The sequence below is a fragment of the Mustela erminea genome, chromosome X (assembly GCF_009829155.1).
Source record: "Mustela erminea isolate mMusErm1 chromosome X, mMusErm1.Pri, whole genome shotgun sequence".
Taxonomy (NCBI): domain Eukaryota; kingdom Metazoa; phylum Chordata; class Mammalia; order Carnivora; family Mustelidae; genus Mustela; species Mustela erminea.
In genome coordinates this window covers 17,522,358-17,577,604 of record NC_045635.1, presented here as the reverse complement: position 1 = coordinate 17,577,604, position 55,247 = coordinate 17,522,358, and the positions used below count along the sequence as shown (strand labels likewise).

The 55,247-nt window shown below is 46.0% G+C and overlaps 1 protein-coding gene and 1 non-coding gene across 2 annotated transcripts; one reads left to right on the top strand and one right to left on the bottom strand.

Moving 5' to 3' along the window:
* Window positions 1–6,267: 6,267 nt before the first annotated feature.
* Window positions 6,268–54,781, bottom strand: SMS (spermine synthase). Its single transcript, XM_032330009.1, has 11 exons — window positions 54,385–54,781; window positions 34,541–34,661; window positions 30,831–30,921; window positions 30,239–30,303; window positions 25,294–25,469; window positions 23,904–24,058; window positions 23,150–23,239; window positions 14,666–14,780; window positions 13,802–13,881; window positions 8,386–8,501; window positions 6,268–6,772 (listed from the first exon to the last, which is right to left on the bottom strand). Exons 1-11 carry the CDS (start codon window positions 54,764–54,766, stop codon window positions 6,733–6,735), a joined length of 1,431 nt encoding a protein of 476 aa, XP_032185900.1. The 5' UTR covers window positions 54,767–54,781; the 3' UTR covers window positions 6,268–6,732.
* LOC116583794 lies at window positions 15,239–15,346 on the top strand. Its single transcript, XR_004282902.1, has one exon. It is a non-coding gene; the product is annotated as a U6 spliceosomal RNA (small nuclear RNA).
* Window positions 54,782–55,247: the final 466 nt, after the last annotated feature.

Here is a 55,247-nt window from a genome sequence, read left to right as displayed (position 1 = left end):
TACCAATACAATACTTGTATGGAAACTACCATTCCTATTCCAACTTGTCAACTGATACAATAATCCCCTTTAAGCATCTCTCCTCCCATATGTGGCCCAGGGCAGGGCCCGGTGTCACGTTTTGTTGCCACATCTCTTTAGCTTCCTTTCATCTGGAAATCTTTTCACAGCTTTTTGTGTCTTTTGACATTAATGCTTTTAAAGAATATAGGCCTTTTTAAAACAGTGTTCTCCTTGTGGGCCTAATGCTTCCCTGTGGTCACAGGACTGCACAGGTGGTGGTGGGCCCTTCTCAGAGCACTGGACGCTCATATGTCCAACTGCCCATTGTTGGTGATTTTGATCACCTGGGCAAGGAGTTGTTCAATGTTTCCATTATCAAGTTGCTTTCACTAACAGTGTGTGGGAGGCTGAAGGGCCCCCCTCTGGATGTCCACATCCTAATTCCCGAACCTTCTCTGTTGCTTTCTGTGAATGTTACCTTACATCACAAAAGGAACTTTGCAGCTGTGGAAAGGATCTTGAATTGGGGAGATGGTGGATTCTTGGGGATTATTCTGTAATCCCAAAGGGGCCTTACCACAGGGACGCTGACGAGTCAGAAGCAGAAGACAATGTGAAGACAGTAGCAGAGAGGCTGCAAGAGGAGACAATGGAGCTGGCTCTGCAGCTGGAGGAAGGCACCAGAAACCAAGGCATGCAGACAGCCTCTGGAAGCTAGAAAAGGCAGGAAAATGGTTTCTCCCCTTGACTTTCCAGAAGCAACCAGCCCTGCCCACACACCAAGGACAGAGACATTCAAGAGGGTAAGTTGACGGGGCGCCTGGGTGGCTCAGTGGGTTAAAGCCTCTGCCTTCAGCTCAGGTCATGATCCCAGGGTCCTGGGATCCAGCCCCACATCGGGCTCTCTGCTCAGCGGGGAGCCTGCTTGTCCTCTCTCTCTGCCTGCCTCTCTGCCTGCTTGTGATCTCTGTCTGTCACATAAATAAATAAAATCTTTTTTTTTTTTAAGAATTTTATTTATTTATTTGACAGAGAGAGATCACAAGTAGGCAGAGAGGCAGGCAGAGAGAGGAAGGGAAGCAGGCCCCTGCTGAGCAGAGAGCCCGATGCAGGACTCGATCCCAGGACCCTGAGATCATGACCCGAGCCGAAGGCAGTGGCTTAACCCACTGAGCCACCCAGGCGCCCCTAAATAAAATCTTTTAAAAAATCTTTAAAAAAGAGGGTAAGTTGACAAGTGATCACAAACAATAAAGAGAGAGAGAGAGAGAAAAAACTCACTCACAGAAATGGTTGACACCAAAATGGCCACAGATCCTCAGGTCATTCCAGTTTTACACTCTGAATGCTGTACATCTTCCTGAGTTTGAGCTTCTTCGGCCCTTTAGGGTACCAAGAAGGAACCCAAAAGACACAAGCCTGAGTGAAAGGCCCCTTTCGCCAACACAGCACTTTCACCCATACTGGGCCAGTGCCCTCACTCGGGTAGGGGAGACATTCTGGCTCCTTCTGTGAGTGAAGATGCGAGGACTTCTCCCTCTGTCTGTTTTTCTCCTTGAGCATACCAACCCTGTGTAACATCTTCACACCTGCCTGATTCCTCCATGTCCCATTTGGAAAAAGCAATCCCAAGAACCCCCTTTTATTGCGTGCTTTAACCTCCTAAGTACATACTACACGTACAAAGCGTTACACCCACATGACCAAGAGGGACGGATCGTGACCGTTCGAGCTTCCATTCTAGCCAGCTGTCAACCAGACTTGGCCTGAAGAACTTGCCTCCTGGGCCCCCAGACTTCAGTTAAAAACCTCCAGCTCTTACACATCCGTCAAAACCCATACCGAGGTGTATTCTTTCTCACCTGAGAACAAAGGCACACCGTCTCTCCAGACGTTAAACATTTAAACATATGTGGACGATACGTAATGAAGAATATTTACTATGCCTTGAGGAAGAAAACAAACGCTGAGCGTGAAGGGCCCACGCGATGACTGTGCCAGGTGTGTTGGCCAAAGCCCCCTCAGCGCTGGGAGACAGGACGGGGCATTTCGCGGTATCAAACTGAACTCACACAACCGAACCCAGGCAAAGGCAGAGTTGTCTAGAAAGTGGAAGACCGGAAACGTAGCCCAAGGAGCATTTCTTTCCCTCTGCAATGAACTCAGAGCTGTCTGAATCACTTAGTGAGAACCTAAATTACTAACATAATCATCAACCTATCAGTAACAATCTCCCCTAAGTTAACACCACATCAAAGCCCTCGTCTACAGAGACCTGCCCGTGGCCTGCATGTGTAACCCTAGCTTTTCAACTGTAGTCCATGGGGTGGGGAAACCCTCCAGTCGTCCCTCTTTGGGTAGTGGGGGGCTGCGGCCAAAACAGACCTGGCTTATTTAGCTTGCTTCTCCGGGGTGAGCCCCCAATTTCTTCTGCCACATTCCTGAGCAAAGTGGCAAGAGAGGGGCCTGTTCCCTAATACTTCATCATAAAGCCACAGCTCACTGCAATGGCCACATGGCTGGCTGCTGCCCAGGGACGGCATCTGCATTAATGAGCTGCCCTGCGTGTCTCCGAGCCCCCCAGATACAGGTGATAAGCGTACCTGTCCAGTCACATTTATCATCTGGCTTCCCAGGGAAATCACATCCAAGAGTATTCAAATAGCCTTCCAAAAGCACTGGGCTACTTCTTGCCCATGTTCTAGTTCTCATTTTTGAAATAATGAATAAAGCAGAAATCAGTGGGATGACGGCACAGGTAATTGAGATTTTAAATGGTTCTGGCCGAGAAGACCTGACCTGCCAGCATCGATTTGAGGTTCTGACAGCAGGGTGAAGGGACCCAGCTACCCCTCCCCATTACCTAAATACAATCAAACAATAGAAGCAAACACCATAGGCCAGAGGATCTTAAACTGAGACCAATGGACAGAACTGTGTCCCTAAACTTGAATGGGTAAACATTTCTGTCCTTACCTGCACTGACCTCTAGCTGAAATGTACTAACTTCCTTTAAGCATGAATGTAGGTAACAAACTGTATTAGTGCTGGCGCTACCTGGGACTTTGGTCAACAAGAGAAATCAGATGCATTCTTAACTGCATTCATTTGCCGCAGGTCTTATAAATGTTTATGTTCATTACTACTCCAAAAATTATGGTATCTGATCCACCACAAGATCTAGCAATGTAAGAAGTTATTACAGCACAAATATTAAGTCATTAATTAAAAAATATATATAACCCGTTTCCTTATAATCAATCATATCTACTTGATATATTAAAAAACAGGTTTCAAACAGCCAAAGGTGTCCAAGGTACTCAAAAAAAAAAAGTTTAAGAAGCCCTGTGGTAGGCTAGATTCAAATCGGGACTAGCTGTGGGACCCCTGGGGTACTTTTCACATTCTGACTACCAGCCTACTCGGTGAGAGGAACAGTGAATTCACCAAGTTATTGTAAAACTGAGCAAGATAATGTAAATAAAAGGGGTTTATTAGCCCAAAGCACAGCGATCTAAAAGATTATTTAGCACAAAGACACTCAGCAACACAGTGATGGAAAGAGGTGGTTTCTTCATGGCCACATAGCAGCTCCTATCAAATGATGAGGCCCGACCCGCCTCTGGAACGGTGAGTGCCACGGCAAGTGTGATTCCAGACTGAGTAAGGAGCACCGCCACAGTGGGAATCCGCAGGCCGCTTCCTTCATCAAGTTCAGCTGAAGTAAACCAAAGCACTTAGAAAACCAAGAACTGGCCAAAGGACCACACTCTGAGTTGTGCCGCTCTCCAGGCTCAAATACAGGCCAGTGACATGGGACCTCACACACACACTTCTTCACCCAATCCCAGGAGTCACAGGAATGGAACAAAATGCAACAATCTGAGGCAGATGCAAATTCCTATCAGTAACAGTTAACGCGAGCAAGGGCACGGGTATTCAACCTTTTTATTCTGACATCAGCACTGCTCGTGCCCAGTGAAGAGTTAAGCCAGCCTTCCTCCAGCCCACCATTCATCAAGCTTTTAAGATATTCAATCACCCTCTCCCTCTGTCCGTCCCCAAGCTTGCCCTCTCTCAAATAATAATTTTTAAAAATTCATTAAAAGGGGGGGCACCTGGGTGGCTCAGTCGGTTGAGCATCTGACTTTTGATTTGGGCTCAGGTCGTGATCTCGGGGTTGGTCATGGGACTGAGCCCCACGCTGGGCTCTGCACTCAGCAGCGAATCTGCTTGTTGACTCTCTCTGCTCTCAACTTAAAAAATATTGCATAAAATATTCAACAGCATTTGAAGGAGAAAGCAGCATTTTAAAAAATAAACCAATTCTTGGTTTCTGCTCATGTGTCGAATGGAATTTCTATTACAGCCAGTATTTGTCCTTAATTAAAAAATGGCTGTATGATAGGATGTTATATTATTTTCGATTACCTATAGATCATATAAAGCAAAACACCCATTAAAGTGAAATAATATTTTATATCTAATAGTTTAGATCTTATTACATTTCCTTAAAATGCAGCAAAAGTAGAGGTTGTTTTTAGCTCTCATGGTTCAGTTTGCCTCAACAGTTACGAAAATGTTCAAAAACAGGAAGGCATCATCCTTTCTCCAAGACAATGAAATGAGCAGGGTCGGAATCTACCACATCACCCGCAGCAAGTCTCTCGTTTCCCTCTCGCTCCCACAGCGCACCCCTTACTCTCTCCCAAATGCACCTTTGTGGTCTGGCACAGCCCCTCCCTCTCAGCTCTGACTCTTGGCTCTGGCGGCACGAGTGTGTCACCAGACTCAGCACTGGGTTCAGCCTGGGCACCGAGCTATGCCCCACATACTCGTACCACCATATCCAGACAGCAGACTTGGTTTCTTTCCTAATATGGAAAAAAAATCCAAATCCGTTAAGCTAAAATGGTGTTCTAATGGTAATAATACCACCATTTTTTTCCCAAGATTTTATTTATTTGCCAGAGAGAGAGAGAGCGAGCGAGCGAGCAAGCGAGTACACACAAGCAGGCAGAGAGGCAGGCGGAAGAAGTGAGAGAAGCAGGTTCCCTGCCGAGCACGGAGCCCGATGTGGGACTCGATCCCAGGACCCTGGGATCATGACCTGAGCCGAAGGCAGCGGCTTAACCCACTGAGCCACCCAGGTGTCCCAATACCACCACTTTTAATCTCACACGGTAGGCAAATACAAAGCCTTTGCAAAGCATTCTAGAAGTTGTTCAGGGGCGAGGTAGGGTTCTTCATGTCTACCGATGATGTTTTTAAGCTCTGAGCACAAGAAAAATATTTACTGAGAGCCGATCTAGTTTCAACCTGACTAACTCTCCCTTTATTGTTATTGTTTCTTCTCCCACGCCAATCCCGTAAAAAAAAGACAAGTCGGCATGCACTCATTTTTTAAAGAGTATCTGCGAGAGGGGCGCTGGCTGCCTCAGACAGTAGAGCATGGGTGCGAGTCTTTATCTTTGGGTCTTGAGTTCAAGCCCCCATTGGTAGAGATTACTTAAAAATAAAATCTAAAAAAAAAAAGGAAACAAAATGATAAAAAAAAAATCTGTTAGACAAACCTATCTTGATAGGAAGGATGTTCTGGGTTGACACTAGTTCTCTGTCAAAACACACACTGAGTATTTCCATTTTTAATGCTTTGCTTACTGCAAATTCGCCATACGTGAACTCAATCCCTTGATATGGCATAAACCTTTTATGAAAACAATATAGCCACTGATGTCTAATAACCTGAGTCAGTAGACCGCCGCCCCGATGTAGCTTGTTATCCACAAACACGATACCAAGCCTTTACTTGCCTGCATGTCCTTAGGGGAGTTTACCCTCTCTTGTTGCGGTATCTCCACAAACTACCATCTTATCTTTGTGCATCTAAAGATCTTCTTAAAAAGTTTCACTGCAGCAATCCAAAATGCTCTGTATTTCCACATCTAATACACTAGTAAGAGTGGGAATAGAAATAAGCTTCTGACTTATAACTTTACAGTAAGGCCAAATCTTTTCCTATCCTCAGGTCAATTTTATAATGAAGAACTAACTGGTGAATGTAATGGGTTGTGTATCATTTACCACGGTGGTAAATGAAGTCATTACTAATGTTCAAGAAAGGCCCTACGGCCATCCCGTTATAAAGAGATAAATGGCACTGAGTGACAGAGGAGAACTAAAAAAAAGACCAGGGGACACCTTTGTTCTGTGAGATCAGCAGTGAGAAAGTGGGGACCTGGCTGAAATAAAACAACAAACACATGAAATTTCTCATTTATAATTTTAATCGAAGCATTACTATTCATTTTTTTCTTAACTCTTTCTTATAAGCACCAAATTTTTATAGCTAAGTCAATTTTTTGGGAAAGAAACACCATCAAAGAACTTTCCTCCAGAACAAAACAATGATGTTCATTCCTCCAAATAACCAAATTCGAAGTCTACCGAAACAAAAAGAAAAAGCCCACACACACACACACAAAATGTAACAAAAATCACATTCTAGGGGTTCAGTGCATTTAGCAGCCTTCGCTGTGCTGTCTAATCATCCTTCAGCTGACTTTCAAAAAAAATTAACACCCTAGCACATCAAAATATACATTTTCCATTTGCTTTGTTTAAATTAAAAATAATAATTAAAAACAGAAAACTTGAAGGAAATCACAATCAATTGCCTGACTCATTTCGATGTCATGTACAGCACACATGATTGGGAGAGATTGGTCTTCAAGGTTTAGCTTTCTTCCAAACAGTGTAAAATACCCACCTGGACAGGGAGTCAAGGAATAAGAGCAGGTAATTCAAAGGAGGACAGACAGCACTGAGAATTTGTTTGCTGGCCTACAAACTGGAAGACGGTGAGTTTCATGGCTGAAAGCACTGCGGTGATGGGAATTAAGTCCTCTTAAGGGAGGCCATGTTTTGGCCTGGACGCCTCCCACCTGTGACCGGGATGCCGGTGGCGTGAAGGGAGCCGAGTGGAGAAAAGGCTAAAGGCATACAAACACTCCCTCGGAAGACGATACCGCTTCCTAGGTCTTAAAATGTTTTGGGGAATGAGTATGACAAGGAAGGCTTGAAGGGAAGTGAGAGATGGGGCGGGGGGCGGGTGAGGGAGAAAGTATGAGGGAGAAAGAGGAGGAGACAAAGATGGAAGCATGGAGGGAACTCAGAGGTCAGAAGCCTTTTCTCCAAATGTTATCAACTGACTGCTACAGTGTCTCAATATATAAACACATCTGACTACAAAAATGTTCCAAAAGGAAACCGTGATGAAGGTGGACGGTTTGGAGCGGGGAGAGAGGTCAGGGATCTCCACAGGTCATGGAAGAAAATGGCCGCCCCACAGACAGACTGCTCCCCTCTCCCAGGGGGACCTAGGGAGTTTCCTAGGGCCTGTGTCTCTGTCAGAGGCTGCCGGGGCTTGCAGGCAAGGACTTCCCTGAGGGCCAGCAGTAGTCACAGGATCCTAGTAGTCACGGGACCCTAGACAGCAACGAAGACTGCTGTGACAGGAAACTGGACTCCAGCGCCTCAGATGAGGAAGTTTTTATCTGGAGACCAGAGTCTGCTTTAGGAGAAAGAGAGGCATTTTAAATTTCGAATCTGGTTTTTCTCTGGACTAACTTTACTAACGGGAGCTAATGAACAACACCAATATTAGCTCTGTAATCCCCCGCATTATTTTTAGCTCTTGGTTTCTAGTGCAAATCGGGATCAAGTGAAGTGTAGAAACTAATATTAAGGTGGGATTAATTTTAATATAAAAGTCGAATGAGCATATTCATTCCTTCTGCCTGCTCCAGCTCAGGGGGAGCTTTTGAGTAGAGCTTCTGCAGCTTTAGATGCACAACGGTCTCCAGGCAGGCTAGTTAAGATGGCTCAGCGGCCAGGGCCGCCTGGCTGGCTCAGCGTCTGCCTCAGCTCAGGTCCGATCCCAGAGCCCGGCATCAGGCTCCCTGCTCAGCGATGAGCCTCTCCTTCTGCCTGAGCTTGCTCATGCGCTCGCTGTCATAGGAGTAAATAAAATCTTTAAAAACAAAACCAAAAAAAACCCCAAAAATGAAAAACAGATGGCTCACCGGGCCTTAAAGCTCCAGCCTCTGCTGGGTGGGGCTTGAGAAGGAGCCCAGCTTAATCAGTAAAACGACCTGGGGAGCTGTGGTAGGGAGCTATGGCAAGGCCACACCCCAGAAGCTGAGGCCGGGGCCCAGGAATCAGCATTGGTTTCAAGTTTCAGGAAATGGCAGCCACATCTGAATACCATGGCCGTATATAGTACAGAGCTAATTCCATCTGTGATTGGACGGAAATGTTGAAGTGGCATGGGATTTAATTGGTGTTGTGATCTGGCAGCACAGTGGTATGGTCTAAGGATACAATTCCAAGTATGAAGGAACACAGACGATCTCCTTTGAGAATTCCACAGGACAATACAGGCGCCCGAGCTGTTCTTCGTAGAGCGACAAGGCTTCCGTCAGATTGACACAGTTACCCTAAATCAAAGAGAAAAGCAAACAATGGGATTGTTGAGTCTCACTGAGGGTCCCCCCCAGCTCATTTGAAGACCTCTAAACAATGAAAACAATTCTGGCTTTAGATTAAAGTTCATCTTTGAAAATGAGATAAGGCTTCTGTACTTTGACAAATTGTATTCAGTTCTACTTACAGATCCATTAGCTCATTATTCTTCTACCTCGTTTATCAAGCCATTTCAAATGATTCGGCGTATGAAGCAACAGAAAGTAGGGAGACCACTTTCTCACCAGGAACACAGTCATTGTATTAACAGCACTCAATGAGCAAAGATGCATACACACCGCCGTTCAAGATGTTTACGCCGTCATCACCACGGTGTTGAGAATGAAGCATCAGAATGATAATGTTCTCGATTTCCAGAATGGCTTAAGACTACAACCCTGGGGGTGCCTGGGTGGCTCAGTGGGTTAAAACCTCTCTCTTCGGCTCAGGTCATGATCCAAGGGTCCCAGGACTGAGCCCCGCATCAGGCTCTCTGCTCAGCAGGGAGCCTGCTTCCTCCTCTCTCTCTCTCTCCACCTGCCCCCCTGCCTACTTGTGATCTCTGTCTGTCAAATAAATAAATAAGATCTTTTAAAAAAACAAACAAACTACAACCCTAATCTAAGACAATGACACAGAACTATAGTCACATCTCCATGCTTTCCCCCAAATATGTAATTTGAAGGCCTACAGGAACGAACGCTTATTCAGAATATATGTATTCTCAATAACTGAGTAAATAAATAAATAAAGGATATCCCACAATTCCACTCCTTATCAAACATCTCTTGACTTTGCTGTTTTAATTTTTCTCCCTTTCTTGCCACCACCTTTCCAACCCGCCCCCAGCACCCCCCCAGCAGCCAATGGTCAGGGAGATAGAGGGAAGCCTGCTGGGGGCATCTGGGAAAAAGTTTCAGCTTCTGGACAACCAAGAATAAACAGAGTGACCCGCCTCTTCAACTTCTCTCCTACCTAGTACCTAGAGGTGACATCAGAACCCGCAGCAGCCACTCTGTGACCACAAAGGAAGAAAGGATGAATGAGATGCGGGCCAAGACCAGAGCAGAGCAAGGAACACAGGATCTGCATAGTTCTAGAGCAGGGCTGCCACTGCTTTCTTATTTTTTTTTTAAAGTTATCTCCACACCCAACGTGGGGCTCGAACTCACATCCCAAGATCAAGAGTCCCATGTCCCACTGACTGAGGCTGCCAGCAGAGCTTCTTCCTCTGTAATGCGCACAGGAGTCACAAGTGATTTTCACTCAGTAGGTCCGGGGTAGGGCTTATAATTCTAGCACCATTTCCCCCAAGGGCTGCTCATAATGGGTACTTAATACCACCTACTACCTTTTAACCTCTGAAGTTCCTAACATTCTGAAGACTACTGAATGTGCGTGCCGATTCTAGTTCTTGTTAACAGCTTCACTTCCAATGTGCCTCAGAACAGCCAAGTACAATGTAAAATGAAAACCATTTACAAATGAAGCGTCCTGTGATGTAAGCATCCCCACGAAGGGCATTTCAAAACCAACCAACCAACCAACCAGCCACAGGCAAGTAGGCAAAAAGAACTATTCTGAGAGCCGCCCTTGGTGGTTTTAACTTAGCACATTCGCTCAGCATGACGTCGTCCTTCAGTGCCAGCCCGTTTAGTAACCCATCATCTAGGGTCCCGCGGTGGGATTTGGCCAAAGCGCCCTTCACCAGGATATAATTTGGTTTCAACATCAAGTTCACTGTGAGAGTATATAAACACCACACGTGTAATTTACGATTCACAAATAGAAAACACTGCCTGGATGTTTTCAGAACACATCACCCCTGGGGAAGCTATAGAATGGAAATGCCACCTCGGTGCACATTTCAATGGTTTTTCTTGCCATCTTAAAATTGACACCACTCTCTCTCCACTGAGGGCTTATGGGAGGATGTCCTTGCTGAGAATGTGGTAAGGAAATAGGAAAGTTTTAATTTGTTCTTCCCCAACATTGTCACAAAGCAGTCTTAAAAAGGAAAGGGAAAAAACCTCACCACAAATGGAGACCTACCCCAAAAAAGTAATGTTTCCTCTGTTTTTAAATGGAAATGCCTTTCTTTCTTTTCTTAAGAAAAACATATCAGGTCTTTCTCCGCTGCCATAATGGTGCGCACGAACATCCCGGCCGACGCTCTCAAGAGCATTAACGGAGCCGAGAAGAGAGGCAAAGCCAGGCACGTACTAAGCCAGGCTCCGAATTCCACGTCCAGTTTCTCCCCGTGATGTTGTAGCGGCAGATCTGTGATCACTGATGATCACAGAGCTGGGAACACTGCCGGGAACCTCACAGGCAGGTCAGACAACTGTGGCGTGATCCTAGATCTGATCTAGAAAAATGGCAGAATAATCTGCTCTCATCCCACCAGTTTGGTTTCACTCTTCTGACAACCTTGGCTGGCATCATGGACCATGAGAAGAAGCAAGGTGAAAATACACAGGAGAGAAAATCCTGGGCTTCTTTTTCTTGGGATGTAACACAAGCAAATAAAACGTCTCAATGGATTAAAAAAGACATTGGAGATGCAGAACAAAAACCCAATAGCAGAGAATTAAACACCTTTTAAGGATGTGAAGTGTAAAATCTAATATTAAATGGCAGGAAGGGAAGGGAATAATGGTGGGGGCGGGGCATTCTAAGAGGTGAATGTATCCCAGTTCATTAGTTTGGTTCTAGAAAGTCTTCCTCGGCCCATGTTAGGTGTGGGTAGGTGACACTTGCTTTTTAACTTTACAGATTTCTGTACTGTTTATACCTTTTATTATTATTATTATTATTAGAGAGAGCATAGGGGCAGATGGCTCAGAAGTTGTGAGAATGAGGCTTGCACTGGACTCTGCGCTCATGGGGGAGTCTGCTTGAGATTCTCCCCCTGTCCCTCTGCCCCTCCCACTCGTGCTTGTGCTCGCTCTCTCAAATGAAATAAATAAATCTTAAAAAAAAAAGTCAGATGGTTAACCGACTAAGCCACCCAGGCACCTATTTTTATCTTTTAAATTTAACAGTTAACAGGTTATGATTTCGGGGTGCCTAGGTGGCTCAGTTTTTAAGCGTCTGCCTTCGGCTCAGGTTATGATCCCAGGGTCCTGGGATCAATCCCCGCATCGGGCTCTCTGCTCAGCAGGGAGTCTGCTTCCCTCTCTCTCTGCCTGCCTCTCTGCCTACTTGTGATCTGTCTGTCAAGTAAATAAATAAAATCTTTTTTTTTAAAAAAAGAGGTTATGATTTCTGTGATGTCAAAAAAAATAGCAGGTCCAGAAGAATACATTTTTTTTAAAGATTGTATTTATTTTATTTGACAGAGATTACAAGTAGGCAGAGAGGCAGGCAGAGAGATGAGGAAGCAGACTCCCTGCTGAGCAGAGAGCCCGATGCAGGGCTTGATCCCAGGACCCTGGGACCATGACCTGAGCCGAAAGCAGAGGCTTTCACCCACTGAGTCGCCCAGGCGCCCCAGAAAAATACATTCTTAACACCATTGTTCTTAGTAAGTTCAAAAGCAAGGTAAACAATATAAGGATTTAGGAAATTTCACGCATGTGAAACATCTATAAAGAAAGTACGAGGGGGTGCCTGGCTGGCTCACTAGGGAGATTGTGTGACTCTTGATCTTGTAGTCACGAGTTTGAGCCCCACACTGGGCACAGGGAAGGAAGGAAGGAAGGAAGGAAAACTATGGGAATTAAAAAAAAATGGGTTACCTTCTGAGGTAGACATGGATTAGGAGGAATGTAGATGTGTCAAGCGATGGTACGTACTAGTAATGTCCACTTATCAAGGGGGGGTCGTATTTTGCCTAATTTACACAAATGCCATATACATTATTTTGTATCAAAGAAACTCTACAGCTTTTCCTAATGTGAAGCGGAGAAGAGAAGGGAGGCAGATCAAGTCCGAGGACCTGTCTCGTCTAGTCTCACGAAAGCCTATCTTCCCCCGTTCAAACTACCTGCCTCCCCGCCCTGAGGCAGCTCAATTCCCACCCCGGTGGCTCTTTGCAGCCCTCCCCAGGTTTCACTGTAGACTTCCTATAAAGCATGGGTCTGCAAATTTCTTCTGTAAAGGACCAGACTGAAAATAGTTTAGGCTCTGCAGATCCAATGGTCCCCATCACAACTACTCAATGCTGCCCCTATAGCACGAGGGCAGCCAGAGGTAAATTGTCACGAATGCGTGCGGCCGTCTACCAAGAAAATCTTATCAAAACAAGCAGGAGAGGAGATTTTGCCCATAGTTTGCAGACCCGTGCTTTGGAGTCAAGTCTAGAATGTGTTAAAAAAAAAAATCATTTCTAAACATCAGGCCCAAAAAACCCATTCATGAGCAGCTGTCGGTTTCCCAAGAAGCTTCCCAATATTTTCACCAAGTACAAGGTCTAGGATTAATCACCATGGGGTGGATCTTCGTGCAGGAGGAAGGGAAGGAAAACAGGATCGGCTGAAGACCAAAGTGTCTCTTAGAGTTGCCAAGTTGTTTTCAGCATTATTAATCTCAGATCCCATCAACCGCCCTGTGCCTGCATTAAAATGCCTCCTTGGGAGAATAAAGTTAAGACCTCTCTACTAGTCCTTCACATTTAAACATACTAATGCTTTTTAAAGGAGTGCAGGAGGTCTCCCCAAAGCCCGTAAGAATTATAGGAACCACAGTGCAATACCAACAAAGTGCTTATCTTCTGCTTATGGGTCAAGGGATTGTTGTACCAAGTAAGAAACGCAGATCATCATTTAGCTCCTTCATCATCATTTTCAGAATATTCTTCAGGGCTTTGGTAGATTTTATATATATGTACGTTTTACATAACAAAAGATACAAACTTTAAATTTAAGAAGCCCATAGAAAATGAGAAAAAAAATTGCTTCCATCTGGTGGTAGGAGCACATACTACAGGCAAAGCAGTTTATGAAACTTATGTGGATAAACTGGCTTTCCAATGAACAATCTCCTAGAGGAAAAAGTCCAAAAAAAAACCACCAACCCAAATCACAATCTGTGTCTCCATCTGCTGGCAGAGACAACACACTACAGCCACAGCCCAGGACAGCCGGCCGTGAGGACAGAATGAATTCCCCAGGCAGGACAGGTCAGCTATTTATAAACTACTGTTTGAAAGAACATAATTCAATTACAACGTTCTATCCTTAACAAATATAAATTTCAATAAAATACATGAAAATTTCAAAATATAAAATTCTTATTGAGACTTTTGGGGAAAAAAACCCGTTAAGTAGTCTACCTGTGTAAAGTATTTCCCATCCTGTTTCAGTACTTTCATCGAGAGGTCAAGAATCAGTCTGAGAAACTCCCATGTGGAATCTGGATGTTAAAAAAAATTTTTTACGTTACATAAATATGGGCTTGCATGTATCAGAAACATCTAAAAAGTCAATTATCCACATTAATATTCAACAATGCCTCCCAAAAAGAAAGAAATAGCCAAGAGCTTAAGACCTAATATTCAAGAGCATTTACTGTCATTTTGGGGGAGTCCTGTACACACGTGCACATACTCAAGCAAGGTCAAAAGTATTCATGTGCTTAGCACTGCTTTAACGATACCAATAAAGATTTGAACAAAAATGCAGTGGTTGAAATCTGAAAGACAACAGCTTAAGAGGGAAGCAGGACATCCCAAGAGAAACAGCAAGAGTCATCACATGGGGACCTGGTCCGCAAGCTCAGCAGGAAGGCAAGATTATGGGAAAAACACTAACTCTGACACACCAAACCAGCAGCGATGTGGAGTAGGTGGTCTGAGAATGGGGAACTGTCTCTGGTGTTGCTCAGAAAGCTCACCAGTTTGTCCCAGTACAAGTTAAAAATCACGTAACAGAAATAAATCCCCAAACAAGCTAATTTGTCAATGATGTGATTAGGAGCCATTTCATTTAGTGTCTCTCTCCAACGACTGAGTAAATGTGTCCATTTAGTGTCTGAAATCCAACCATCTTTCCACCGTGGGCCTCAGCTGAACTACCTTGAAAAACTGAAGGAACCAACGAAGGAGACCACCTCTAAGAACCTTCCATTCTCACACGGTGCCAAGGAAAACATTTTCATGAACATTATCTCGGTTATAACAGAAAAAAACAGGATCTACCTTCTTCTGGAGATGTGGAGATCGGAACAGCTGTCAAATCATTAATCACATAATCAAACTCTCTCCCTTCTTTGGCGTACCTCTTCAGTACTGGGATACAGTCTTCTATTAGAACCTTCCAAAGAGAAGAGGAACAGACACACGTGAGCCGACTCATGCGGGTGGAAGCGCTAAAACCCTTGGGGAGGGGGGGCGGGAAATGAAACTGCTGTTGGCGGCACATGGCCTGCCTTTGAGCAAATGTGACTTCCAGCCGTGCCCTACGGCTACAATTCCGTGCCTGCTAGAGGCTTTGTCTGCCTCCTCACTTCATCCAAGCAACGTATCTACAGGTACTATTATTAGCCACACTGTACCAATGAAAAACCAAAGTTAAGAGAGGTAACTACGCAGGGGCACCTGGGTGGCTCAGTCAGTTAAGCTTCCGACTCAGGTCATGAGCTCAGGGCTGTGAGATCGAGCCCCACATTGGGCTCCGCGCTGGGAGAGGCATGGAGAGCCTGCTTAAGGTTCTCTCTCTTCCCTCTGGCCCTCCACCCCTTCCTCTCTAAATAAAACTAGAGAGAATATATAGTGTTTGCTTCAGCTGCACACACACTACAATTGGAATGATACAGGGGAAGAGGAGCATGGCCTCTGCACAAGGACGAAACACAAATTCCTGAAGGGTTTTTTTTTACTTTTGAGAGACAGAGGGAGGGAGGGAAAAGGGGGGGGAAGCTTGCCCAAAGGTACCCGGTAAGAAACGAAGTCAAGAAGTACACCGAGATCTGTATGAAAGCCAAGTTCATACTTGAACTCTAGTCTACGGTCTCTCCTACTACTGTCTCTATCTTCTTCTACTTTGACTTTTTCTTCTATGCTAAACACTGAATGACTTCACTGTCTATTGATTTTTTGCATCTCACCTCAAACTTTTAACCTACCGTTTTTCCTTTTTTTTTTTAACCACTTAGAATACTGTTGGTAAGACAACTGTGTAAGAAATACCAACTCGCACAATCACAATTATTAACAAGTACAGTAGTTAAGAGCTGAAATTCTCGAACAGATCCTGTGCAATAAACACAATTATCCTTGAACAACATGGGTTTGAACTGTTATTCGCTTATTATTCACAGTTGTTTTTCCTCCTAATACAGTAAATAGGTATTCACAGTATTTTTTTTTCTAATACAACACTGTAGAAGTATTTTCTCGATCACATTTACTTTTCTCTGGATTATTGTATGAATACAATACATAATACATAGAACATACAAAATGGGTCCACTGACTATGTTCTTGGTAACACATCCAGTCAACACTATGTTACTAGTTAAGTTTTGGAGGAGTCAAGTTATGTTGTAGATTTTTGACTGTGTGTGGGTGGGGAGCAGGACCCCTAACCCTCATGGGTGAATAGTACAGGAACTCGGTTTGGGGCCTGCCTTCACTTCTCTAGTTACAACACACTTACTCATGAAAACCAAGTTCATGGAAGTCAGAAGTCAAGTTTGCCAGAATTCCCTAAAATAACCTATTCCAGAATTTTTCCTCTAAACGTCCTTACACAGATCCTCAGTCACAATTTGAAGAACCTAATCTCACAGCCCTATTGTTTTATAACTTGCTTCACTTAATGCGCCATCTAAGTGCAACCACACAGAGATCAAGACACTACTCAATCCCGTGGGACATGCGCAGTGCTCTCCTATGCTCGCATACACTCCTACCAACACACACTCTCACACAGACGCACACGCGGTTTTTCTTAGAACTAGGATCACACACCTTCTGAACTCAAAAATGTTCATCTAACACCATTCCTGGTAAAGACAGATTTTTTTTCTGGGGGAGGGGTAGTGATATTTCTTAAAATTGTATCATTCCATGAAAAAGTACAACTACTCTCTAACCTCCTCGTATAGACAGATGCCGGTCTGCAGGCCACACATGCGAACACTGGGTTGCTGAGACCAAAGGCATGTCCACTTTAGTTTTTATAGTCTCGATGACAATTCACACTCCCAACTAGCAGTGCATGCAAGCACCTCATTCTGTTGTGTCCCCCTTTTTTATCTGTCCCTCTTTCTATTCTGTCCGGTTCCTTGCTACTGTTTTCACATGAACTTGCTGGGCCGTTAACAAAGGTGAGCATCCTGCTGTAAGTTTATAGGACATATGTACGATTTTTGTCTTCTGGGAAATACTAGTTCACATCCTTTGCTATTTTTCTATTTAGTTATCTTGTTTTTTTAAATCTTAAATTGCAGCGGCTCTCTGCATTCCTGAAAGGATTAAATCCCTGTCGTGTTTGCTACCAGTTTTTCAGCTTCATTTATGCAATCAGGTGGTTGTTGTAGTTTCCGGGTTTCTTGTCTTTCTTTAAAAGGTTTTCCAGCTCTAAGGTTAAATATGCTGAATAAGTTTTCCATCCAGAGCTTAAGCTGTCGGAGATTAATTTTTCTATGGTTTCTAGGGTCACGTTAACTTTGTTCTGATGGAGATGGACAGCTCATTGTGTTAGCATCACCTATGACATCAACTCAATCTCCTTTTCCCAAGCAAACTGAAATACACCCTAGGTCATCTTTACTTGCATGAATACACACTCAGACATGTTCAAAGTCTCCTTGCCATTCCTCTTATATGTGCATTCCTGTGTCAACATCACACTCCCTACTTCATTACTATGCTTTAACGGTAAATTACTAAACAACAAGGCAAATTTCCCTGCACTATGATTTTTTTAAAAAATTTTTCTTGGCAGGGCGCCTGGGTGGCTCAATGATTAAGCATCTGCCTTTGGCCCAGGTCATGATCTCAGGGTCCTGGGATCAAGCCCCACATCCGGCTCTCTGCTCAGCGGGAGCCTTTTTCCCTCTCTCTCTCTGCCTGCCTCTCTGCCTACTTGTGATCTCTCTCTGTCAAATAAATAAGTAAGATTTTATTTATTGGAACACCTGGGTGGCACAGCCAGTTAAGCTGCTGCCTTAGGCTCAGGTCATGATCCCAGAGTCCTGGGATGGAGTCCCACATTGGACTCCTTGCTCAGCGGGGAGCCTGCTTCTCTCTCTGCCTGCCACTCGGCCTGCCTGTGCTCATTCGCTCTCTGACAAATAAATAAAATCTTTTTAAAAAATCTTTTTTTAAAAAAAGGATTTTATATATTAGAGAGTGAGCACGCACAAGCAGGGGGAGCGGCAGGCAGAGGGAGGAGGAGGCTCCCCGCGGAGCAGAGATCCTGAGATGCGGGGGCTCCATACCAGGACCCTGGGATCATGACCACAGCCGAAGGCAGGCATTTAACCAACTGAACTACCCGGGTGTCTCAATAAACAAAATATTTAAAAAAATTTTTTCTTGGCTATTCTTAGGTATTTATTGTTACAAATGAAATTAAAAATCATCTGACTTAATTCTAAAAACTTCCTTGGGATTCTGATTGGACTTACTTATAATTAGGAAGTTAAAGACATTGTTCTGGTATTCTCATCCTAAAAATATAATATGCCTCTCCATATATTCCAATTCTTTTTTTTTAAAGATTTTATTTATTTATTTGACAGAGAGAGACACAGTGAGAAAGGGAACGCAAGCAGGGGGACTAGCGTAGGGAAAGCAGGCTTCCTGCCCAGCAGGGAGCCCAATGTGGGGCTCGGTCCCAGGATGCTAGGATCATGACCTGAGCTGAAGGCAGACACTTAATGACCCAGCCACCCAGGAGCCCCTCCATATAGTCCAACTACAGTTGTGGTAGTTTAATAAGATCTTGACATAATTCTTATCAGTCCCACAATACCATTCTTAATTAAATATACTCCTAACTATTTAACAATTGGTCATTATTCCTAAATGTGAAACCTCAAAGTACAAAAATCTTAGAAGAGAACACAGGCAGGAACCTCTCTGACATCAGTCACAGCAACATTTTTCTGGATCTGTTTCCTGAGTTAAGGGGAAAAAAAGCAATAAACTACTGGGACTACATCAAAATAAAAAGCTTCTGCACAGCAAAGGAAACAATCAACAAAACTAAAAGACGACCTACAGAATGAGAGAAGATATATCTGCAAATGACATTATCTGATAAAGGGTTAGTATCCAAAATATATAAACGACTTACACAACACCCAAAGTACAAATAACACAACTTAAAAACGGGCAGAAGACACAAACAGACATTTTTCCAAAGACAACCTCCAGACGGCCAACAGAGATGGGCAACAGACACATGAAAAGATGCTCAGTATCACTCATCACCAGGGAAATGCAATTCAAGGCTACAATGAGATATCACCTGTCAACACAAGAAACAAAAGGTGTTGGCAAGGATGTGGAGAAAGGGGAACCCGCTTGCACTACTGGTGGAAATGCAAATGGCAGAAGCCATTATGGAAAACAATATGGAAGTTCCTCAAAAAGTTAAAAACAGAGCGCACCCTCTGACCCGGCAACTGCGCTACCAGGTATTTACCCAAAGAATACAAGAACATTTGCTAATCCAAAGGGATACTTGTATCCCAATGTTTATGGTAGCGGTATTTACAATAGCCAAGATACGGAAGCAGCCCAAGTGTCCATCAACTGATGAATGAATAAAGCATGCACACGTGCGTGCGCGCACACACACTGGAATATTACTCAGCCATCAAAAGAATGACATCTTGCCATTTGTAATGACGGCTGAGCTACAGTGTATTATGCTAAGTGAAATATGTCAGTGAGAGAAAGACAAATGCTGTATGATTTCACTCATACAGGGAATTTAAGGGAAAAAAACGGAACAACCAAAAATAGAAACAAACCAAAAAACAGTTAACTATACTGAACAATCAGATGGTTACAAGAGGGGAGGTGGGCAGGGGGATGGGTGAACAGGTGATAGGGATTAAGAGTGCACTTAGCATGATGAGCAGGGAGTAATGCAGAATTGCTGAATCACTGTACTGTATATGTGAAACTAATAATAATACTCTTGTTAACTACACTAGAATTAAAATTAATAACTTGAAAAAAATTGGTCATTATTCTTTGTCATTATTCTGATAGGATCTCCAGGCCACTCTCTACCTCCAATTTCCGTTGAAACTGTTCTGGATTTAACATAGCTTAAAAAAAATTTTTTTGGACTGTCTCCATCCAATCACTTCACCAAATTTTCATGAACTCAACTCATTTTCTAGGTGAGTTTCCTAGACTGTCTAAGCATTTAACAATTTAACATCATCTGCAAATAATCATTCTTTCTATATTTTTACTCTTCATTTTCCTAACTTACTGCCTTAGCTAATGCCTCAAAAACAATGTTGAATAAGGATAACAATAAGCATCTTCACCTTATTTCTAGTTTTACTGGAAACGCCATATGTATTTTGCCATTTTGTGTGACACTAAGTTTCTGATAGTTATTCAATTTCTATTGAAATTTTATCTTACTTAAAAGACTTTTTATTAAGAATGCTAAATATCCCAAGCGCTTTGTCATCTGTTAATATACTATCTTCTCTTTTAAATAATTCATACAATCAATCACGTTGACAGATTTCTTAAGATTCCCATCTTTATGTTTCTGAGCTAAATCTTCTTTGGGCCTAAAGAGTTCTTTAAATAAACTGCTGGATTTTGTTTTACTATTTTTCCTTGAGAATCTTGTATATTCCTCAAAATCAATCTTTAGTTTTCTTTTTGTACTACCTTAAGGATTTTAGTATTAAGGTTAATCTATCATAAAAGGAACGGGGAGAACTTTGGAACATGTTCTATTTTCTAAAACTGGTTAAGCAGGGTAATTATGTGTTTTTGAAATAAACATTTGCAAAGACCTGGTGCTTTTTAGTAATGGTAGTATTTTAATGGATAAGGGGCTTGCCTGTGGATACCCCCAGATGAGGAAATCCCCAACCCATCCCTTAAGAGCACTCAGAAAAGCCTCAACCTCAGAAGAATTTTCCAGGCTCCCCCTAATGGTTGTTCTAATCCAGCAAGAAGACGGAAGGCGTGGGCGGGTGTCTTCCGACATCTAACTTCCTCAAAAGCAGAACCATTTCAAATAAAATACTTTTCCATTCCCTAGAATGTCAATGTCAATGTCAATGTCAATGTCAAATGTCAATGTCAATGTCACCACCTGCCTTTGGTGCTCTGCTTTGCTTTCAGACAGATGTGCAAGTCAAGAGTTGTTTTTCAAAGCCATTAGTACATACAGCCAGCTGCTAATTACAACACTCTACAACTCCACCGTCCCACATGTCTGGGTTGGTGGTTCTGCATATGCTTACATTGTTCTCAATCCATATAAGGAAGTTTTAGGAGCCAGGGAGCCCGGTATCAGAGTGAATCACTCTTCTAAACTTACCCTATAATCTTGAATAAATGTCCTTTGAACTAAGCTGAATCTTCCTCAGCTACAAAAGAGGAGCACAGCCACTTGGTGCAGGGTTGAGAATTACAGGTTAAAACACCTTAGGCAGAGTCTAGCTAACAATGCAAACATTATTTGACAACAATGGTAACGTTTAAGCTCCGTGTGAGTGAAACAAATCTGCCATGCTCTGATGAAACTGACCCCACCCCACCCCTTCTTAAAACTCTCAAACTGCACATGTGAAATATATATCCTTCTTTTCCCTTTTGCCCACGAAACAATCACACCTACATTTCAACAGAGACAGATCTCTCTTCCAGCTTAAAAAATTAACATGCATGAACCATGAAATCAAATTTGGATGCCAACATATTAGGGAAGATGCAGTAGGGGTAAACAATTTACAGATCAACAAATTAAAGCAGTCGTCTGAATTGTTTCCAAATCTGGAGACAGGCAGTGCCTGGGTGGCTCTGTAGTTAAGCCTGGGCCTTCGGCTCAGGTCATGATCTCAGGGTCCTGGGATCAAGCCCCACATCGGGATCTCTGCTCAGTGGGGAGCCTGCTTCTCCCTCTCCCTCTCCCTCTGCTTATGTTCACTCTCTCGCTGTGTCTTTCTGCCAAATAAAAAAAAATCTTTAAAAAAAAACTGGAGACATACTTTTAAAAAAAACTGGAGACATACTTTTATTTCCTTTTTTTTTTTAAAGACACACATTTAAGATCCTATTCAAATAAAATGTATTTGCTTGGTTATCTTGTTCTAACAAGTACTGTAGATATAAGCACTGAACACGTGCATGCTCAAAATACAATACAAAACATATCCAACAAGCTGTAATGATTGGTCAACTTGCAAGCACAGTACAATTTAGGACAGAAACTAATTTGCTTAGCAAGAAGCAACTGCTGAGATGTACACAATTCACACAAAGAGTCTGAAGGGTAGCAGAACACACCACCTCAAAGTACGCCACTTTGGTCTATTACATTGAGCTACAGGCACGTGAAAAACAGCAAATGGAGAAAACAACTTGCTGTGAACTCCCCTTCAATCTGCCTGAAGACAAATCCTCCGAAAGAAACTCCACTGCCAGAGAGCCTCTCCCTAGTGGGTTCAACCAGGAAAGGGTGATCTCTATCATAGGACAAGAGACGGATACCACATCCAGACACGCTTAGTCACAAATATCATATACCTACCGCGTCTACTCTTCCAAGGGCCCATTATCGTTCCTAAAAATCACTCACTTTGCCCAAGACACCTATGACCCCTTAACCCTACTAAGATGATATTTAAGCCTAAATTCTAAAGCGACCTCTGAGTTACTCACTTATCTCTGGGTCTCTCCAAGCACATAAGAGAAACATTACTCAACTGCTGTTTTTCTCTTGTTAACCTGTCTCCTATTATATAGGAGTCTTAGTCAAGATCTAGAAGGGCAGAGGGCAAGGGTGCTGATAATCCTGAGTCCATCTCTGGCCCTCTAATCTTGTTCATGTTTGCTCAATGACCTCTTGGGACTACATGTTCTGGAACCTTAGAGATTAATAGATGTACGTCAGAAATGCCTGCCCAGGAAGGCTGGGATGTGTTTTGGCTTCCTGTGAATCTGTTAGAGATAACAGTCTTTCCCCTTCCTCAAACACAGGTGGTGCCGTAAAATCTAATGAAAGCTTGATTAAAGGCCAGTTAGGTCAGTTAGGTGCACACATACCCAGTGAAGGTCATGGGAACAGTACGCTCGGACTCCAGTGCCCTTCCTACATGTCCTCTTCCTCTATAACATCCGTGGACCACAGTCTGGACCTTGCAGAGAGTAACTATGCAGCTGCTGCGACCATCTTCTGCCCGATCCAGCCACTCAGTTAAGCGTCCCGGAGTAAAACTCGGTGTAAACTCTACGGTGTGGCCTCCTTTGTTTTCCGGTCACCAAGTGCCTAATCAGTTTGGGGGGTTAATCTACTGTCCCTCCCCGACCTTCTAACAGTAGAGGGCAACGTTTTCCTTCCCTCCAAGATGATCTATGTATCTTCTTAACCAATTTCCCTTAAAGTTGTTTTAGGAAGGTACAATTCAAGTCAATAACATATTATTAGCGGACTGCAAAATGTTATCTAGAAAACATAATTACCTGATAGCAGTCTCCTTTAAGATTGTCTAAGACGTCCCCACATGTTTTTCGCATGTATTTCTTACATCCATCAATCACCATTTGGTCAATGTTCCAACAGGTCAAGGAGAAATTAATCCTGAATTTGGATCTATCAAAGAATTCTGAAATAGTAATACTTTAACAAAAAGGCAGGGGCACCTGCATGGCTCAGTCGGTTAAGCATCCGACTCTTGATCTCAGTTCAGGTCACTATCTCAGGGTTGTGAGATCGAGCCCAGCATCCGGCTCAGCATGGAGTCTGCCTGAAATTCTCTTCCTCTCCGTCTGCCCCTCACTATACTCTCTTTCTCAAATAAATAGATAAAAATCTGAATAAAGGAAAGTAAAATCTTTATAAAGGTAAAACAAACATAAATTTTATAACACTAACTTGGGTATCAGATTTACCAAAAAAAAAAAAAAAAAAGACACAATGATTTCATTTTTGTACCAAGGTCACTCAAAAAGAACGGAATTTTCTCTTCTCATGAAGAAGCCCTTCCAGAAAGTGATAAGCAGTAGACACGCTAGCAAGGGTGCTTTCTCGCTTTCTCCACTAGAGGATCTCTGCTGTTTTGTCTGTAGCCATATAAAAAGGCTACTGGTACTAAATAGAATGTTTGTTCAAGGCAGTATTTATAAGGCATTTGCCTCGTAACATTAACTGGAGTCTGAAGACAAAAAGAGGAAGGAAACAGAAGCCAACTGAACTTGACCTCCAAACAAAGGATATCTCTACCATAGTGACCATCTTTGGTTTCAGTTTGACTATTTCACATAATATGCCCCCATCTCCACCCCCAAGAATCAGCACATCTTTGCCACTGTAGTCTTCTTTTCCACTGCCCATGATGGCCTGGGTATACGCCAAATCACTCTCTGCCAGATCTAGGGAGGAAAAACACAGGTACAAAATGTAAGTCTACCGAAACCCATACTGCGACCTGACTTGCCATCCTCGAAAGTGCTGGAATCTAGTCTAAAATTCGCATTGTTTTTCATTTTTGATCTTTAAAAACAGAGGTCCTTTTTTTTTTTTTGCATTGTGGACTTTTCATCAACCCTACTCACCTGACACCTAATATATCCCATACACATATACTTTGGTCAGCCGGAAAAAGAATTCAGTCTTAAGAATGTTCTGATATGCTGATTAAAAGCAATCACATCTTTTATTACATGAAACAGCATCTGAGAGTTGCTCCAAATAATAGGAGAGAGAAAAAAAGCAAACTAGGGTTTAGAGGAAACAAGAATGGCCCGGAACTGCTAATAGTTAGCACTCAGTGGTGAGTATACGCAGGTTCATCATGCTGTTTTGTTTACTCAGGTTTGTAATTTTCCATAACAAAAATATTTCTTAAAAAATAAGCAGGGGCACCTGGGTGGCTCAGTGGGATAAAGCCTCTGCCTTCAGCTCAGGTCATGATCCCGGGGTCATGGGATCGAGTCCCACATGGGGCTCTCTGCTCGGCAGGGAGCCTGCTTCCCCCTCTCTCTCTGCTTGCCTCTCTGCCTACTTGTGATCTGTCAGACAAATAAATATAATCTTTAAAAAAATAAACAATCATCTTTTCTTTATATAAGTATCGTGCCAATACTCAACACTAAGTATACTAAGAAAAAGGAACATCAAGACCAAGTTTTCATGGCTCTGCCATAAAACGTGAAAGCCTAGGGGCACCTGGGTGGCTCGGATGGTTAAGCGTCTGACTCTTGGTTTAGGTTCAGATCGCGATCTCAGGGTCACAGGTTGGGGCCCCGGGGGTCCTGGTCGGACTCCGCCCTCTGAGTGGTGTCCGCTTCCCCCTCCCTCTGCCCCTCCTCACCCCCATTCACACATTCTAAGATTAAAAAAAAAGATAAAATCTTTCAAATAAAAAATAAAAATAAAACATGAAAGCCCAGACAATCCATGGGTTATTATGACATAAATGTTCCTTTCAAAAAAACAGCCCTGCCAAGGACAAACTAGGACACATCCACAATGATGCTCTTTGTCATGAAAGCACCATAACCTGAAACAGTTCACTTTGCTATGCTAAGTGACTAGGATACCTAACTAGGGTAGCTAGTTAGCTAACTAGGTAGCTACCTAACTAGGGTAGGGATGGAATACTTACTAACGTCCCCGCTAAGGATGAGAATATTCCCAAATTGCTTCGAGTGTAGAATTTTAATGTTCTGATAAGGTGAATCTTCATCATACACCACTTCATCTATGTCATACTCAACCAGGCGACCATCAGCGGTGGGCCAGTATCTGTCGATAGCTCCTCCTCGAACTATGGGTGGTAATCTGAAAAAAGGGAAAACAAGAATGAGCATTTATAGAACACCACTTATGGGGCCGCTATCTTAAAAGTGAACCTGGAGGGGCACCAGGGTGGCTTAGTCAGCAGACGATGCCATTGTTGACCTTGGGGTTATGAGTTCAAGCCCCACGTTCGGTGTAGTGATTACTTAAAAAAAAAAAAAAGTTTGGGGGGAAAAGCGAACCCGGAAGCATGAATGTATAAAGCAAGCCATGTGGGGCGCCTGGGTGGCTCAGTGAGTTAAGCCGCTGCCTTCGGCTTGGGTCATTATCTTAGGGTCCTGGGATCAAGTCCCGTATCGGGCTCTCTGCTCATCAGGGAGCCTGCTTCCCTCTCTCTCTCTACCTGCCTCTCCGTCTACTTGTGATTTCTCACTGTCAAATAAATAAAATCTTTAAAAAAAAAAAAAAAGCAAACCATGTGCCCTCTGACCAGTTCCAGAATAGTATATAAATGTAAAGCCTGGGTTTTCAGCTATACACAAAACTAGCAAATCTCTGCCACTGTCATACATTACGAGATTACCTTTTTAATGAACCTTTTTGGCATGCCTTCAATTTTCCCTAAAAAAAAAAAAAGGCTCGACAAAATGGCCACCTCAGACATCACACTTCAGTCCAAATACCTCAGCAAGAATCTCTGAGGACGGGTCATCCCACACCACACTGCCACTATCATGTTCACACAAGTGTACGGGGGTCTAATACCATCATCTGGTACACAATCCACATTCAAATGCCCCCACGACTGTCCCAACCATGTCACTTACAGCTGTTCTGCTATTGGATGAGGGATCATAGCTGTATTTTGTTTTCCTTTTTTACCCTCATTTTATCTAGTAAAGTTTTTCTACCTGGTGTGTTTCCTAACATCTCAGGGAAGTGCAGATCAGGTGCTCTGCAGAAAATGCCTAAGGTGGGTTTGCGTGAACACCTCTTTCTTCATTAAGTCAGGGGAGCAGATATTTCCACAAGGAGCACATCAGGGGCACAAGCTGTGTGCTTGTCCTATCATTAGAGATGCTAAGTGTGACCAGTTGGTTCAAGCGGATGGCACTAGATCCCTCCCAATTGCAAAGGTACCTTTTTTCCCTTGGACATTAGTAAGCAGCCTGTGGGGCAGCCCTCTCAAACTGCGCGAAAGCCCTGATCTCTCCACAAATCTCCAGTAGTAGCTTTGGCATCTAGAAGATTCTTGCCTGAATATATTATTACTACTAGAAGGATTGCAAACTGAGAATTTCCCATCCCATTCTTTTGCAAACGCTCAGTATTTCAGACAGTGTGAATGTACTAGGAACTACCAGCAGAGGACACTAAATGACAATGAAAACCACAGCCTGAACCGGGGATTGGCAAATCGAACAGAAGCACAAAATGAGAACTAGCTCCCTACCTACCTGTGTGCAAGTCATGTGCTCTCCAGCAACAGTCAAACAGCTGTATGCTGAGATCTGCTACCTCTGACTTCCTCTGGTGAGTCTCTGCCCTCCCACGCACCTGTTTCCAGGAATACAGTCTGAACCTGTTTTAATGAAGCTTCCTCTGAGCAAACACTGACAACCATGAAGAACATCAAGACTGGGGCGCTGGGTTGGCTCAGTCGGTTCAGTGTCCGACTAGATTTCAGCTCAGGACATGATCTCAGGGTCACGGGATGGAGCCCCACATTGGGCTGTGCGCTGGGTATGCGGTATGCTGGAGATTCTCTGTCCTTCTGCTTCTGCCCCTCCCCCTGCTTGCATGTGCACTCTGTGTGTGTGTGTGTGTGTGTGTATACATATAGACAACATTCAGATTTACAAAGCAGATTCCCATTAATTCTCATTTAATCCTAGCAACTCTTGATTTAACCCCTCCCTGCACTGCTGAAGTGAACAAAGGCAGCTGCTAGAATGTTCGCAGACCAGGCCTGTCTTGTAACATGTGGAGACCCAAACAGGACAATACATTCTCCTCCCTGGCCCAGAGCAGGCAAACAGGACTTGGGGGAAGCCTCTTCGAGCCCTGACTAATGGTTGGTGGCTACACAGAGGTAGGAGCGTCAACTACCAGTGACCTTAGATGAAGGTGAAAAATGCCAAGTCATGGGCTTTCAGGGGAGGAAACCCACCCCCTGGTTGACAGGCAAGCAAGCTATAAGAAATTACTAAACTATGCAAAAACCTGATGAAACAAAATGTCCATTCTCAACTGTGTCACTAAGTGCCTTGGCGGAAGTAAGGAACTCATGGCAACACAACGGTTTTCATTTGTTTTAATTTTATTAAATTTTCTTAAGATTTCATCCTTAAGTAATCTCTACACCCAAGATGGGCTCCAACTCATGACCCCGAGATCAAGAGTGGCACGCCTGACCGACTGACGCAGCTCGGCGCCCGGCAACACAATGGTTTTTAGTCTGGCAAAGAAACAACAAGGATCTCTAACAGGATGAGGAAGCCATTTATCTTGATGAAGTACTCATCCTAGCATGAAGGGCATCTCCTTGTAATGGGCTACCGGAGATGTTCTGGAGCCCAGCACAACCCCTCTTTCAACCTTCACTGCTGAAAATTGAAGAGGATTGTAGAGAGCAAGTCAGACAGAGCAAGTCCCGGGTCTCAGGTACACTGTGCCTACTGCACTCTCCCTCACCCCCGACCCCGACCCTGACAAAACTTAGTGGACGTAAGCTTGTTTTCCTGTTCCTTTTCTTTGGAAAAAGAGAATATACAAATAACTTATCTAATGTACCTCATAGCTTTTTTTTTAAGATTTTATTTATTCATTTGACAGAAAGAGACACAGCAGGAGAGGGAACACAAGTGGGGGATGGCGTGGGAGAGGGAGAAGCAGGCTCCCCGCCAAGCAGGGAGCCTGATGTGGGGCTCGATCCCAGCACCCTGAGATCATGACTAGAGCTGCAGGCAGACACTCAACGACTGAGCCACCCAAGTGCCCCCATCCCATGGCCCACAGGGGAATAATGATTTCAGATAATGTCACTAGTTACTTGATGACTAAATTTCTAACCATATCATTCCCCAGACAGAAAAATGGCATCATTCTTGTCCTTTTGAGGCCAATTACAAAAAGCCTGCCACCAAGTACTCCCAGTCACTCCTGGACCCCTCTACCGTGATTTTACGAAAAGCTGTAAGGAGCGATGACAAGCAAAAGCAAGGTCTGTATTCTGAACTGAAAATATGAAGCTGAACTCCACTCTCGCTTGGAGAACTGCTCTACCCGAAACAAAGACTTCTCGTGGGTGCCAAAACCCATAAATGTATTCCATCTACTTACTTACTCCTAGAAGTAACCCCAATAAAAGCAAGACCAATAAAAATCAGAGGCATTTTGATGTTGGCCAATTCATCATCACAGAGTTAACACATTTCAGAACACAGTGGGAACCCTCTGAATTCAGGTTGGTGCACACATAGGTGTGCACCAGTCGAAGGAATGCTAAAAACCTCTGCAAGCAGGGAAAGGTGGAAAGCCCAGAAAAGTGGATGGGTGTGGACATGTTTTTAAGGACAGGGAAGAGGGAAATATGGCTGAGGAGATGTATACTGAACTTAGGTGGGGTAAACAAATCTTGGTGCTCTGACCGACTTCCACAGTGGGCAAGTTGTACACTATTGTGTTCATTTACTGGCAGTTTCCTGCTTTCTACCCTATCGGGAGATTAACCAACATTCTAGTTGCCTTACATCAGCCCTGGAGCTTTCCTGTGGTCTGAAAAAACTTAGCATGCTGAGCTAATAAGTCCTCCACACACATCCTAGGTCTTGCCAAAATGAATGCCTGCTTCTGGAAAGTCCTGTCAACTAGAGCAATCTGTATTCTGGTCGCTTCCATCAGTGATGGCATGACCTTGATAAAGTCCCTTTAGGTTTCTCTGTGTTTGCTGTTGTGAGTAAGAGACAGATCTCCCACTATTCAGGGCCTGATAAGGAGCCATCCAGAGACAAGAGCAAACTGGTGAGAATTACTTGTGGGGCATCCATGATTAACTCCTATTCTTAATTCCCAGGCCTCTCACAAGACTCAGTCCATTCCAACAAATGTCAAAGCTGTGACTTCTATCAAAGCTCTTTTAAAATCTGTTGCCATGCACAAATACCATTGCAGTGTTCAAAAGAAATGTTCCATATCTGCGCTGTGCACTAGCCCTTAGCTCCTGACAGGGGCCAGTGAGACTGAGGAATGGAACTTTTTTATTAACTGAAATTTAAATAGCCACAGTCAGGATCGGGACTCGGGGGCTTAACTGCTCAGGGTGGGTGGCCTCTCGGATTCTTAGTATCTTGCCAAGTCACCTTACTCAAAAGCTTTGAGGCAAATTTTCTATCACCCCGTCTTGTCATAAATCTTAGAACTGAATTCCACTCCGGAGCCCCAGAGCTCTGAGCAGAGACAGCAACCTTTTCACTTTCCTGGACCAGGGTGGGGAGTTCTCTCACTCCCCTACGACTGAGGCGGAAGCCTCCCCCAGCTCCTCTGCCTTATCCGCTTCCAGATCCTGATTCACTCACTATCTCCTCGCTATCTCCTTACTACCTGTGTTTCATTTTACACAGCGCATGCGTGCACACGTGTGTGTGCGTGTGCATATGTGTGTGTTCGTCTATTTTGTCTTGTTTGGGTGTGAGGCATCCAGTAGCTCAGTCTACCATGTTGGCCAGAAGCAGACACTACTCGGGGACAACACCGCCATTCTAATTTTACCAGTTAAACAAATATAAAAGGACATTCAGGAGTGGACTTACCGCTTCACCCGCACAGTACTGTCCTGACTCAATTCTTTCATTCTTTCTTCTACTTTGTTCAAAAGCTACAATTCAAAGAAAAGAAGTCATTGGGCTTACAGAAGAAGCTGAGTAGAACAGCTAAGGCTCCAGGAGGCTGAGGCCATGGTGACAGAGCTGGGCGATATTCCTGACCTCCGCCATCCCTGCAGCGGCCTCCAGGCCTGGCCCAGTTCCACACACCCCCGCCAACCCGGCCTCCTGGTGCTAAGCTCAGTTCAAGTCACCAGCAAGGTAACAGGAAAGGGGAGAGCACAAGGATAATGCAGATATAACATACTGCTCAAGGGTTTACATTTCGTCCAATGGAAAGTAAAATTACTCAGTTTTCAAGCAGCCAAAGGAACAAGGACAAGCCAGGTCCCTAACAATTGAGGAACCACTATTTTTCTTCTAAAATCACTTAGCTGGAATTTAAACTTAACTGGGAGATCAGCACTTGCATAAAATCATATTATCATTAAAAATATGAGATTTGATAACCCTCTAATATCTGTAATTAAAAATCGGTAAAAAAAAATTAAAGAAAAGTAAATAAAAGTGAAAAACCAACACTGTCCACTTCTTGGCCTTGCAAATCACCATCATAACTCTGAAGATCCAACAACACCAATCCATGCGGGTAAATTCTCAAACTGGCAAAGCTACAAAAGAAAGCATAATTTGAAGGTTAGGAATTGTATCATGGCATTCAAAAGAAGAAAAAAGACACCAACCCACCTAACTAAAAGGAAAGACCGCTGCTCTTTTTCCCCCTACGTTACATGGTTAAGCCTTTGCTTTCTTACAAGAACGTCTTCTTGGAGGTGGGGAGCCACCAATCATTTAGGGAAGATTTAGACAGTCAGCAGATGCTAATGTTTTCACATAACAGGTTCTTGGGCCCCAAAAGTGATTCACTAGCAAGTTCTGTGAACCGGATTTTTTTTTTAATTAAAAAAAAATACAGTAAATTCCACCCCAACTCATGACCCCAAAATCAAAAATCACATACTCTACTGATTGAGCCAGCCAAGTGCCCTGGTGAACCTGATTTTTTTTTTTTTAATCTTTTTACCTTATTGAGCGAACCTGATTTTTCAGAAGGTTCCTGGTACATAATTTGGCCAAGTTTAGTAACCATGGCCCTTCATCTTCAGGCCTTCCCAATTAACCTTCAGCAAGTTCACAATGGAGCCATGGTTTTCTGACTGCAAGCAAGTGGTGGTTAAACTGACTGAGATCAGGGTTGGCACACTCTAGCCCTACAGACTGCAAACCAGATCCAGCCTCCAAGACTTGTTTTTGTAAAGCCTGCAGACTAAGAATGGTTTTCACATTTTTAAGGAGTTGTTTAACAAAGAGAGAGAGAATATGACAGAGACTCTTAAGTGGCTCCCTACGAAACAAGCTTTCTGACCCCTAATTTGGGGGATCTTTGCATTTTTCTTAAAATATCAGAGTGGGGGACACCTGGGTGGCCCAGTGGGTTAAGCCTCTGCCTTCAGCTCAGGTCATGATCCCAGGGTGCTGGGATCGAGCCCCACATCGGGCTCTCTGCTCAGCGGGGAGCCTGCTTCTTCCTCTCTCTTTGCCTGCTTCTCTGCCTCCTTGTGATCTTTCTCTCTGTCCAAAAAATAAATAAAATCTTTAAAAAAAATCAGAGTGAATCACATGCAATAAAAGTCTATTATGTAGAGAAACTTCTGCTTCAATCATACATGTACCTGTACTGTACAGACACAGATGACTGTGTACAGGGTTATGATATAAAAATACTTCTTGGGGTGCCTGGGTGGCTCAATCAGTTACGGGTCTGCCTTCAGCTCAGGTCACTGATCTCAGGGTTCTGAGACCAAGCCCCACATCAGGCTCCCTGCTCAACAAGGAATCTGCTTCTCCCTCAGCCTCTGTCGCTGCTCCTTCCCCTACTTGTGCTTTCTCTCTGTCAAATAAAATCTTAAAAAATAAAAAGGAATAAAATAAAATTACTTCTTAATTTAAGTTGTGGTTAAAGAGACATTTGAAAGGTACTAAATTAGAAGAACTCGATAGGCAGCGTGCCTGGATTAAAAACTCAACACTACTAGTTAATTTCACCTTCAGCCTTTAAAGGGCCCCCAAATCAAGTTCAGGTCCAGGAAACCACAAATAATTTACATCTGACTGAGCCTATCATTCCTTCCCCCCCACCACCACCACCACAGCACAAAGGAGAGGGCCTGGAGAGGAGTAAGGGTGGAGAAACATCACCCTTAACCACCCGGGGCTTCTAGTGCAGTCCTCTGCCCATGGAGCGACAGAACCCAGGAGCACAGACAATGCTGAAGTGAAGAGCAAGTACAAAAAGCTCAAGGAATTAAAACCAGCCTGTGGACCAGGACCACACCATCAAAAAGGGGCTGTTAATCAAAAGTCAGGCCAGAAGCTGAGTATGGTCCTTCTGAGCTGGTGCCTGGTCGCCCAGGCAGGGGTGGGAGCAGTGAAGTTTCAGGACAGGCACCACGGGGATGGGGCCCAGGGGAGCAAGTGAGAGAAGAGGGAGACCAATGCTGAAAATACGTTTTTAAACGAAGCATGTTAATTTTCATTTTTTCTGCTTTCAGAAGCAATTTCTAAACAGCTCTTGTCATTCATTCAAAATTCCCTTCCGGGAAGAATTCCAGGTCCCCCAGACAACTGGAAATGGTGTCTATGGTAGATTTAAGAAGTGAGGCAGAGAAGTCGGCAGGGCCTGGCTGCAAAGGCAGGAGATTCTAAGAGAATCAGGCTTCAAAGGGCCAACGGGGGCGGCGGGGTGGCAATGTGACATGGTTCGATTTGCTGCGGTCCCCAAAGGATGGACCACATCCAGGACAGCAAGAGACCTTGGCGGAGAAGGTGGAGGAAAGAGGCCAGGATGGAGAGGGGCTGAATGGAAGCCTGCAGGAGCTGGACGGGATCAAGGACAGCTTCCAAACTCCACTTGCAGGAAACGTGTTATTAACTGGGCCAGGGCGCCGAGGAGGGAGGGCAGGAGAGCCTGGCGGTGGTGTTGCTTTGGGATCACCCTTTTGGTGGTGGTGTTGCTTTGGGATCACCCTTGAGAAAAATTATTCTAGATACGTGTCAGGTATCTGTTAAACACATGCGTGGACATTTACTACATAGTCACAAATACAAATCTGGGCCTGGCGAGAGAGGAGCTGGGGAAGTCTTTGAGAGGCATCAAGAGAGGGAAGACCAATTATCCCCGTGGGGTGGAGCATGTTGATTTAGAAAGAGAATAACAAAAGGGGACACTCAGAAGTTCAAGTTTCCCTCATCTCCAGCATTGCCTTTTGGGCCTCTGAGGTTGTGGGAGTGGTTATTTTTCCTTTTAAGAGAGAAACAAGGGAGAGAATGCGGGACATTAATGAAACCGTATGGAATTCTAGTACTTTGTACCCACTGGGGGAAATAGAATTAAAGCCATTGAAAATACCCAGGAGTTCACATTTTAAAATTAATAGTGCAAATTACAAAGAATCTTACTAGTTCTGCCTACTAAACCAGTCTAGATAGAATACAAACCTAGACTTAGGATAGCACAAAGAGCTTAACACTCTGGGGTCTTCTGTTATTGGTCAGTTCTTAATTTAGGTTTCCTTTCCTATTCCCACAAAATACTGGCTCTCATGTACATATTGATTAGGTCAAGTCTGGATAGTCTATAAGAGTCTTAAGGAAAAGAAAAAAAACAGCCTGAAATCTTGGATCCCCTCAGCTTCCTGTCCCCCTCCCATTCCGCATTTGATAATGGTCTGCATTAATCACTAACAACTTCTACCAGGGCTATTCACGGCGTGGTCAGCCGACCACAGACCAGCAGCATCAGCTAGCTGAAAATGCGACTTCCAGTGCTGCCCCAGAGCGGCTCCATCAAAAAACTCTTGGATTGGGGCCCGGGAATCGGGTTTAACCACCTCTGAATCGTGGCCTGCAGTTCACACTGCTTCTGCTGCCCAGGGGTTCTGGGTCCTGGCCACACAGAATCACCTGGTTGGGGGCGGGGGCTTTGGAAAAATCCTAATGCCCAGTGACCTCAATGTCTGGGAGAGTGACTGGGGTAATGTCTTGTGAAAGCACTCCCGGGGGATTCTACTGTGCAGCGAGGGCTATGAAGCACTGAATTCTAGCCCCCCTAGCATGAAACAGATCCCCGGACACGACCCCTCCCCCTTTGTTGTCAGTCCCGCAGTCCGTCTGCCCGGCCCCGCCCCCATGCCCCACCAGCTGAAGTGCTCAGATACGAAGGCCCCTCACCTGCCGTTTTTGTTGATATAGGTCGCTAGATAACCATGGTCTTGCCAGTTGTGCACGGACTCCGTCATCCCTTGCTCCTGGAAAATGGACTGGAGGCCTTTCAGAATGGTCTCGCCATCAGCTGGAGAAAGAGGGAGAGAAGGCCAGGTGGTCAGGATAAAACACATCCCAAAGGAAAGCCAGTGAGGTGTGGTTTGGTGACCGAACTTGGTAAGAAAACCTGAACACAGAGTTGCCGGAAGTCACTTGGGCCCGTCGTCATGAGCTATGGAGGTTCTCAACCCCATGCGGATTACCAGGTTACACAAGACAGACACAGAAACACCAAGCACAAAGTTATTGTGCCAAGGATGCAGACAGGTTTTCGGCCAACTGGAGAGGACACAACACAATGTTCAGTTATGCACTGTGACCCCATCCGTGGCCAGTGGCCCATCTTGCCCAAGGGAAGCTCGGTATCCCCGGGTAGGACTTCGGTCAAGGTTATAGAAATTGCATTAATCTCTGCAGGTTCACAGGATGCCTGAATCTTCAAGGACATCTAAAATTATGACGCCTACGAGGAAAGGCAAGATGCAATTTGTTCTCCTCTAGTTCGATCTGCTAAGCACTCACTGTCTGAGAAGAGTAAGGTAAAAAACAGAGAGGAGACAGAATGGATTACTCTGTACTGTCCCACGAGCCCTCCGCGGGCTGGTGCTTTTTCCACATGACAGAAAAAAAACAGTGTAGGCTGCAAAGCGTCAAAATGGACAGTATGTACAAAGAGTGTATCTGCGACCCGAACCAAGGCAAAAGAAAAAAACAAAAAGATTCACAGCTGACCGCAGTGTGGTTTCACCAGAAAACTCACACTAGAATTCCTTCCATAAACTAAGGAGTGCCAGTGCTTGGACTAGACGTTAAGGAATTTTTCCACCCTACTTAGAATCTATCTCCAGCGATGTCTGGAATGATGCTCCCAAGACCTTCCAGAGCACAGTAAGAATGAAGACCACAAACTGCCTTCAGAGGCCAAATTAGACAGGAAATGTGTCTTAGTCTAGCGAGCATAGACTTTTCAAAAAACTCCGAAGTTAGCTGCCACTTAAAAACCAGACTTCAGGGCACCTGAGTGGCTCAGTTGGTTAAGCTTCTGCCTTTGGCTCAGGTCATGATAACAGGGTCCCAAGATCCAATCCAGCCCTGCAGCAGGGTCCCGGCTCAGCAGAGCGTCGGCTTCTCCCTTTCCCTCTGTTCCTCTCCCTGCTGTTGTTCTCTCTCTCTCAAGTAAATAAAATCTTTAAAAAAAAATTCCACCTACCCCCACCGTAATGGGTGGAATGGTGGCCCCCAAAAGGTATGTCCACATCCTGACCCCCAGAACCTGGAAGTGTGACCTGATTTGGAAAAAGGGTTTTGCAGACATAATTATAGATCCAGAGGTGAGATCATCCCCGATTAGGCAGGTGGGACCTAAATCCAAGGACAAGCGCCCTCCTGACAGAAGATGAGACACAGGGATAAAGAGCAGCAGGTGCCAGAACACCAGGAGCCCCTGCATCCAGAAGATCCAAGTTAGGACTCTCTCCCCTGGAGCCTTTAGGAGGACCATGGCCCTGCCAATAATAATTTTGAACTTCTGGCCTCCAGAACAGGGAGAAAATGTGTCTGTTCCTGTAAGCCACATGATCACAGCACTTGTGCCAGAGCTCCGGCAGACGGATACGCCCACCAAAATCGGTACTTTCAATTTCACTTAACAAATGATGGCAAACAGCGTAGCAAAAACGGCAGTGAAGGCATCACTTGCTAATCCTTTGAGTCAAACCGAACACAGGGCTATTAGGACAGCACAACCAAAACTCATGGATGACATTTAAAACACAACTAGTTCAGTGTGCAGCTCGAAGCCCCCACACAGCAGCAGGGACACACAAGTGGGTCACAACGGGGGCCTGTATGTTACCAGCCACTGCGTGAGATGAAGACTTCAAACTTCGCACGACAGTATCTGCTGGGGTTCACCCACCAGGAAGGCAAATCCTCCTCTGAGAAGGCAGCACCCAGGACGCCACAGTGAGAGAGAGCAGGGGACCGGGGTAGAGCCAGAGAATGTCAGGGTGGCCAAGCCCTCTGCCAGCTGAGCTGCGGCTGCACCCGGGAAAAGGCCCCCCATCAGGGAAAGGCTCCTGGGGCCCGCGCACACCACGCCCTCATCGCAACACAAGCACTGACCTCACACCTCATTAGTGTCGCTCAGTTCCGGCAAAACTGTGTCTTTGGGAAACTCACTGAGAAAAGAGCTGGCTTCATGATTCTGAAAGTGGTTTCAGGAAATTAAAAGGGGGAAGCTTGAATTCTATCCTCTGAATGATACACAGTTTTAAGACGAAAATCCACCCCCTAAAAATTTCCGACTTCAAACTTCATAAAAAGAAGAGACCTCGTGGGGCGCCTGGGTGGCTCAGTAGGTTAAAGCCTACACCTTTGGCTCAGGTCATGATCCCAGGGTCCTGGGATCGAGCCCCGCATCGTGCTCTCTGGTCAGCGGGAGCCTGCTCCCCCTGCCCCAACCCTGCCGCCGCCTGCCTCTCTGCCTACTTGTGATCTCTGTCTGTCAAATAAATAAATCAAGTCTTAAAAAAAAAAAAAAAGAACCTTGTTCAGTCTGTCTGCCACTGAAGCCTGCTGGGGACAAGCTACGAGGAAGTGACTGAGCTGCAGGGCGGTAAAGACAACGTGCCCAGCATGGCCGAGTCCCACTGAGCCCAGCGCTACTTGCCCTGAACAAGAAAGCCACTATGTCATTATTCAACCCCTCCTTGGCTAGAACACACGTTTTCTGTTTTGAAAGTGTATAAAACAAGTCATCACTCCTGGTAAATGGCCGCAAGACTGGGTTCTGTTGGCACATTACAGAACACGAATCCCCTATGCTGGTGAGGGGGACCCTTCAGACAGGGCCACCCCATGCAGGGAAGGCGGACCTCGGTCCCAGGGCTGAGCTGGAGAAAACTCTTCCTTGGGCCAGGAAAAGGGGTGTCTTTGTCTAATACACCGAAAACCCTTGATAGAGAGCCGCCCCCTTTTTCTAGCAGGCACAATTAGTGGAAAGGCACTGAGGGGGCCAGTGGAGGCCCTCCAACCAGGTTTCAAACAGAAGAAAAACATATTATGACAGAAACCCACTGGAGAGTGTTATGTATTTCTATACTATGGGCTTGCCCCTCAGTCCAAAGAAATCTGCCAGGTCTGAATGTTATTTCCGGCTGTCACCTCTGCCTGGTCCCTTGTGGGCACTCAATGTGCCGGCCCTGTGGGGGATACAGTGATGTGCCTTTCTGCACTCACTGTTCCCAGCCCTTGGAGAAGATTCCAGAAAGGGGCTCCAGAGCAGAAACTACCCAGCAACTCTTTTCCAGAACTAAGGTTTGAAAATGAAAACAAAGCCAAGGACGTGAGCTCCACTAGGTTCAACAATGAGGCCTGCTTGGTCATTTTTTTTAAGATTTTATTTATTTATTTGACAGAGAGAGATCACAAGTAGGCATACTGGCAGGCAGAGAGAGAGAGGGGGAAGCAGGCTTCCCTGCTGAGCAGAGAACCCGATGCGGGGCTCAATTCCAGGACCCTGGGATCATGACCTGAGCCGAAGGCAGAGGCTTTACCCCAACTGAGCCACCCAGGTGCCCTTTGCTTGGTCATCTTGATCTCAGGGGCTCAATAAATGTTTTGTGGTAAATGAAAATTTATTTTAGTTGGCTAAATTAATCAACCATATTGCTGTATCTTTGTAGAGTTTCTAGAATGTCTAAACCTGTGGTTTTCAATCCTAACAATGCATTATAATTACCTGGGGAGTTTTTTTAAAGTGGTATGTCACATCCCAGACCAATTAAATAAAAACCTGTGGGTGAGAACCAGGCATCAGTATTTTTCAGAGCTCCCTGGGAAATTCCAATGTACAGCCATGGTTGAGAACCACTGAGCAAAACCACCAGATACAAGAAAGAACAAGAAATCCCCACTATTTCCAAACTCATTAGTCGAGTCACCAAAAGGTTATAAAAAATGTTGAAAAGGGTCTGAAAAAAGCCTGAACTCCTTACTAACAGGTAGCCTCTTATTAGCCAGTAGCCTAGGACATGCCCCAGAAAATGCTTTGCAGTTATCCAATTTCAACCTTCATGTCTGTCTAGTAAGAAACATGTAATATGACCAAACACAATGTACTTCACTGTATCGGGGTTCCTCGACTGGGGTTGACGACACGTGGTGTGAAGGACTGTCTTGTCCCTCACGTGCCTTTGGCAATCCCGGTCATACACACTACATGTGGGTAGTATCCCCACTCTGTTTAAAGAGAGAAAGAAAAGACCCCACACCCCCACTGCCCGGAGGGTGGGGGTTGGGCAGATGCGTGGTGGGAAAATCCCTTGAAAACTACCAGATGCTCCACAGGAGTGAAAATAAGCCTGGGGTCAGAGCATGCCCAAATGTGGGAACACCAGACTGCAATGTCAGAAGCGGCTACAAACCAGAAAATCTGAGAGTAAATTCAAATGCTAAAGAGAGATCATCACAGGGCTTTCAGGTACCCATGGTAATCTAAAGGAGGCTAACAAAACGTTGGGCAGAAGTTCTTAGAAAACTCTGGCCAGGCAAGAATGATGTGCAGCTCTTACACAATTCAGCCTTCCGAAGTGCTCAGCAACACGGTCACCCATCCCAGGGCAAAATGTGTCCTTGGTCCCCGTTTCTAGACCACCGCCCACTGTGTTTATTCAACAATAACTTAAAAAGAACCAACTTGGAGGTCTAGTCCAAATTAAACACACCACTACCATAAGAAAGGAAGAGAGGATGAAAAGTGGAGTGGTCGGGGGGAGAGGTAGGGAATGAAGGCCCACGTTTCATCTCGCTGCCTCATTTTCTCCCAGAGATCCATTTGTAGGCCGCTCTTGGAGAGCTCGGGCTCGGACCGTCAGCTCCATCTAGATGGCTGAACCCCCGCCTCCTGCCTCTCTGCTCAGCACACTGTCCCACCCAGTCAAGTCTGAAATGGAGCTCGGACTTCTCTACCCTCCCCTAGGTGTTAACGAATACCCTTGTCACCTAAAATCCTTCACGATGCTCCCCTTGAAGGTTCTCGTACAAATCCCCCACCACAGCCTCCCTGTCCCTCCAAACGCATTGCCCAGGCACCCAGCCAGACCCCCCCCCCCGCCACGCGCATCACACTTCCTCAACCCTCAAGATGGGGGCACCACTTTGCAGGGTTCCTGTAGGGAACCCGGCACCAGTGTTCCTTCCCTCCATCCCTCGTGGTCTGGTGCCGCTGCCACGTAACCGGTGCTCCGTAGGCGGGCAGCCCCAAGTGCAAGTTCAGTAGAGCAGCTGCACTCACCGAGGCTGACCAGCCCAGGAAGCTGAGGAATTTGTGCTGAATAAACACCTAAGACACCCAGCACCCTGGCAAAGGAGGGGGGGACAGACTTCAGTTAGACCCATTCTCACTTCTTTCTTCCGTTTCAAGTAATGGCTAAGATTCTGTGACCTCCTGAACAAGGTGAATTCCAGCTGCGGCTGCCCTGAAGGAATAAGCAATTCCCCTGCATCTGGGGAAAAAACCTGCGAACTGCACCTTGCATCATGAAGTCCTTTCCAACCTGGAACACTTGAGCAAAGAACTCGGGACCCAGTGTGTGGCAGCCACCCGCGTGCAGGACCATCAGCCTGGCCGGAGCGCCCTGGTGGCCTCTGCAAAGTCAGAGGGCTGGAACCCCGGAGCCGCTCACATTCTAGCAGCATCTGGTTCGTGAAATGAGGAGACCAATTTCCATCCTTGTCAAGCGTATCTGGAATTACCAGGACTCCTGCCCATCAATGCCCTGCCCCCTGTTACTATGCTTCCTAGTTCTCCCCCGCGATGGCTGAAGCTAGTCCATCCCCAAGGGGTTGATGAGTCCCATCATCGCCTGTGCCCAAGTGGTGGAGCCCAATGCCCAGCCTCCTTCTTGCTCGGCCCCTCTCCACCGACCCTGGTACCTCCGGAGCCTGGTGCCCTTAACTCTCTCTCCTCCATGCTCTGAACCAGGCGTCTGTGTCCCGTCTGTGTCCCTCCCCCATCCCTCCCCCATCCCCCTCTCCCATCCCTCTCCCTTCGGGGTCAGAGGCCACGCCCACGCCCCCTCCTCCTTTCTGAGAGCTGGACTCCCCACCAGCAGCTCACAGCAAGGGGAAGCGTCACCCGAGGAATTGGTGTTGGAGAAGAGGAGCCAGGTTTGGGGTTGCATGGTTTCCCCTCACACATAAACCAGCTTTCAGGGTACCCCCGAAACCTAAAGAGGAAGAAAGGGCAACTGGACTCCAATGCAGCGGGAAGCCACTCACGTATCTGCTGTAAGCATCCACTCAGATGTGCGAATCTTGACAGTCGTGTTGCTGACATGACTGTATGCATGGGTCGAAACTCAGGCCTGTACACAAAATTTCCTCAATGTAAAGCATATCAAGGTTAAAAAAAAAAATCTATTCCAGAGTTACCAGCACCACTGGCAGAAAAACAAAACAGCACAGCACCCCTCGTGCACTCCCTCTCACCCACGTGGGGGCTCACAAGTGCCTACCGGTGTGAGAACATCTTCTGAACTCACCTGGGATACGCTAGGTGTGATCAGAAACGTCAGTGCTGACAGGCAGCGAGTCCAGATTACCGAAATCGACTGATACCCAGGGAAAACCTTCCGATTTCACAATTAAAAAGAGCTTAACACTTAAAATTATGTTTAAAGAAATCTTTTTTTTTTTTTTAATTTTAACAAAGGGTCTGTGTTTCGGGAGACATCTCAAGACATTCAGAAGCTCAATAAATTCCCAGAAATTAAAGTGAAGGTCAAGCAGATGGCTTCTTGCGCTCTCTGACTTCCAAAGCTTCGGCTTCAATTCCCACGTCCAGTTCTTTTCACAACAGCTGCAAGACGATTAATCTCATCAATCAACACCCAAGACGATGTTCAGAGCAGCAGGTTTCACAGAAATCAAAAGGGAGAAATCCGAATTGTCCATGAAGCTGTAAACGGGTAAACAAACTACGGTCTAGCCACACCATGGACGACTTACTCAGCCAGAGAAGGAACGCGGAACTGCTATGTGCTACGACACGCAGGGCAAGACACTGAGTGAAAGAAACCAGTCACAACGGGTCATGCATCGTAGCATTCCATTTATAGGACACAGGCAGAAAAGGCAAACCCCTAGACGTAGAAAGCAAATTAGTGTATGCCAGGAACTGGGAGGAACAGGAAGCTAGAAGGAATGGGGCTGGTGGCTAAAGGGTATACGTTTCTTGCCGGGGTGATGAAAATGTTCTAAAATCATGGTGATGAGGGGCGCCTGGGGGTCTCAGTGGGTTAAAGCCTCTGCCTTCGGCTCAGGTCATGATCTCAAGGTCCTAGGATTGAGCCCCACATCGGGCTCTCTGCTCAGCAGGGAGCTTGCCCCCCCCAACTCTGCCGGCCTCTCTGCCTACTTGTGATCTCTCTCTGTCAAATAAATAAAATCTTTAAAAATAAATAAGTGAATTAATTAAATCGTGGTGATGATAGCCCAACTTTGAACGTACTGAAAGTTATTTAGCTGTATACTTTAAATTGGAGGAACAATGTGTCACTGGAGTCCTCTCAAGAAATCTGTCCTCAAATATCTAAACATAAAGGCAGCACTTTTAGATTCTCAGTTACTGTGAGCGAATCAAGGCGATGGAAAATTCCAGAACTAGGTTGTTCCCCTTCAACCAAACATAAGCCATGCCCTAGGCACCAGATTAAAGGGGCTGGGAGGGGAGGTTTCCTCTGTCCCCACCCACCCACCCCCCCATACACCTGCCATGGAGTAACAAGTGTCTGAGCAGCTGCTGGGTGCAGGCGCTGTCCCGGGCACTGGCCGTGGCTTCCACGCCACGAACGCACACCTGCAGCCAGTCCCAGCGCCTCACTGTGATCACGGTGGCAATGCACAGTGTGGCCACTACCGTTTATAACTGTGTAGCATGTATGTGAAAGTTGCCCTGAGAGTGGATCTTAAAAGTTCTCATCACAAGGAAAAAAATTATTTAACTATGTGTGGTGATGGATGTGAACTCGACTTCTCGTGGTGATCATTTCACAAGACGTACAAATATCCAATCATTATGTTGTAGGCCTAAATCGAATGCTTTATGTCCCTTACACAGTTCACCAAAATATTCTTCTAAATTTAAAAACCAAAGCAGTGAGGTGGGGCCCCAAAACATAGAAAGGGACAAAAGAATTTGGAGGGCTTGTTTTCAGAGCAGTTTCTCTTTTTTCTTTTGAGAGAAGAGCGAGCGAGTGCAGGTGTGTGTGACAGCGAGGAGACGGCAGAGACAGAGGCAGCCAGAATTCCAAGCAGACTCCAGCTGAGTGCAGAGCCAGAAACAGGGCTCGATCTCACAACCCTGAGAAATCTGACCCAAGCTGAAATCAAGAGTCGGACGCTTAACCAACTGAGGCACGCGGGCATCCCCACGGCAGTTGCTGGTGTTCACAGAGAGCAACCAAACCAGGAAAAATTAGATACGGAAAGAAAGAAAAAGACCTACTGACATTGGATTGACAGCCATACAACACAATACAAAATACATGCAAGTGTGCATTAAAGAAAACCACATGGCACTCCTTCTTAAAACTCACATTATAGTACCCTAGGCATACTGTAAACGGGCAGCTAATTATTTCACGGCCCTGCCTTCCCTTTCCCACTGCAAGAGAACAGTTAGAAAGCCATTTCCCGTTACCCCAACACCTGCTGGAAAGGGCCAAGAGCCCCAGTCTGATATAACCTCCTCAGTCTCTCCTAGAGCCAATCTCCTTACGACATTAAACAAGGGCTCATAAGAATAAAATTTATGAGACACAATCCTAACCCCTCTTCAGTCTGGAACCCAAATAGTAATGCAGTAGTGTACCCTCTTGTTCCCGGTAAACCCACCGCCCTCCAAGACCAGCAGTCTTCCAAGCAGCCACAACCCCCAAGCCTCAGTCAGCTCCGGGAGCGAGGCACGTCCATGAAGTGCTCACGTAGCTCGAACTATCCAGTCCTCGCATGGCGACCCAGTCCTCGGGGGAGGCCAACCAAGAGTTATAAAGAAAGGCACAGAAAAGGGAGATAATGCAAAAAGCCTGGCTTTCACCTGGGGAGCAAAGCGAATCGCAGCCATGAGATGCAGGCCATCTGGCCACCTGAGCTCTCCCAGAAGGCGTCATCTGAGCAACATAAGGTGTGCCTGGACTCTACGGGTTCAAGATCCGTGGTTCCAGAAGAGGAAATAGTAAACTCGAGCTGGAGCTGTGGACGAGAGCAGAAAACCACCAAGGCAGAGGGCACTGAAGAGGCCAGCACCACAGAAAGCCCTCTCTGGGTGCTGAACTCAATCCAGTAGGAGGAAGCCCAAGAAATGAGGTGAAATCAGACCCCGCAGCAGCAAAAAAGGGATGAGCAAGGTGGTCAGAGGGGACTGGTAGGGCCTGAGGTCAGAGGACAGGAGAAGATGACCGGAGGCGCCCGGACCAGGAAAAATAGCCAGCGCGTACAGCTTTAGTTCACCACAGCCATGCCCAGTCCGCTGTGAGGAGTGAAAAGCATCCCAGCTGCCAACGGCCACCTCCCCTTCATCCCACAAAACAGCCGGATGAGAACAGGTCACCGGCCGGCCCAAGGTCAGGCAGCAATGGTTTCCTTCAGCTCCATGCAGAAGAAAACCCAGAAAAAAAGACCCAAAGTAGAAACTGTGGGATCACCACCTTGATTATGCAGGAGCCCTTAACCAGGATCATCAACACCCTGCTCTCTTCCCACTGACCTGAGGTGGGCAGAACGCCTCACGGGGTCAGATCTATTAACCATTTGTGTTTCTGCAAACAGTCCTAGGGCCTGTGCCCAACCTTCCATGCCAGGTTGCGAATCAACCACGAAACAGTATTTCCAGAGATAGAGCAGTTTTGGACTTTGTGGCATCAAAAAGCACATTTTTGTCAGAGCCATCCCTGAGGTGAGCCCCGGCACCTTCGCTTCTCCAGGCTTTGGCCAAGGCAGACTCCGTACGTCAACATTCAGGACTGCGCCCTTCAGAATGCACCTCTCCAAGGAGATGACTCCGCGCCCGGGAAGTACTGGAGAAGTTAAGTGCCACAGAGATCAAAGTCAAAGGACACCAGTCAAAACTCCCCATACAGAGGAAGGAGCGTATGCTATGATGGATTCCAGATGAGAAAAAGGCCATGTGGGGGCCTGGGAATCTGTACTTGAGTATTTTTCCAGATGGCTTTAAAGTAAGCCACTGCACTTAGATGGTCTGAAGGCATGGGTGGACAAACGCGTTCCTTAAAGGGCCACACGGTAAAGATTTTAGGATTTGGCAGGTCTAATCAGGGCTCTGGCAGAGCCAGAAGAATTCGATGTGCCCCAGGTGCCCAAGTTTGCTGACCCCTAAATTCCTAACCAACAGGTATAGGGACACTATGCTGTAATTCTATAACCTGAATTTCCAGAAGTGACAGTCTTAGCGTTTGGGACTAGAATAATCTGAGGAATACTTTCTCCATTCAAGTTAGCAATTTATTAAATGCGGGGAGGGGGCGGTTGGGGGGAATAATAGCTAATAACTTATATAACCAGGACCCGCTGTAGATAGAAAAAGGATAATAAACAAATCTTACAAACAATTGTACACATAAATTTAGCAACTTAAAAAGAAATGGGCCAATTCCTCAAAAAACACAAACTATCACAACTCACCAATATGAAGTAATCTAAATAGCCCTGTAACTATCATAGAAATTTAATCTCTAATTTTAAAACTCCCAAAATAGAAACCTTGCACACAAGAAGGGTTTCACTGGGGAGTTCTACCAAATATTTAAAGAAAAATAATACCAATTCTATACAAAATCTCTTGCAGAAAACAGAAAAGGAATGCTATATTCATTTTATGAAACCATAGTCCTAATACCAAAACCAGAAAAAGACAAGAGTCCTCAAAGAGAAACCTACAGACCAGTATCCCTCTTGAATATATACACAGAAAACTCCTTTTGCAATCCTTAACAAATAAGATTTCAGCAACAGGGCGCCCGGGTGGCTCAGTTCATTAAGCTGCCTTGACTCAGGCCGAGATCCCAGGGTCCTGGGATCAATTCCCACCTGGGGCCCTGCTCAGTGGAGAGCCTGCTTCTCCCTCCCCCTCTGCCGAATAAATAAATAAAATCTTTAAAAAAAACTCTTCGACTTAAAAAGCGCCTTTAAATAAAGTAAGACCAACCTTCAAACTGCCTGACAATGCTTTATTTTCCACCTCTTCTTCTGCCAGCAGAACTTTCGTCATCTTTCAGGAAGTTAAATTCCCCCTCTTTATAGCCGAGCATCTTTATCCACTGGCACAATCTCAAAGTACTTAGCCCTAAGTCTCGCAATTAGTGTTCAGTGTTTTATGTATCATTTGACGCTCTTCCAAACATTTATTGGACATCCCACCCAGCAACACAGTGTGTGGGATTTCGTATCATTAGAGCCTTCACGCAGAGGGAGAAATTAAGGCACATGTGAAACTACCCAGAGGGTCATCTAGAAGATGCTACCGGTTCTCAGCAGCTCCTTCCGGGTTTGCTGCTTAGCACATAAACCCATCGGACCCCAAGTACAGCCACTAGCTCAGTGGCTCCTTCCAGGACACAGATGACAGTAGCCATTTAATGAAATCCAGGCCCACCACAACTTAGGGCCCCAGAGTTGCTTTTCCTGGGGTCTGGATAAGTGCCCAGCTGTAAGGGTTTCAAAGAGCAACCGTGCAGTGGTTTACACATTTGCTTTAAAGATGCAACCGAGGAGGTCTCCAGACTCCTCAGCAGAACTGGGCCTGGAAGTGAACGCCCAGGAGATGGTGGCCTGCGCGGCAGCACCCGGCAGCAGGCCTGGGTTTCAGGCACTGGGGAAAGCGCCTGCCCCGTGCGGCGCTCCAGAAACCCAACTCACGAACAGCTTTCCTGAACACGCTTTTCAACAGATGCCCAACCATACAGCCCGGGAACTTTCTAACGATCCTCACCTGCCAGGGATTAGTACTTCAAATTACAAAGCCCCGCATTCCAAATCCTAGCCGGATACCAAGCCTGAAACCAAGAGCTCTAACTTTCCCAGGCTGGGAGCCCCAAGGAGGCCCCCCGGGAACCTTACCTCAGTTGTCTCTCCCAACAGGGTAACAAAGGCCCCAGCGGCCATTCAGATGCAGCCCGATTGGTGACACAATTAAGATGCAAACAAGATTTCGAAACTGGTAACTCTCCACTGCAAAACCTTCCATTATGTGTCCACTTCTAGTATTTTTTTCAGTTTCCAATCCGGGAAGTTAAGACTATTCTATTTTTATTTTGCTTCTCTCCTTGTTAGGTTGGACACCTTTATGTCTACCTCTGTTGCCACTTGTATGTTTTTCTTTCCTAGGTTACCTAATCATAAGATTTTGTTTTTAAAGGGTGTACCAGGGTTTCTATCCCTAAGACGACGGGGTTTGCTGTCTGTTCCAAATACTGAACTGTTGCCGCACACGATACATGCATTTTCTAGCTTGTCTTTTTAATCTTCGCCAACTTAAAAGCACCTCCCCCCGCCACCCCCACCCCAACACACACTCAGCAAAGTGTCTACTAGCTGGCTAGGCAGTTGGAAAATGCAATCCTGAAAAAATGTCACATGCGGGGCTTCGGGTTACTTGAAAATGCACTTCTCTCATTAGCTGGGGTAGAGATCGTTCCTAATGCCTGGATGATGGAGTCAATTTCTTAAACAGCTGTTACCCCTTCCACAGCACTTAAAATAACGTCAGAATGACCAAGTAACTAGATGAGGCTTCTTGAGAGATCAAGCACAAACTCACTTTACCATACGCCACCTCCACACATTTAAAGAAATGGGTGTAACTTTGGAACTACACTCCAGAAAGATTCATTATGGTTTCTACAATTTTTTAATAGCAAGCTCACAAAACTAATTCCCAGAAATGTGCAATTACTCAGTCTGGAGTCAAATACAGCTTGATTAGTGCAATTAAGAATCGTTTGCAGAGTTGGGGGCCAAGAGCGTTAGAAACCACCACAAAATTCCACCCTAACCCCAAACAGTCCATAAAAAAACATTTGCCAATAGCATTCAAGTTCGAGAGAATACCTAAAGGACGAAAAATGCCTGCCCCGGAGCTGTTGAATTCTGAGTCTGGGCGCCTCCCAGCTCTTTGGAAGCAAGCACAGGGAGTGTGAGCCTCCAACCTGCGCAGGGGGAGGGACCGCTGGACAGAAAGGACCCCAGGAAGGGCTGACAATGAGTTTCGACTTTAGCCACGTGGTGATGAGAACACACAGGAGAGGCTTTTTAATGGGAAAAGGGACAGGAATCCGTTGAGTTTGTGGTGATCAGGCCCTTCCCCAAAATGGAGACACACTGGGAGGCTGTGGCCAAGAAGTGGAGCCAGGAAAAAAGGTGAACACGGAATGTGAGAGCATAGCAGACGCAGTCTTGCAGGCCTTAAGGACTGGCTGCCTGGGGCTGGAGGTAGGAGGATGTCCCGTGTTCACAAGAAACGAGGGTTTTGGGTTTTTAATGAGGATCCTATTATACTGATTCTCATACTTAATTAGCATCAGAATCACTGGGAGGAAGCTGGTTAAAAATGCAAATTCCAGAAACTCCCCCAGCCCAGATCGTGATTCAGTCAATCTAGAAAAGGACCCAAGCAAGCATTTACCCCTTCCCAAGCATCTGCCCCCCCTTAAGGCTACACTGTTAAAGCGGGTATGTGGGGGCGGGGTGTTGTTATCCCAACGGTAGATAAAGTGTTGGGACAAGGGAGGATAATGCCGAGACAAAGGGTAAAGCTTTCTCTCCTCTTAAACCAAACACACGAAGCAATCAAAACTGGATTTTTCAGGTTTTGTGCTTATAGCTAGGAATCACACAAAGACTATATGCTTCTACCAGAAAGCAGCTCAACGAACAACACAGAAAGACTGGGAGCTCTGAGGATGCGAGGAAGGCTCAGGAAATCGGGGAGGGAGGGTCGCCAGAGGCCACAGGCTCAGCAGCGCAGAAGTGCGCTGGCCAAGCCCTCTACTCCTAGCCGAGCCCAGGGCAAACCTTGGAGGAAGGTAAGGCCCACCGTCCCTGTAATAGGACTCCTGATTTACGCATAACGGAGACTTCCAAAAATAACCAGGGAAATTCTGATGATCTGTCATCTACATGGCAGCATCGGCTTTGCTAGAACTTACACCGGGGGTTCTCTGCATCAGCACTACCGACATCTTCGGCTGTCAGCACTGTGGGGGGCCTGTCCTAAGCAATGGAGGGGCTGAGCAAGCACCCCTGACCTACAAAATGGTAGTAGCATCTCCCCACTTACGATAACCAAAAATGTCACCAGATACTGCCAAATGTCCCCAGGAAGAGGGAGGGAGACAGGGTGGTTGAGAATGAGGGCCTTAAACTAAGAGGCTTCGGCAGTCGTGGAATTAACAAAGGCCTTGGAATCAAACAGACAAAGCTTTGAATCCCAGCTACCCCATTTATAAGGTGAAAAGCTTCAATGGGCCTATTTATTCATCTTTAAAATGGGGATAACAGGACCTACCACAGGGTTGTTGTGAGGATTACGTAAAATAACGTGTAATGCGCTTAGGGCAATGCCTAGCCCAGGAGGCAACTAATAAATACCGGCTTTTATGTTTTCAAAGAGATGTCTGTCTTGAAGAGGAACCAGGGACATTAGCTTACAGCTCTGGCCTAGAGTGGAAACCTACCCTGCCTGAAAGAAACAATACACAGAATCCGCACTCTCCCTTTCCTCTCCAAGTAGGGGGTCTGAACCAGGGGTCCATGGATTCCCCAGGGGCCAGCGGATACAATGGGGGGGGCTGTGAACTCAGATGGGAAAAAAAAATACACATAACTTATCTTCACGAACTGAAACTTAACATTTTCTTCAGTTATGCTTGTAAAAGCACACGTAGACTATGATGGCTATCGTCACCAATAAAATCACAGCTTTTTCTTACACGATTGCTGAAATATGATTTTCTCAGTTCTACTTCAAAGCTATGTAAGTTATTAGGCCTGATGCTAGATCATGTTATTTCATGTGCTACTGAAGAAGCACATGTTACCCTGTTACATATTTGGGATTTTCTTTTATCTTGCAAATTGTATTTTAAAGTAACTGCGTTACTTTATGCATTTAAAATTCTTACTCTGACGGGCACCTGGGTGACTCAGTCTGTTAAGCATCAACGTGATTTGGGCTCCTCATGTTCTAGGAGTTGTGAGATGGAGCCCCCCTTCCCACTCATGCGTGGGGCATGGAGCCTGCTTAAAATTCTCTCTCGCTCTTCTCTCCCAACTCCACTCCAAAAAAAAGCAAAATTCTTACTCTGAGGCTCCGCAGTCTTCCTTGATAAGGGTCAAAAGCACAAAGTAAAACCCCTATCCTAAATCTTTCTGGTTAAGTCCAATTCCCAAGCAGCCTTCTGTTAATTTATTGAACAAGATCTTTGTTATAAAACTACTTTCTGAATTGGAGTAACACAAGTCACTGTTTCCCTACATCAACTATAGATCGGCGGTCTACAACCTGAAAGTAACAGGATCAGGCAGGTTTCCTCATTCAAGACCAGTAAATGTGTGTGCCCCGTTTTCCCCTAGGGGACCGGAACTCGCTTTCCATCTTGACCATAATATCAGGTCCATTTTAACCAGCACTTATGAAGTATCTATGATGGACCAGAACTGTGTCCAGGATGCAGACACTGGAGGTCGGCCTTCGAAGATACTCCCAGCCCAGGGTTCTTAGAAGTAAGACAAGGAGAGGAGGATTGCTAGACCTTTTGAGGACTGACTGGCCAGAGACTGTTTGCTCTAACAGGGCCAGCAGAGCGTGAGTCCACACTCCCCATTGGACAACCTAGCCCACTTGCTGCCAGCTTATATGACCAGGAACAAGTTATGTGTCCTGCACCAACCCAGAGAAACTCAAACCATCCAAACATGGAACATGTGTGTTCTTGTTAGCCTCGGCTGAGAAATCACAAACTGTTTTCCGGGTTCAAGAGTCCTCAGAATCCAATTCTTGACTTACAAGATGACCAAGGATGAGGTTTTGTTTTTTAGCAAAAATTAAAATTTCCTGAATTAGGTCATCAGCCCCAACACCAAACAGGCACCACCAGGATCAACCCATGCCCAGTGGAGGCTGAGTACTAGCGGGCTTGCACTGGTAACTAAGTTATATGGAATCGCAACATAATAACATAACTAAGTGGTTCGAGTTTAATTCCATTAAAATCACATCATGGAACAGGAGCATTAGGAAGGATTACTGACAAATGGGAAAAAGAACATGAATCCAGGCTCCACAGGCATTTGACTCACCCTTGAGTCACATCCAGTACTTAACATGCCAACACTAATGCCTTTTGACTCATTATTATCAATTAAAATAAATGTTTTTGGAGACCTCACACACAGGTGGTAGATTTCTCACCAAGTGCCCCTAACTGTAAATTAGAACTTACAAGATCCCAGTCTAGCCAGATTCCCTTATTTTCCAAGTGTAGACAGCTATCAACAGCAAGGATGATATGTCTCCCCCAAACAAAGTTGTGGGGAAACACTGAATCAGAGTTCTCAGGGCACCTGGGTGAATCAATGGTTAAGCATCTACCTTCAGCTCAGGTCGTGATCTCGGGGTCCTGGGATGGAGTCCCACACCTCGGGCTCCCTGCTCAGCGGGCAGCTTGCTTCTCTCTCTCCCTCTGCTTCTACTCCTGCCCTGCTCATGCTCTCTCGCTAATAAATAAATTCTTTTTTAAAAAATTATACGTAAGGGCGCCTGGGTGGCTCAGTGGGTTAAAGCCTCTGCTTTCGACTCAAGTCATGATCCCAGGGTCCTGGGATTGAGCCCCCGCATCGGGCTCTCTGCTCAGCCGGGAGCCTGCTTCCCTCTCTCTCTCTCTCTCTCTCTGCCTGCCCCTCTGCCTACTTGTGATCTCTGTCTGTGAAATAAATAAATAAATAAATGATCTTTTAAAAAATTATACATAAAAAGAATCAGAGTTCTTTACTCCCAAAACACTTTCGTAGGGACTCAAGAACAAAGATGAATGTATACACACATCCCACTCATCCCCCTCCTGCGTACTGTTTCTTAGAATGTTCTTCAGCTCGGCCGTCAAAATTTTTTCATCTTTAAGATGAACAGGCTGAAAGGAGCACCTGGGTAGCTCGATCAGTTAAGTGTCTACCTGGAGCTTAGGTCATGATGAGGTCGGGGGAGGGGTGTTCTGGGATCCAGACGAACAGTGAGCCCCCTGCCCCTGCTCAGCGAGGAGTCTGCTTCTCCCTCTACCCCCTCCCCTCTGCTCGCCATCTCTTGCTCACTCTCTCAAATAAATAAATAAAATAATTAAAAATGTTTTTAAAAAATTAACAGGCTGAAATTTAAGGATAATTGGCTGGAAATGTTTTATTTTCTCCTTGCCCAATTAAATTATTTAGATGGCTACACCTTGCCAGCTTAGAACCTGCCAGTTTCTCCTGCTCCCCTCGAAACTGTGCATCTATGGTCCTCTCCCTCTCTAGCCACTGTTAGCTCCAAGTTCTCTTGCTTGGGGCACCTGGCAGGCTCAGTCTGGGGAGCCATGTGACCCTTGATCTGCACATCGTGAGTTCAAGCCCTGCGCTGAGCACAGAGATTATTTAATTAATAAAATTAGGGGCACCTGGGTGGCTCAGTCTGTTAAGTGGCTGCCTTCAGCTCAGATCATGATCCTGAGGTCCTGGGACATAGAGCCCAGCGCTGGGCTCCTTGCTCGGCAGGAATCCCGCTTCTGCTCTCCCTGGGCGCTTGTGTGCGCTTTCTCAAATAAACAAATCTTTCTTTAAAATTTAAAAAAAATAAAGTTCTCTCACTTTTTCTTCATAAAGTAAAGATTCCCCCACACTTTTACAATGGAACATAGAAGCCCATTGTGAGTCGTCATTTCAACATACCACACTTGAATTAAGCAGAAAGCTGTTTAAGGCTTCAGGCACCAGCACAGACTGAAAGAAGTGCCAGAAGCTTCCAGCCTCATCCTGAGATTACCCTCCTCAGAGCCTAGAAAACCCATGTTCAATAAGGACAGGTCAATGTTCACACATGCTTCCACCGAGGACACTTCCTAAACGCTGCTGGGCGACCCAGAACCACTTCAAGCCTCATCCTCCTCACCTTTAAGTTCAGTATGCAAGAACCTTCACTAACCACTAATCCCTAAAGTTGGCAGGGTTCATTACTCAACAAAACCTGAGCCATCTCACACCCAACACTAGCTGCTCACTCCAATCACCATTTTATCTCTTGACTCTCCCATCACCAAATACTCCATCTCCCAATACTCTCCATCCTCAACTAAGAAGTGTGGGAACTAAAAAATGCTTTGTTTTCTCAAAGTCACTTCCCAACCACCGAATACACTGCCATTACTTAAGAACCTTGTCGTATTTTAGGGCAACTCCCTTAAAAATCAAGCCCTATTAAGTGTGCACTGTCCTTTTTTTTTTTTTTTTAAACCATGGGGAGGATAGTACTCTGAAAGCTTGAGAGGTAAGGCCAAAGTCCCATGCAGAGCCAATCAAGAAAAACAAGATGCAAACCTAGGTCTTGCTTCAAATCCCCCAACTTTTTTGTTTGTTTGCTTAAATTAAATCTGCCTTCGGAGAGCCTTTAAGCTTGGGGGAGAAAATGCAAAATGAGTTTTCAGAACTTCAAGAAAGGAGAAAAGAAAGAGAGAAAGTGAAAAGGCCACGGTTTTAGGTGGGAACAGGAAAGGTTGCTCCATCCAATTCGAGGAAAACGGTGAAAAGGCCAGATATGGATGAGATGCTTCATGGGATGCACGGGAAGCGCCGATTCAAGTCTGCAGTCCTTACAGGTTTAAAAGCCAGCGGAAAAAAAGGCTGGCAGTCCTACCCCTCCCCCCGCCACGTTAAAACCCAGAGAAAAGCATGCAAAAATACCCTTCCCCTTCGTAATTGCTGCACACAGTTCCCACTTAACAGCCCTCTGTTCTGACCGGCTGTGTTCGGAGCCTCCAAGACTCGGAGACTTATAGTTCCCGCGCCCAGACCTCACCCCCCCTTCCATAATCTTCGTTTCCCTTCCCGTCCCCCGTCCCTTTCCGCGGGACCCGTCTCCTACGCAGTCGGCTAAGAATTCTGCGAGCGCCGCGCGGTCCTGCCCGAGCCCTGGCTCCCACGAGGGGAGCCCCCGCCCCAGGGTGGAGGGAATTTACCCGCCTCCGAGTACAGGAAAAGGTCACGCGGGCGGCCCCGCGCGGCGCACGCCCCCCGCCCCTGCACCTCCGCCCTAAGTGGGGGCCCGCAGACGCGGGGGTGTTCCTCCCGGGCCGCGCGGCGCCAAGGGGACCCTTGCAGGGGCGGCCACGCCCGCACGGGACGCGCGGGTGGGCGACCCGGGCCTCGCAGGGCGGCGCCGCGGGAGCAGGGCTGTGGGGGGAAGCGGGCCCTCCAGGCCCCGCGCTGCCCTGGGGACCGACCTCGGCGGGAGCTGGAGCGCGGCCCCCGCCCCGGCCGCCGGTGCACGCGGCCCCGCAGCGCGCTCGGCGCCGCAGCCGGAGAGCCTCCGGGGCCGCGCGGGCCGTCCGCATTGTTCGGCCCGCGGCGCGCGCCCCGCCCGGTCCCCGCTGGCCCCAGCCCGGCGGGCGGCGCCGGCGGCCGGGCAGGTGGCCGCCGCGCGCCCTCACCTTTGGCGCCGAGCTTGAAGTCGAGCGTGCTGTGCCGTGCTGCTGCCATAGTGAGGCGAGGCCCTGTGCCATGCCTGGGGGAGGCGGCCGCGGGAGACTGGGGGGCCGCACGGCGTGTCGGGCTGCGGCCGGCGGGGAGTGAGCCGCGCCAGGGAGGCCGAGGGTAGGAGGTGGGAGGGACCGCCGGGAGCGATCCGGGGCGCGGGGGCGGGGTCGGGCCCGCCTCCGGGAGGGAGGAAGCGAGGAAGCCCGCAGCCCCGAACTTAGAGCGCAGGGTGTGGGGCCTCGCTAATGCAATGGTGGAAACGTGGGCGCCGTGCTCCCCGGCGTGCGTCACCAATGGCTGCTCCCGCGCCGATGATCGGGCGGGCGCTCCCGCCATCCGTTAGGTCACCTTAGGTTTGAACAGTGCAGCACGACTTCCGGGGGGGCCCACCCCTTACACATCCCCAGACCATCCCCCAAGCCGGGGCCCCTCTTATTTCCTGGCTAAGTCAAGAAAATCAAATGCTAGGATCCACCCCGTAGGCTAAAAGTACTGCCGCCTTTTCCTTAACTCTTGAAATGCTACAGTTAAACCCATTAGAATTATTTCTATTATTATTAGCAAGGGTCGGCTTGTATTTGGGGATCAAATGAAAACCTCTTGGTTTTACTTACCTACGTTTGCATGAAAAATGGGAATGGTGGAGAAGCAAGTCAGAGAATAAGGCTGTTAATGCTGATTTGGGATATTACAGATTCCAGAGTTGCTCCCCCATTACTGATGCCCCTGTTCGAGGTGGTGAACCTTTCCCCTGTGGGCTTCTCTTTGACTTTGGGCTTATGGCTGTATTCAACACGATGTGGCAAAGGAGAGAACA

What these genes read in the sequence shown, in the direction of transcription:
- SMS (XM_032330009.1), bottom strand. Translation starts at nt 54,766, where the DNA reads ATGGCGGGAGCGCCCGCCCGATCATCGGCGCGGGAGCAGCCATTGGTG. An exon ending in TTAAAGGAGACTGCTATCAG is followed by an intron (nt 14,781 to 23,149) that starts GTAATTATGTTT and finishes TCTCTTTGGAAG; the next exon opens with GTTCTAATAGAAGACTGTAT. An exon ending in CTCCACATCTCCAGAAGAAG is followed by an intron (nt 13,882 to 14,665) that starts GTAGATCCTGTT and finishes TTTAACATCCAG; the next exon opens with ATTCCACATGGGAGTTTCTC.